The following is a 72089-nucleotide window of genomic DNA, read 5'->3' on the forward strand; positions in this document are numbered from 1 at the left end:
TCTCAAATCATGAATCCAAATGAGATGATTCCAAAAGGAGGTGAAAGAGGACATGGAAATGTACAATTATTGTGAAGGAAATATTTTGAATTGATGCCTTGAAGTGCAAGAAATCTGGCCAAGGAGTCTTGACAAACTTTGAAGATTTCGAGACTTAGAAATTTTTCTAAGTGCCCTAAAAATATGTCTCACTTTGACTAAGCATAACTTTCTCAATTTTAATCCAAATGGAGAAAACTTTATATCTTTAGAAATATTGGAACAAGAGGAACAACTTTCATGTTGGAGAAATTTTCAAATGGAGTTTTTATCTTGATGGAAAATGGGCTTAAAGTGAGTGCAACAATCATGAAAACTTGCCCTAAATGGAAAGTTAACCATTTCCAAATTAAGTAACTTTTCCAATTCCTGATTAAATGATGAATCCATGATCCAACCTTGATCAAATTTCACATGTAGGATCCCCTAGGCATGGATTTTGAGATTCTACTCTCAAAATGTCAGGAGTTGACTTTTCTGGCCCCACAGTTGACTTTTCCCAAACTGTCTGATTCCCGATTCCAGTGATCAATTGAAGCACCTCTGGCTCAAATAAAGAACTGATTTTTTGTATGTAGACCCTTGTGGACATATGGAGGGCCATGGAAAAGAGTTTCACCCAAAGAATCAGAAATAAACTGATTTTATACCAAACCCTAGTTTAGGGCAAAATTGATCGGGAATTGAATGCACCGCTTGCCAATGGATCTTTCTGAGATAATTGTGAGTCTTCCTAGGCCAGGATGCCTCTCCAATCATGACATGGATGAGCCCCTCTACTTCCAACCAAACATTTCCTGTTGCAGGTAGCCATGAAACCCTAATTTCCTGATTAAATCCAGATGAGCACTCTGATAGCTCTGAATCCTTCACTGATGAACTGTAGACCATAATAAGATACCTGGAGCCCCCCTGAAACCCTTGAGACTTGTATATTTAGATAATGAAGTCCAATTCTCAATCTTGCTTTGTGTGGGCTCCTTCTGTTAAGGATTGATCAATCAAAATCTGATTTCCACGTCACTAATGCAGTATGCAATGAGTATGACCTAGTATGATGCTAATGAAATGTAAAACATAATCCCATGCTTCTAGGAAAAAATGAAGGGTAAATTTTGGGGTATTACAATATGCACACAAGAAAGGGCTCCCTAGGAGTACCTAGGATACTTTGGGTGCTAACACCTTCCCTCTGTGTAACCAACTCCCTTACCTATAATCTCTGGCATTTTATTAGTTTTGATTTGAGAACTTCTTATCTTTGGGTTTTATTCGTACTTTTCCCTTTTCCTTTGGAAACAATAAAAGCACGGTGGTGACTCTGATTTTATTGACGTTAAGTTTATCCATAGCTTAATGATCATGAATTTACCGATATAGTATGACCAAGAGGGAGGCATTAACTATGAGGAAACTTATGCTCCGGTCGCCCGAGTCGAGGCTATACGCCTTTTGCTTGCCTATGCTTATTCTCAAAATTTCAAATTATTTCAAATGGATGTTAAGAGGGCTTTCCTAAACAGTTACATTGATGAAGAGGTCTATGCATCTCAACCTCCTGGTTTTGAAAACTATGAGCATCCTAACTATGTTTATAAGCTTAAGCGTGCTTTGTACGGTCTCAAACAAGCCCCTATGGCATGGTATGAGCGTCTTAGCAAATATCTACTAGAACAAGGATTCTCTAGAGGGAAGGTTGATACAACCCTTTTTATTAAGCGTCAAAGAAAACATTCTATTTTAGTTCAAGTCTATGTAGATGACATTATTTTTGGATATACTAACATAAATTTGGTGAAGGAATTCTCTAAGTTGATGTAGGGAGAATTTGAAATGAGCATGATGGGGGAGCTAAATTACTTCCTCGGACTTCAAATCAAGCAACTTGAAGAAGGAACTTTTGTAAGTCAAATGAAGTATTGCAATGAGTTACTTAAGCGCTTCGATATGGCAAACTCCAAATTAATCGACACTCCAATGGCTACTATGGTTAATATGGATAGGGATGAAAATAGTAAGGTCGTAGATATAAAAAGGTATAGAGGTATGATCGGTTCCCTCCTCTATCTTACCGTATCTCGACCAGATATTATGTTTAGTGTATGTATGTGTGCTAGGTATCAATCATGTCCCAAAGAGTCACATTTAAAGGTCGCCAAGCGTATACTTAGATACCTCAGTGGTACTTCAAAGTATGGGCTTTGGTTTTCTAAGGGAAGTGATTGCTCTTTGGCTGGCTACTCTGATTCCGAATTTGCCGGTTGCAAATCGGATAGGAAAAGCACTAGTGGAACTTGTTGTTTTTATTCAAATTCCTTAGTGAGTTGGCACAACAAAAAGAAAGTTTCAGTTGCTTTGTCAACAGCCGAGGCAGAATACATTGCAGCCGCTAACTGTTGTGCTCAAATTTTGTGGCTCAAACAACAATTACTCGACTTCAATGTTCAACTTGAACGTATTCCCATTTTTTTTGACAACACAAGCGCCATCAATTTAACTAAAAATCCTATACTATATTCAGGCACTAAACATATTGAAATTGGCATCACTTCCTTAGGGATCATGTTGAGAAAGGTGATGTTGTCTTCGAGCACGTTGATAGCAAAAATCAACTTGCCGATATTTTCACAAAACCACTTGCGATAGAGCCTTTCTTCCACATCCGTAGGGAACTTGGTCTTCCCAATATCTCAAATCACTTTTAAATTTATATATGATGCTTGCTCTATATCTATGCCTATTTATTCCTTGATTGGCAAGTGCGAGCTATGTAAGGGAATTCGTCGTCTACCATCATTGAAGGTAATATTGTTCCTATCTATTTGAACTATCTTGATCAATTATGCATGTATATACGTGTTTTATGTAATGCAATTCTTGATGTTCATTTTATGGTTTGATCTAAGTTTGATCCATTTCTATGTTTGAATTATGCTTGAACTTGCTTAGATATCATATTTAACATGCATTCATCATTAGGAGCATTCTTGAACTTCATACCTTCGAATCATTAACTTCGGGTCCCAAGAGACGACCTTAGATGATTGATTCATTCAGTGCATTTACATTTCTTCATGCTTGCATGGTACCATATTTAGTTATTTGTCTTAAAGTTTATGCTAAACGAATGTGGCAATGTTATTTACTTATTTTCTTTTGCTCCGTGCCTTATTTATGACTATAATTCTTACATTGACTTCATTTTATGTGAATAGTTGTTAATGTTAAAATGTTGCAAAGTAGTTAACTACGTGCTTATGAATATATTTGTTTCATGTTGATCGTGTCCTTGTCTCTTTTTGATGTTGTCAAAGGGGGAGAAGCAATGGAAACACACATAGCTTGATTATGATAGCAAATTTTTAAAGGAATACATAAAATCAGGGGGGGATGGCTATCAAAGTACGCGATGGTGCCACGGTTTGCCATCATAAAAAAGAGGGAGTATGTGAGGGCAAAGATTCTTAGTCCTTGTTTTAATGATGTCAAACCTTTTTAGTTGCTCATAATGTGTACTTTGGACGGTGCCATCATATCATAGAATGCATTCATCCTCTAACACGCTCAAAGTATAAGTTCAATGTGTCCATGCATATATGAGCATATCATAGATGTGAATAATGCACTTGATCATCGTTGGTACCTTAGGTTCATAAGAGAATGGTTTGAATTGACCAAAATACATCTCAAAAACTCATTTTTGACAATTTAAGAACTTTGAGTTGACTCATAACTTGGAGCGGTAGAACTGTGAGTCGACTCATGACTTGGAGCGTCGACTCATTTATGCATATCCCATTTTGTGTAACTCTCGGGGTGTGAATAGGTCGAGTCATAGGTCGACCCAATCAAACTTTGAGTCGACTCATGACTTGGAGCGGTCGACTCATATATGCATATTGTTAGATGCCCAAAAGTGCTTATTTGAGCTATCATATGTGGGCATCTTTCACTCTATTTCCCTGCTAAAATTGTCAAAATCACCTTGGTTTTGGATGAAATGCATTACGTTGATAAACAAGCTTGGTGCCTTTGATTTGTGTGTTATTGTGCAGAAAGAAGGCATGAAATAATTGAAATTGAAGACACAAGAAAGTTGGCAAAGGAACCAAAGCAAACAAGCATTCATCAGCCTGCTCGCTAGGCGAGGGCTGTGGCGAAGCATTGGTTCGCTAGGCGAGCGCCAAGCGAAAAGCTCCAGTAAATTGTCAATAAATTCGCCAGGCGAGCTGACAGCGAAGGTGGTAGCGAGTTCGTTCTGTTTTGGTGAAAAGCGCAGCCAGCACTCACTCGCTAGGCGAAGCTCTAGCGAGTCCCCAGCGAGCATTCCAGTAGCAAAACCTCTCAACCTCGCTGGGGCGAAGGTTGAAGCGTGTCCTTCGCTAGGCGAAGGTATGTTCGCTAGGCGAACATGACAGTTCAGCAGACCCTGTTTCTCTGGGCGCAGGTGCCTTATGTGCCCATATTAGACCCTCGCTAGGCGAGCCATTCTGCTCGTCTAGCGAGCATGACAGCCCAGTAGAGGTCTATAAGTAGCAGGTGCCACTTTTGAGCACCATACCTCATTTTTACCAACTTTTTCCACTTTTGTACTTTGGAGAGATTTTTTACAGCATTGTTCTAGGGGATCTTTTATGCCCTAATTTTCATTTCTCTTCATCTTTGAACCATCTTCTACAAAAAGAAGGTGGATTCCCATCCAACTTCGATTATCCGACTTGGATGTTGATCAACCTTCTTTCCTTACTTGCCGACCAAGCTACCATGAAAATGAGTAGCTAAGTCATCCATTTGTCAAGGTTAGATGTAGGTGATTACTAGCTTTGTGTGTAAATGTAAGGATCCTCATATGTAAACTCTTTAATGGTAAATATATGATGAAAACTTTGTTTCTATTTAAAACTCTTTGTGTTGGTTTATGATCGAGAGATGTTTACCGACTCTTGACCTAGGTTTTCATCCAAACTTGTTTGTTAGCTAGAGATAGTAATGAATGATTTTGTTCACCATAAGGTTGAACCAAAAAGTTGTCATTTTGATAGATTGTGTTCGAGAGAAACAATGGATCAAAATGGCAAAACTCACAATGTGTGTTCGAGAGAAACATATTGAGAGGACTTTGTGAAATGATTTATCATCTAAAGGAGTTTATAAGATTGTTGACCGAGCAAATACATGCAAAGTGATCATTGAAATCTAACTTTGGCAATATTTCTCATTTATTCAAACCAAAACTTTTACCGCAATTTATTACTTTTTATGCAAGATAACTTGATTAAAACCAAAACCCTATTGTTACATTGAGCTAAGATTAATACAACCATCGAACGGCGGTGATATCTTACAATCCCTGTGGATACGATAACAAAAACCCGACACGAAAAATACTTTCAACAAAATGGCGCCGTTGCCGGGGATTGTAAATTGATATTGCGAGCATCGCAATGGTTGTTTAAGTTTTAGCTTGTAATTTTTGACTTGTGCTTGTAATTTGTTTGGTTTAGTGTGCAGCTTACGTTTTATGCAAGGGCAAATCCCTGTGGACGAACTTCTTTTTGATCCTGAGATCGAGAGAACCGCAAGGAGGCTCAATAGCAAAACGAGATGTAGGAGGCAACAGGCTAGACAACGCCAAGAGCAAGGAGAAAGTTCTTCAACCACAAATCCACCACCATTCATACCAAACATGGAGCCACAACCACCACCACCTATTTCTACTCCATGCATCAATAGTCCAAGGAACACCGCTCAGTTTGCCAACCACACCGGAAGGCAAGCTGAGATGAAAATGGGAACTCTAAATCTATTATATGGAAGTCCATTCACCGGAATGGACCATGAAGACCCATTTGCTTTTCTCACAAAATTTTATGAGATAGCATTGGCTGCCGGAGTGGATCAGGCTCAGGAGCTTCCGTTGTTCAGACGATTATTTCCCCACGCTTTGCTCGGTAAAGCAAAGGATTGGTACCTAGATCAAACACCAGCCGTAATGACAGACTGGAATGTGTTAGAAGAGAAATTCATAGAAAGATTCTTCTCCCATAACCGGTTCATGGAATCCAAGACGGCCATCTCGGTGTTTTCACAAGGAACCAGTGAATCTTTGAATGAAGCGTGGGAAAGATTCAAGTCCATGCTTCGGAAATGTAAAGGGCATGGATTTGATGAAATGACTCAAATCCATATCTTCAGAAATGGACTTCAACCAAACTGCAAAACGTTGTTGGATGCTACCTCGGGTGGCTCTTTATTGTTAAAAAGTGCCGAAGAAGCCACGAACATTATAAATCGAATGGCTTTGAATGATCTTCAGAGTCAAAGTCGAGGAAATTCTTTGAAGAAGGCGGGAGTGCTTGAGCTAGGGACGAACGATGCCATCCTTGCCCAAAACAAGCTCATCTCACAACAAGTGGAACTCTTAACGCAACAAATCAAAGAGTTAAGAGAACCGTCAAAAGCTAAACAAATAGCTTGTTGTGAACTTTGTAAAGGTGAACATGACACCGGATTTTGTCCACCTCCCGGTTTTGACGAAGTAAACTACATGGCCAATCAACGGGACTATCAACCGAGACAACAACAACAACAACAACAACAACCTTATCAACCGCACCCTCAAAATCAACAACAACAATTCCAAGGGAACCAAGGGTTCCAACCTAGAAGCAACTATTATCATAACCAAGGTTATGGAGGTGGTTCTTCTAGCCGTCAAAACCCTCCCCAAAATCCTTATCAACCTCAACCTCAACAACCGTCGGTCGTAACTTCTAAATTGGAAGAGACATTGACGCAATTCATGCAAATGTCAATGGCCAATCAAAAGAGCAATGACGCGGCCATAAAAAATCTCGAGACTCAAGTTGGGCAACTTGCCAAGCAACTCGCGGAACAACAAACCGGTCCTTCCTTTTTGGCAAACACGCAAACAAATCCTAATGCACAGTGTAAGGCGATCATGACGAGAAGTGGGAGGGAGTTGGGTAGTGAGAATGAAAAAAGAGTTGAGAGTGAACAAAGAGAGAAAGAGAAAGAAATTGAGGAGGAAATAGTGGAGGAAAATGTTGATGGTGAAGTAGGAGAGTGGAGTGAGGGAGAAGAAGTTGAAAAGAATAAAAATAATGGTGAAGTTGAAAAAGAGAAAGGTGTGGAGATGGAAAAAAATACAAGTGATGAGGTAATAAGGGAGGTAGTGAAAAAGCCTAGATGGAAAAGTGCTAGAGTTGCAAAGGGAAAGGAGGTAGTGAGCGCTACTCCTATCCAAAACCTTCCTTATCCTCATGCTCCTTCCAAAAGGGAGAATGAACGGCATTACGCCCGGTTCATGGATATTTTTAAACAGTTGCAAATCAACATTCCGTTTGCCGAAGCCTTGGAACAAATGCCTAAGTATGCCAAATTCATGAAGGACATACTAACCAAAAAGCGGAGGTATACGGAACCGGAGACCATCGTCCTTGATGCGAGCTGTAGTGCCATTATTCAAAGGACGCTTCCTAAGAAAGAGGTTGATCCGGGAAGAGTTACATTGCCGGTTAAAATTGGTGACGTGTATGTCGGGAAGGGACTTATTGACTTGGGGTCAAGTATTAATCTTATACCTTTGTCAATTATCAAGAGATTTGGCAACATTGAGATTAAGTCCATCCGAATGACGTTGCAATTGACGGATAAGTCGACGACCCATCCTCATGGCGTAGCCCAAGATGTTTTGGTGAAGGTCGACAAATTCTTTTTCCCGGTTGATTTTATTGTTATTGATATGGAGGAAGATGATGATGCTCCGCTCATCTTGGGCCGACCATTCATGAAGACCGCGAGAATGATGATAGATGTTGATGACGGTTTAATGAAGGTGCGAGTTCAAAATGAGGAAGTCACATTCGATCTATTCGAGGCAATGAAGCATTCTAAAGATAGAAATGATAGCTTTCACATCGATGTGATCGAAGACGCTATTATGGAGGTTTCAAAGCATATTCATGAGATATCTCCTATGGAGTTAGCTCTTGACGACTCATTGGAGGTTTTCACTGTGGAAGAAGAGCTAGCTCTTGAGGAATGCTTAAAGGAACTTGATAGTTTCGACGACCTACAACCATGGGAAGTAGAGGAGGAAAACTTGAAGAAGGAGGTCATTGACGAAAAAGCGCCAATTGAATTAAAAGTGTTACCTTCGACTTTGAAGTATGTGTTTCTAGATGAGATCGAGGCAAAGCCGGTCATCATAAGCAACCTTTTGACAAAAGAAGAAGAAGCCCGTCTAATCATTGTGCTAAAAACCAATCAAGAAGCTATGGGTTGGACTCTTTCCGATCTAAAAGGAATTAGTCCATCCTATTGTATGCACAAGATTTTGATGGAGGAAGATTTTAAGTCGGTGGCTCAACCACAACGCCGCTTAAATCCTACGATGAAGGAGGTTGTAAGAAAGGAAGTGGTGAAGCTATTGGATGCGGGAATGATTTACCCGATCTCGGATAGTCCATGGGTTAGTCCCGTGCACGTGGTTCCGAAGAAGGGTGGAATGACCGTAATCCGAAATGACAAGGACGAATTGATCCCCACTAAAGTTGCAACGGGGTGGAGAATGTGTATAGATTATAGACGGTTGAATACCGCGACTCGAAAGGACCATTTTCCACTCCCATTTATGGATCAAATGCTCGAAAGACTATCGGGCCAACAATACTATTGTTTTTTGGACGGCTACTCCGGGTACAACCAAATTGCGGTTGACCCGGTTGATCATGAGAAGACGGCTTTCACGTGTCCGTTTGGAGTGTTCGTATACCGAAAAATGCCCTTTGGGCTGTGCAATGCACCGGCGACCTTCCAACGATGTGTCCAAGCCATTTTTGCCGATCTGATAGAGAAAACAATGGAAGTCTTCATGGATGACTTCTCGGTATTTGGTGGGACGTTTAGTCTATGCTTGGCAAATTTGAAGACGGTGTTGGAAAGATGTGTGAAAACCAATTTGGTGCTTAATTGGGAGAAGTGTCACTTCATGGTGACCAAGGGGATCGTGCTAGGCCACAAAGTCTCTAGAAGGGGGCTTGAAGTGGATAGAGCTAAGGTTGAAGTAATTGAAAAATTACCCCCTCCGGTGAATGTGAAGGGCATCCGTAGCTTTTTGGGGCACGCGGGTTCTACCGGCGCTTTATCAAGGACTTCTCAAAGGTGGCTAAGCCTTTGAGCAATTTGCTCGCCAAGGACCAGGTATTTCTCTTCACCGAAGATTGTTTGCAAGCTTTTGAGGTTTTAAAAGAAAAATTGGTTACCGCTCCAATAATAGTCGCTCCCGATTGGAATGAAAATTTTGAACTAATGTGTGACGCGAGTGACTATGCTGTTGGAGCGGTACTTGGCCAAAGAAAAGACAAAACTTTCCATGCGATACATTATGCGAGTAAGGTTCTTAACGAGGCTCAAATAAATTATGCCACAACGGAAAAAGAACTACTTGCAATAGTGTATGCGCTAGAAAAGTTTAGGTCTTATCTTATAGGGTCTAAAGTCGTTGTGTATACCGACCACGCGGCGATTAAATATCTGCTAACCAAACCGGATTCGAAGCAAAGGCTCATCTGTTGGATCCTCTTGTTACAAGAATTCGATGTGGAAATCAAAGACAAGTAGGGGTCGGAAAACTTGGTAGCGGATCATTTATCCCGATTAGTGAACGTGGAGGTTACCGCGTCTGAAAAGGAAATCCGGGAAGAATTTCCTGATGAAAAATTGTTTAAGGTTCAAGTTAGGCCGTGGTTTGCAGACTTTGCGAACCACAAGGCTAGTGGTTTTGTGCCTGCCGACCTAACTTCGAACCAAAAAGAGGAAGTTCCTTTCGGATGCGAAGTATTATGTTTGGGATGACCCATACTTGTTTAAGTTGGGTAGTGATAACCTATTAAGGAGATGCGTAACTGGTGATGAAGCCCAGAGCATCCTTTGGCATTGTCACAACTCGCCTTATGGCGGACATTATAATGGGGTTAGAACGGCCACTAAAATTCTTCAATCGGGATTTTATTGGCCAACTATTTTCAAAGACGCACATACCCATGCGCAAAGTTGTGACAGTTGCCAAAGAAGCGGTGGGATAGGTAAGAGAGATGAGATGCCTCTCCAAAATATCCAAGAAGTGGAAGTATTTGATTGTTGGGGCATAGATTTTGTAGGACCTTTCCCACCCTCTTATGGGAATGAGTACATGCTTGTCGCTGTTGATTATATCTCTAAGTGGGTTGAGGCGATCGCCTCACCTCGGGCGGATGCCAAAACGGTGATAAAATTTTTGAAGAAAAACATATTCTCCCGTTTCGGAACCCCCCGAGTGTTGATAAGTGACGGAGGGTCACACTTTTGTAATGCACCTTTAGAAACTATTTTAAAACATTACGGTGTATCGCATAGGGTGACAACTCCGTACCACCCTCAGGCTAACGGGCAAGCTGAGGTCTCTAATCGAGAGATTAAGAGAATCCTCGAAAAAACCGTGTCTAATTCAAAAAAGGAGTGGTCCCAAAAATTGGACGAAGCATTATGGGCCTACCGTACGGCCTTTAAAGCTCCAATTGGCCTAACTCCCTTTCAATTGGTATTTGGTAAAACTTGCCATTTGCCGGTTGAATTGGAGCACAAGGCCTTGTGGGCCCTAAAATTTTTAAATTTTGAAAATGAGTTGGCCGGTAACAAAAGGAAGGTACAACTACTGGAGTTGGAGGAGATGCGCAATGCCGCATACCACTCAAGTTGGTTGTACAAGGAAAAGGCAAAGAAGTATCACGACAAGAAGCTCCGTAACAAAGAATTTGTGCCCGGACAATTGGTCCTATTGTTCAACTCCCGGTTGAAATTGTTTCCCGGGAAGTTGAAATCAAAATGGTCGGGGCCATTTCGGGTGAAAGAAGTAAAGGAATATGGGGTTATTGTCATTGAAGACATATACCAGAAAGATAGTTGGACAGTGAATGGCCAACGATTGAAAATTTATCTCGACGGTCATGTGGATCGCGAGAGCTGTGCTCTACCGCTCGATGCTCCTCTGTGAGCATCGCACCGTCGAGCTTAGCCGACGTTAAACAAGCGCTTGTTGGGAGGCACCCCAACATTGTAAGTATTTACTGTTTTTGTGTTGTGTTGTGTTGGGTTACCTTGTGATAAAACTGTTCTGGATAAACTTGCAAGTGCTGCATTTGAAAAAAGCACTTGCTGTCATGCTCGCTAGCATCTCGCTAGGCGAGGCAGTAGCGAGCAGGTTCGCTAGCTGCTCGCTAGGCGAGGCAGCAGCGAGCGCTGCATGACAGTTTGTATTTAAATCTCAGCAGGGCAACCATTTTGCCCCAAACTCAAAAAATTTCTGTACGGCTCTGCTGAGGAATTTTTGATAAGCTCTTCACACTCTCTCGTTTGCATCTCTATCACCAACACTTGCTCTATTCGGTCATTTGCAAACTCTACTCTCTTCACATTTCCGAATCCGTGTAACTAAGGTTTGCCCTACTACATTTTTCTTGTTGTTTGAATTCTAAATTTCCAATATGAAAAGCAATTAGGATGAGTGGAGTATGGGAAACTTTAGCTTTGCATGTGGTATTTAGGGTTTTGCAAATTGGGATTTTAGGTTTAGGACTTGGGGATTTTTAGGTTTTGCATTCAAATAGGTAATCCCCAATAGCATAGAACGATTATTTACTTGATATATCATTAGGTTCTGATGTTAGAACCAATTGAGTATGGGTTTTGGGGGAGAATCTCTGAACATGCTGAAAAACCCCAAAACCCGTAAGGTTTGCTAGCACTCGCTAGGCGAGCCTGGGGCGAGCGTTCGCTGCCACTTCGCTAGGCGAAGCAGCAGCGAGCAAGGCAGTCTTGTAAATTATGCTTTGATGTCTAATCTGTTTGTTTGGTGTGTGTTGTTTCCTCTCATATTTTGCAGAATGGAGTCAAGGTCTGGAGCGGGTAAGAAAAGAAAGGGAGCAGCTACTTCCCGGACCGTGCCTATTCAATTCGATACCGACAAGTTTGTCGGTCCAAAACAGGCTGCACGGTACATCGCTCTGGAGAAGCGAAAAATACTTCCAGAGAAGCGTTTCGTCATCAACCCTCAGGGCACGAACAAAAATTTTGCCGGGTTGATTGACGCGAAGAAATGGGATCGGTTGATTAATCCCTTAGAGCATTACGACATAGCGACAGTGCGTGAATTTTATGCTAACGCACTACCCGACGACGACGAGCCCTTTACTTGGGTATCTAGAGTTGTCGGGCGTCCAATTCCATTTGATCGGGATGCCATCAACCGAATCCTTGGGGAACCGCTCCAGCTGGGAGCTGATGAGAGAGACCAATACCACATTGACCTACGGCTTCACCGTGATGTTCCTGCCATTACTGCCGCCCTGCTTTTACCAGGGAAATCTGTTGAGCCGAACCCATCTGGGGTTCCAATGAGGTATCACCGGGAGGACATGACTCCCATGGCTCAACTGATACTGCTCTTGGTTTTGACCAACATCCAGCCTAAATCACACACCTCTACTGTGCCGATCCCAGTGGCACATTTGGTCCATTCCATCCTCACCAATGTCGAGATCGATGTGGCGAGGATCATCGCAAATGAGCTGAAGTCCGTGGTCGAGAGCGGGCTTAAGTCGGGGGCTCGTGTTAATTGTCCCCTAGCTTTCCCGTGTTTGATCATGAGTTTATGCGTTCAGGCAAGGGTGAGACTTCCGTCTCGTGGGCAGGTAAGGATCCCGTCACCTATCGATGATCGGTATGTGGCCAAATATTGTAGAGCAAAGACTACCGGTGGCAGTGCAGCCTCAGGAAGTACTCGGGCTTCTGATGGTCCTGGTACTTCTACTCCTAGACTTGATCCGTACGTCCAAGCTGTGTGCAATTACAGTTTGGAATGGATGGCGGCATCCCAGAGAGCCATGTTGGATATGCACGACTCTATGCAGCGGTTGCAGCTGCAAGGAAGTGGTGCCCATGCTTTGATGACGCGTGAGCAGTTTCTGCTTCACGCCAACTGGCCTGTGGACACGCCAGTGTATAGTGAGGGGGTGGGTGCTGATGATGATGATGATGTTGATGATGAGGCTACCGGTTCTGAGGCCGGTAGCGAGGAGGAGTCCTGAGCCCTTAGTGGGTTAAGTTTTTGTATTTTTTCAGCTTTTATGTCATTTCTATTTGTATTTTCGGATTTTGTATCTTGATTTTGGTGTTGTACTATTGGGGTGTTTTGTCCCCCATGAACAAATTTATATTTTCAGTTAATGTTAATTATTTATGTTTTTAATTTTGTGTGTTTAATAAATTTTTGGTTGATTGAGTGGCAAACCCTTCTAGATTGGTTGCTCCTCAAGAAGTACCCAGTGAAGGTGCATCCGAGCTTGGATGGCAATGATAAGAATAAACAAGTGAATGAAGCTAAGGTACATGGTTACCTCCGGCTAGAATTTTAGAATGCATTAGGAACTTTACTCTTTTTGGTAAATTGAATATTGTCTTTTTGCAACATAATTGAATGAATGTTTCATCTAGAACTTAAAACCACAAATTGTGAGGAAACCTCCATTGTACACTTAAATGCTGGATTCTAATAAGTTTTGTTGATTCATGTGATTCATGCTTTGTCTTTTATTATTGTGAAATTGTGGAAGCAATTAGAAATGATCAAGGCACTTGTTTTCTTTTGAGTACAACTACATCCAAAAACAACTTACCTGTGAGCAGAGAGAGTATTTGTTAACCCCTTTGAGCTTAAACAGTTGAATCTCGGCTTGAAATAAAGCGAGATCTCAAAAATCTTTTTTTTTACAACCCGGAAAATCTTGATTATTGTTCTTTTGCCGTAAAAAGTTAAGAGCATTCACTTAGGGTGAGGAAGAAATAAGTTGGGGAGAACGAAAAAGAATCGGTAAGTACCACAACTCTTGAAAAAGAAAAGAAAAACCGAGCAAGCATAAAAAAATATATGTATAGAAAATATAGAAAAGAAACATTTGTTTTGTATATTTGATGTGAAAGAAAAGAACAATAATAGAAAGAATGAAAATGAATGCTTGCTTGGAAGAAAAATAGTGAAAAATAAAAATTGAGTTGTGGAATATGTGTTGTGAAGGTTTCAAATAAGAAACAAATGAAACAAAGTCGAGTAGTGTGAATAATACTGTGAATGTCTCTTTTGCATCGGCACTTTCGTTTCAATGGCCTTAGAAATGACCCTTGTTTGTTAACCTAACCAAGCTTCAACCGAAAAGCCCTTAGTGATCTTTATGCTTCCACAGTACCATTTATAATTGTTAGACATTGTATGAATCTATTTGATTTCTTCATTGTTTGTTAGAGAGTGAGATTAATCCCGCGGTTGCAAACGCGTAAAATCTTCATTCCTTATTCGAAGAGGAGAGATAGGATGATTCATTCAGAATAGTACTGTTGTAGATAGATAAATATTTTGCATTGCTATTTAAGTTTTAGTTCGTGTGTATTATTTTATTCAAACCGTTGGAAACTTGTATTTGCTGATTTCGCTTGTGTTTGAGTCGTTTATCCAACTTCGGAGAAACCATTTTCTTAAAGCAAATCCTCTTGTCCTTCAAGAGGCATACTTTGCTTGAGGACAAGCAAGAATCTAGTTGGGGAGAGTTGTTAGATGCCCAAAAGTGCTTATTTGAGCTATCATATGTGGGCATCTTTCACTCTATTTCCCTGCTAAAATTGTCAAAATCACCTTGGTTTTTGATGAAATGCATTACATTGATAAACAAGTTTGGTGCCTTTGATTTGTGTGTTATTGTGCAGAAAGAAGGCATGAAATAATTGAAATTGAAGACACAAGAAAGTTGGCAAAGGAACCAAAGCAAACAAGCATTCATCAGCCTGCTCGCTAGGCGAGGGCTGTGGCGAAGCATTGGTTCGCTAGGCGAGCGCCAAGCGAAAAGCTCCAGTAAATTGTCAATAAATTCGCCAGGCGAGCTGACAGCGAAGGTGGTAGCGAGTTCGTTCTGTTTTGGTGAAAAGCGCAGCCAACACTCACTCGCTAGGCGAAGCTCTAGCGAGTCCCCAGCGAGCATTCCAGTAGCAAAACCTCTCAACCTCGCTGGGGCGAAGGTTGAAGCGTGTCCTTCGCTAGGCGAAGGTATGTTCGCTAGGCGAACATGACAGTTCAGCAGACCCTGTTTCTCTGGGCGCAGGTGCCTTATGTGCCCATATTAGACCCTCGCTAGGCGAGCCATTCTGCTCGCCTAGCAAGCATGACAGCCCAGCAGAGGTCTATAAGTAGCAGGTGCCACTTTTGAGCACCATACCTCATTTTTACCAACTTTTTCCACTTTTGTACTTTGGAGAGATTTTTTACAGCATTGTTCTAGGGGATCTTTTATGCCCTAATTTTCATTTCTCTTCATCTTTGAACCATCTTCTACAAAAAGAAGGTGGATTCCCATCCAACTTCGATTATCCGACTTGGATGTTGATCAACCTTCTTTCCTTACTTGCCGACCAAGCTACCATGAAAATGAGTAGCTAAGTCATCCATTTGTCAAGGTTAGATGTAGGTGATTACTAGCTTTGTGTGTAAATGTAAGGATCCTCATATGTAAACTCTTTAATGGTAAATATATGATGAAAACTTTGTTTCTATTTAAAACTCTTTGTGTTGGTTTATGATCGAGAGATGTTTACCGACTCTTGACCTAGGTTTTCATCCAAACTTGTTTGTTAGCTAGAGATAGTAATGAATGATTTTGTTCACCATAAGGTTGAACCAAAAAGTTGTCATTTTGATAGATTGTGTTCGAGAGAAACAATGGATCAAAATGGCAAAACTCACAATGTGTGTTCGAGAGAAACATATTGAGAGGACTTTGTGAAATGATTTATCATCTAAAGGAGTTTATAAGATTGTTGACCGAGCAAATACATGCAAAGTGATCATTGAAATCTAACTTTGGCAATATTTCTCATTTATTCAAACCAAAACTTTTACCGCAATTTATTACTTTTTATGCAAGATAACTTGATTAAAACCAAAACCCTATTGTTACATTGAGCTAAGATTAATACAACCATCGAACGGCGGTGATATCTTACAATCCCTGTGGATACGATAACAAAAACCCGACACGAAAAATACTTTCAACACATATCTCATTATGTGTAACTCTCGGATCTAAACAGGTCGAGTCATAGGTCGACTCAACTCTAGAAAAACCTGTTTGAGTCGACTCATCCCCTGTTTGAGTCGACTCATTGTCTGTTTCATTTGAACCATGTTGCCACGGGTCTGAACAGGTTAAGTCATAGGTCGACTCAACTCTGGAAACCCCCTGTTTGAGTCGACTAATCCCCTATTTGAGTCGACTCATCACCTGCTTCACTTGAGTAGTTTTGCCTCTGGTCTGAACAGGTCGAGTGACCTGTGTGAACAGGTCGAGTGGTCGTTGTTGGTACTCAATTTTCTGCTGTGTATTTTTGCAAAATTATTCTGTTATGTCTGTTACTTGGTCCATGCATCATATATATATATATATATATATATATATATATATATATATATATATTATATATATATATATATATATATTATATTTATTTATATATATATATATATATATATATATATATATATATATATATATATATATATATATATATATATATATATATTCTAGAGTCTCTTCTTCAACATCCAACAAGAAAAGTGAAAGATATACACTAAAGTTCCTCTTCATCTTCATTCTTCATTGCATTTCTCAACAACTACACATAACAATTATTGTTGATCATTGTGCATTCTTGTAGTGATAACGTCCAAATAGGATTGGATAATCTTAGTTTGGATAGAGACTTTGAGTGGGTTTTTCTTGAGTAAAACCATTGGGGTTTTATCCTCTAAGAATTGAGGGTTTTTGCACTAATCTTTGCTTCATAGATTCAGCCGAGTGAAAGGTTTGAAGAATGGTGGGTTTGTTCAAACAAGTAACGGTAACCGGAGGATTGTGAAGAAAGGTTAGGGTTCAAGCGTCTTGCGATTAAAGTCAGTCGAGCTAGAATTTTGGAGAACATGGAGTTCTTGCAATAAGGTAGCTACAACAGGAGGTTTCACGCCGATCCGATCGAAATCAACCGAGCTAGAGTTTTGGAGAACGTGGAGATCTTGCAATAAAGTAGCTACAACTGGAGGTTTGTTCGAAACGCTTGAAGGACTTGGTTCAACTCGAATCAAGGGGAGAGAAGTGAATAGGATCTGCAACAACACTTGGGGTTGGTTGGTGGTGATCATTTCATCTCTTGTATTAACTTTGCAACTTGTTAATAAATATCTCAATTTTAGATTTAGAATCGGGGGCAGACGTACCCTAAGCGGGGACGAAAGGGGAACTGCCTAGCAAATCTGGTGTTGTTCTCTCTTTCTCTTAACTCTTTAAATTCTGCAGAAATTGAGTCTTGTGTGAAATTAATAGTAAAATTAATCTCGTTTAATTGTTGTGCATAGAAGTTGTTCGATAAATTAGTGCAATCACTTTGATTGCAACTAAGTAAAATTCTGCACATTCAATTTGAGTGAAATTGAGACTTGGTGTGGAGTCCACACCAAGTGTTTGATAAAATTAACCTCACACAAGTCTATTAATATTTTACTTATTCTCTTATTGTGTTAACTCATCATTAATGGTAACTATATCAAGGATTGGGGAAATTAATCAATTGATTAAGATAGTGGTTGATTATCTCTATCTTAGTTATCTGATCTTTCCATTAACAGATTGTTTAGACGATTGTGGTCTAGGGAGCTTTCGCAACCTTTAAAAACAATTTTAAAAAGCGTTAAATCTAAATACTGATCTATTCAACACGCTTTCTAGATCGATACTATCATCTAACAACATTGACTTCTGGAGGAACAATTAATTAGGGGTGAAGCCTCTGAGTATATAATATTCGTGTGTGTTTTACTGTGTGCAGGTTGATAGAATCAAGATTTACAACATCAATCATTGGAGCGAGGATGATTGACTTTGGAATATCATCTCAGACCTGGTGCGTCTTTCAGGTCCAACCTTAATCAAATGGGAAGATCTTAGGAACATTTTAGATTTAGTCAGTCTTCTCATACTGAGAGGGATGCGTTTGTTTGGTGGCGTTACTCTGGTTCCTTTTATATTAACTTCGCGTTTCAGAGGTTGTAGTTTTTAAGTTATGCAGGTTTTCCAACATCCACTGATCTTTCTTCAGCATTTAGAAGTTTATGGAAATCCAATGTTTCTTTAAACATCTTAGTTTTTGCTTGGAGACTCCTTCTCAATGGCCTCCAAATGAAAGACAATCTTGCAAAGTGTTGAATTATTTTGGGACCTCATAATCTAGTTTGTCCTTTATGCTTTGGTCAAGATGAAACTCTTCTTCATTTGATTTTTTCTTGCCTTAAGTCTGACCAAGTTTGGATTATGATTTCGAATTGGATCGACATTGGTAGGATTACAGTCTACGATAACACACTTGACCATTTAATATTGTATGAAAGCAATTTGAAAGGCAAAATCAAGGACCCGCATTCACAGTTTTGACTAACAACAATTTGGTATATTTGGTTAATTCAAAACAACACTTTGTTTAAGGGAGGGCAAAAGGGTGTTATTGATATTATTATATTGGCTAATTCTCTTTCTTGGGACTGATTATGTGCTACATCTTAGAGAGCCATTTGTGGTAATACGAGAGTTTTGTTTTTAGATCTGATTGCCCGTGTTCCGTTAAGTTAGTCTGACTTTCTTTGTATTTGATCTCTCTTTGTATTATGGGTTGAGTAGCCCTTATACACTCTTTAATACAATCTTTGTTTATAAAAATAAAAAATTTCCCTTCTAACTCATATTACAATTGTAAGATTGAAAGAAAAAAAATGAGATGCCAAGTGTGCAAAATAAAATTAAAAGGGTTACCTTCAAAATCCTTGATTTTCCAACCTTCATTTGTATAAACATTTTTTATTTTCTAAAATTTTGAAAATGTTAAAAAGTTGTTGACATCCAAATTCACATAGACACATACATAAAGATAGGAGAAAAGCTCATGTGGGATGGTAAAAAAAAAGAAACAAATACATATATATATATGTCTATAGGTTCAATTAAACTTCAAAGTTTCAAACAACAACATTGTTTTAAATATAAGTAAAAGACCATTATCTATATATGTATCCAATTACAACTATAGGAGTCTGCAGTTTGTCACAAAGATACAATTTTGTTCTGATAATAGTAATTGCCAAATCATAAATCTAGAAAGCATATATATATTGACAATATATAAGGTAAACCTTATACTTAATTAATTATAATTATCAAAGGAAAAATCCTTGCATGAAGTTAGTCTCACAAGCCATGTTCTTTGAAGCATTGGATGCTTCAGCTTGAAAGTATTGTTGGTATCTGTCCAATAAAAACAGTTAAAATCAGAATCTTTTACCATTAAAATCACATTGCTTGGATATATGCAAAAATGAAGAATATTTCATTACCCTATTTGCAAAAAGGGTTCTGCTTGGATATCCATAGTCATAGACATAGGGTTGGTATGAGGCTGCTGAAAGGTGAAGTTGCTATTTCCAGCAACTGAGTTTGAGCTCCACAAGCTTTCCATTGCTTTAAGATTAAACCCTTCTCCTTCAAGCTGAAAATGATTATTTTATAAGCAATAATTAACCGAAAAAAATTCGTACAAATTAATGAATTTATATATGAACATGTTCATTGTGCAACCTTGAGTCTTAGTTGCTTGTTCATGTCTCCTAGATGACGTTCCTATAAAATAGCCGAAAAAATTAATGAGAAATCGTACTAAATGAATTTCAACTAAGATAAACATAATTCAGATACGTACAGCACAAATACAACAACAGTCAAGTCTTATCTCATTAAATACAGTCAACGACTCTGATAATAATAAAAATAAAATCATAGGAAAAAAAAGTTTTGATGATCGATCTTACTCTTTTGCGAAGCTCTTCCATTTGTTCGATCATAATTTGTGTCTGCAAAGGCAAGAGCTTATATTAATCAAGTTATAAACTTATTTAAATTTTTTTAGTAAGTAAAATAAGTAGAAAACAAAAATAGATAGATAATTGCACTACACCTTTCTTTGTCTAGCTTGTGCCAAAGCACCTTCAAGCTGTTTCTCAAGATTCTGCAGCTCCTTTATGTTCAAAGGTCCAAGATCTTCTCCAAGCAACTGCCTAAAGAAATGACATTACATTGTAAAGTAAATTGTCACTTCTTGTTTTCTTATCATTTTTTTTTCTTCAATCATTGTTACTATATAACATATATGAAAATTGAATACAAAACAATACCTCTGAGTCCTTTGAAGAGACTCATACTTTGCTTTCAGCTTAGACACTTCTTGGTACCAACTCTGCATAATAAAACAAAATATGTAATTGAAATTGGAATGAAAAATTAAAATTGATATTTAAATTCTATGTCTTCAATAGTATTTTTTAGAGGCTTATACACAATTTTAATTATTTGTTTTCGCTTTTAAATTTCGATTTTTTGAGTAGTGAACGTTGATTATGTACCTGAGTTTCGCCGTCGATTTGGTGATCATCTTGTTGAGGATTGAAAGAGCAGCGTTGGTATCTCTCAAGAGTTTTGGCAGTGCTGTGAAGAAAATTTTCTCAGTATTAGGTCAAAGAAAATTTTTTGTTTTAAATATTTTTAATTTGTTTATAAAAACAATAATTTGTATACATATAACAACTTTAACATTATTACAAAGTTACTTCTTTTGTAACATTCATTTTTTTACCCTCTTGTAACATTCAAAGTAAAAAAAAAACTCTAATATAGTAACAATTAATTTATTAGATAAATTATCCAAATTAATATAGTAACAATTAATATAGTAAAAAATGATCTCTTAAGATAAATTATTCAAATTTCAACCACTAGAAAGTATAATACGATTTCATAAGAATTTTCTTTAATCCGAAAAAATTAATTTATGTTGTTTTTATTTTTGGAAAATTAAATTATAAAATTAATAAGAAGGAAAATTAAAATACAGTATGGAACAGTAAAATCAAAAGTCAAGTTAACTTATCAATCCATGATGATCTTGACCATGGACTCATCCTTCCAAAATTAAATATAATTAAATACAAAAGAGTATGTAAAAGTTGATTCATCTAATTAAAGTTGATTCAACTTTTAAAGTTTCTTTTACTTATATTTCATTTTAGGGAAGTACTACTATATGAAAATCAACACAATCACATCAAAGTGTTAAGAGTTTCAATATTAGGTCAAATGTAAAAATATAAAACAAAAAAAAAAGATTATAATTAATTAATTTGCTCTTAATTTTATATTTTAATTTTCAAAAACCTTATAGGGCTAGCAATAAATGGGAAAAAATCATTTTTTAATTGAAATTAGTTTTAAATTCTTCCAAGTAAGGAGAAGATATCTTTTGAATGGATGAGTTTCCCATTTTAAATTAAATTTTACACATTTTTTTTTGTTGAAAGAGAAACTTAAATACCAAAAAAGACTTTTTAAGAAATTAAATAGGGTATAAACAAGATAGAGGATATTAAAATTATGAGATGAAAAAAAAATAATCTACAACTAATTAAGTGAGAGAGATATAATGGATCTAAAAATCCAAAAAAAATAAATCCAAATTTGAAACAATTTAGTTTAGAAGACTGAGAAATTTGAGAGGAAAGAAACAAAAACAATGATAGAACTAAAAGATTAAACACCTAAAAGAAAAATGGACAAAGCTCAAAAACTCCACTAAATAAATTCTTGTGAGTGTTAAAAATGTATAGCTTCAATTATTACTCACACCATGATTTTGAAAAAAACCCTAGATCTTACACAATGGTACAACAGATAGTGAAAACACAAACTGCACAGTCCATATAGTACTTTTCATATTTTCACAACAATTATAAATAAATAAAAATTCAAAGTACCACAAATCTAATATTATTATCAATCATATCATGATTGTTTTCTTCCTCATCTATTTTTCTTTCTTTTTTCTGACTCTATTCAGAGAAAAAAGAAGTCTTTATATTATTTATCAGGTGTTTTTAAAAACTGTTGATTAAAAGTACTTATGTGTAGTTAAATCTTAAAAGCAAGAAATTCAGAAACCATTTTGGTGAAAACTTGTTATGATAACATCATCACAAAACCCAAAATATTAAAGAATCAAAAGAAGATGATTCTATAAACCATTGGGATTTGAACCTCACAAAAATAGTAGCTATAAAAAAAATCATAAAAATTGCAAATTAATTAAAGATAAGATTTTTAGAAATGAGAGAGAGGAATAGAAATACCCAACACTTCCAAATTCATAGAGTTTTCCACGGCTAGAGAAAATGATGAGAGCAACTTCAGCATCACATAGAACAGATAGTTCATAAGCTTTCTTGAGCAAACCATTTCTTCTTTTTGAGAAAGTTACTTGTCTGTTTATCTTGTTTTCTATCCTCTTCAATTCAACTCTTCCTCTACCCATTTTTTTTCTCTCTCTTTTTCTGTGTCTAGAAACAATAAACTCTAACTTTATTTATATGAATACAAGAGAGAGATAAAAAAAAAGAATGGCTTGGTTTCAAAGAAATGAAAGCTTGTGTGTTATATAAAAAGGGACAAATTTGATCTATTTTTACAAAAAAATGGAAACTATAATTATTCTATTTTTTTTCTTCTATTATTGTTGGTTTTCTATTTTTCTGGATTTAATTTTGGTATAATATGGTCTCTTATAGTTACTTCATTTGTTTTTATGATGATGTTTAGGGCAAAGAAATTAAGATATATATATGTAATGTGTGTGTATAATTGAATGTGTCACGCGCCTCTGTGGGTCCACGCGCCCATGTGATGGCTCTTTAGATTTCAACATCAGATAGCAGTATTTGTGGAAATGCACTAACCACCTTCTGCAGAGTTTGGTTACATACAATAGTGATGATGAAGGTTTTGCAGGTTGACCAATAATATTTTTGTAGAAAAATATCACTAGGATATTGTGATAGCTAGAAAATGGTGTTTACTACTATTTTGTAATTATGATGTAAGTGGAACTAAATAATTGTTGAGTTATAGGAAGAGTTGTTTTTAATTGGAAATTGTGTTGTGAATGAGAAAGATATCAATTAAATCTAAGATTCACATTACAATTTTTTTTTTATTTGACAAGATCTAAAAAAAGATAAATAGGTAACGAGTCTAAACGCAAAATAACCAGTATCATAGAAAACAATTAAGAGAAACAACGTTAAACATAGCTAAAAAGAATATATCACATATACACGAGATACAACACATGTTAAATGCAACAAATATATGTGCAATACGATATGAAACAAACCCCACAATTTCAAGTGATTATGACATACTGAAATGGAGGATTGGATAATTGATGAACGAGAAGATATTCAAAATGCACATAAACAATATGCCCACTTAAAAACTTTTAAATGCACAACAAAAAATCATTCAACAACTAAGAAATTATGAACGTAAAACAACATATAAATAAACATATAGACATATAGAACAAATTAAAAAAATAATACAACTAAATATAAAAGTTGAAGTGACCAAACGAATATAGTTGATTAGAAGTAACTTGCTACACAAAATCTATTTATAACTTGAAGAATCCAAGATTTCCAGTGCCTATAAATCTTGTGAAAAGGATTTGTGGATAGCGGTTTTGTAAAAATACCTGCTAACTGATTTTTCTTATCCACATATTTAAAAATAACATCACCATTTTTAACATGATCTATAAGGAAATGGTGTCGGATTTCTATATGCTTAGTGCGTGAATATGTCATAGGATTTTTAGTAAGACCGATAGCTAGTGTTATCGCATTTGATTAGAACGCAATCGGGTAGCTGTTGCTTTAGCCATAAGTCTTATGCATAAAACTTATCGTTGACTACATATTCACCCTTAGTGATAGAAAGAGCAACATTATGTCACTTCTTATTATGCTAAGAAACTAAACAATTTCCAAACAAATGACAAGTATCACCAGTACTCTTCCTTTTCGATAGACAACCAGCAAAGTCAGAATTGAAGAATCATACACTAAGCTACACTCGCATCCCTTAGGAAACCAAATACTGTGATGTGAGGTCCCCTCACTGATACTTGAAGTCGATTGTACATGCACACACTAAACATAATATCTAGTCTACTTGTGGCACTACAACAAACAAGACCTTAGACAGCGCTTTTTTTAGCCTTAGACAGCGCTTTAAAGCGCTGTCTAAACCTCCGTTGCTAAAGGTTTAGACAGCGCTTTTTTAAATCTTAAAAGCGCTGTCTAAGCCCCCCCCCCCCCCCCCTTAGACAGCGCTTTGGCCAAAAGCGCTTTATAAGACCCTCTTATTTTAAATTTTTTAGGTATACCTTAGACAGCGCTTTTGAAAAGCGCTGTCTAAGCCCCACCCCCTTAGACAGCGCTTTGGCCAAAAGCGCTTTCTAAGACCCTCCTATTTTAATTTTTTTAGGTATACCTTAGACAGCGCTTTTCAAAAAGCGCTGTCTAAGCCCCCCCCTTAGACAGCGCTTTTGCCTAAAGCGCTTTCTAATCCCCCCCTTAGACAGCGCTTTTTACAAAAGCGCTGTCTAAGGTATACGAAAATTTTTGAAGCTTTTGTTTTAAACCACATTTTTTCCAGGTTTATAAACCAGAATTTCTACCTGTTTTCAACCAGATTTTGACAGACAATTATCACATTTTATATATGCCATTTTGGCCTTTTTTCTACCAATTTTTGGCTAACAAATATATATATATACCAATTCAAACCAATTTTGCCTTAAATGTATCAAAATATATACAAATTTATGTACACATTTACAAGTCATAACATATACTACAAATGTACACATTAATTACACAAATTTATGAACAAACATTGAGCTTTATCATGATAGTATGGTGACGACAAATACAGCTGACAATATATCAACATTTACATATCCAACCCAGCTACAAATTCAAAAATAACACTACAGTTCACTTATCAGAGCAATAAAGTTCATCCTATTTCAATACCAGCCGCGACGCAACGCGCTATGGCCGTTACGAAGCCCCTTGAATTGCAGCTGCAGGTTGTTGCATCGCTATATCCTGATTCTGTCTAGCAGCATATCCATGGCCTCCGTATCCGTGACCACCGTAACCTTGCCCGCCATAATGGTTTCCATTCGAATCATTATTCCTCCACTGTCAGATTCCAACAAATTAAATTAGAGAACTATTTCAATTCATAATAGAAAATAAATAACAAACTATCAGTAACGGCGGAATACATAGATGCATTGATCATGCCTGTAATGCTTATAATAAAAAAGGCCGATTACGAATAAATTGAGTTCGTAGAAGAAGAAAATATAACTCACATGCTTATTTCCCGGACTGCGACCCCAAGAAAGACGCACGGTCTGCTTCCCGATCACTGTTCCATTCAATCCCTGAATAGCTTCCTCAGCATTCTTTCTGTTACAGAAAGAGCAGAAGGCATTAAAACGTGGCGTATATAGCAAGCGAGGCGAAAATAAGACACTACTGATGATATTGGCAATGCCACAAGTGTTACCTGTCAGCAAGTTGAACAAAGCCACATCCTTTACCGATTGGAATTTTCACGGAGACAACATCGCCATATTGCAAAAACGGTTGTCTGAGATCCTCATCGCTGATTTCAGAATCAAGACCTCCAACAAATATCTGCAACAGATTTTCATTACTGAGATATCAAAAAATGTAGATATGAAGATACCGAGAACTACAAAAGCAGACTCACAGTTGTGTTGTTAGAATCCCCTTCAGATTGGGAGCCTTGGGCCACAGCACCATTAGCAGAGTGACCACCGCCAGCCAACACTACAGCTAGTTAAGATAGAAAAAAGTCAGCTATTTTAATTTCTAATTTGAAGCACAATACGTGCTTTTACTACGTTCCAGCGGTAACTCTCGTGTTATAAACGTAAAAAAGGAATTTGGAAATATATACAATAAACAAAGTTGACATTTAGATACCGAACGGTATATATATCATGAAATGGGCAAGGAGCAGAAACAAAGTTGTGTGAAATTGAAAATTCTGCGATAAGCAATTGTTAAATATGCAAAAGAAGTTGTCCATTAATGCGTATATATTTAAGCATCAACAAGTTACTTACAATTTAATTATCATACATGTAAATATTCAAACTTTAACCAACATTAAAAAAAAAACCACAAGTTGTTCTTTGGCTCAAGTACACTTCAAATAAACAATCATAAGAATAGCAGTGTTATTTGGTTTAATCTATCAATGACAATTCTCTTCCAAAGCAATAATTTCTACAGATATTGAGAAACAACCACAAGTTGAAAATATTTTATACTGGTCTTACATTTCAACTAAATCATAAAACTCAAACTAAATTTGAAAATTTTGGAATTTATTTAGGAGCCAACCATGTCTTAAGAGGATTTACAGTAAGGAATATTAGATTATTAGTCCTTCAAGCTTCTATACTTTGTAAAAGTGAATGATTTCACACTGAAGAAAACTATATTTATACATGTCTATCGTCAAATGCAACTTTACAATTACACATACCCCTGTTACGACGAGCCGTTGCATTATCTGATTTGGAAGACCCTGTTTGTTTAGAACTCTCAAGCCAATTCCACCATCTAATGATACATTCACTGCCAATTATAAACAGAAATTGGAAGGGAAAATTAGATATTGAAAATGTAATGTTAAACCAAGAAAAAATTAACGACACAAAGGTCGTAAAAAAATCTAACATAATGAAAATAGAATAGAAGGATAAAATCAATAGGCACCCTACCTGTGAAAACAGTGAAAGCAAGACATTAACTTCATAAAAGGCAAGGTTTCACTTTGGTGTTCTTCTGTCACCAATGGGAATAAGCACAATGGACAATCACCATCAGGATGATTCATATCTAAGAGTTTCTCTACAGCTTCCTTCAAATACATTCCAATAACCAATTATCAATCATTATTGCACAAAAAAACATTATTTGACGAGCTATATTCATTTTTCAGGTTCCACGACTTCAATCCCTATCCAAAGTTTTAGTCAAAACTATACAGCAAAAGATTACGTATCACAACAGAAACATAAGAGCAGGAAGATGCACAAAGTGACCATAAATAAATGAGTCTGCAGTCTCACAAGATTAAGCAGTTTTCAATGGTTGATATTCTTCATTTAAGTTGTGTACTCCCTCACTGCTTTCCATTGAAAAGGTGCAATAGCATAAGGCATGAGAATCTAGCTTTTGACATTTCAAGCAAAACTAATTTGATATTCTTGGTATCTGCATAATCACAGTAAAAAAACTATAAAAGAACAAAAAAACTCTAGTGCTGAAATATCATTGGAAATATGCCCGGGTTGTTTTGAAATAAAATGGTGCAATTCTGACGCGGAAATATCCTTAGACAAACACCCTGGTTGTTTTGAAATAACATGCTGCAATTCTGATGCTGAAATATGTTTGAAAGCACTATGGGCTTGGGGCACCTAGAATCTATTCATAAAGTCTCAAAAGATATGCTTATTTTAGTGCATTTCATCCAAGCACGTGAACTTTTTTCTCACAAGATATGCTTATTTTATCTATTAGGGTTTTAATTGAGTTTAGGAATGAGTATTGGTTTGTTTGAGCCTCCGTCTCAACAGCAGCTGCGCAAGGCAACAAGTATAAAAACAGGGGAGAAGGATAACGGAAGCAGCTATTGGAGTGTTCAGGAGTATCACCACTAGCAAAAGAGAGGCCATAGGAGGGTCATGCGCTGCTCCGGCACAAGATAGAAAAGGTCGTGTGACGTTGGTGCTGGTGGGTTCACACGCAGTTGAAAGAAAAGGCAGAGGTAGATCAGAAGTAGTGAATAGAAACAAAAAATAGGGTTTTTAGCAAACAAGGTCGCAAAATCCAACCTTGAAGAGGTCTTAACAAAGATTGTCGTCGATCCCCCTAATCCCCTAATCCCAAGTTTGTACAATCATACTCAATATCAGACCTCCAAGAGGAAACTCATGATCTTGACAACATTACTTTGGAATCTTACTTTTCAAACTCATTAAATTCTTCCCTAAGGCACCAGCACTAACAGTGTCATACAAAATAAAAACAAGTGAACTAACCTAGTGGCGGCGAGTGCATGACCAAATTCATGCACAAACACAGATATGACAGTAGAAATACATATATATTCAGCATCAGCCAGCGACAATCTCAAACCAGACAGCAAATGAGGGAACCCAAAGAGCAACTCAGCGGCAATACTTCAAAACTTAATGCTATCTCCACATAGATGCAAAGTTGTTGCTAACTCCCAAAACAGAATCTGAAACAATTACAAGAAGAAAATCAATGAATCGAATTGGATGAAACAATATACATCAATAATAAGGGGGAAATTGTTACCAGAGTGACAGCAAGCATGAGAGAAAGAGCAAACCCGACGCCAATAGAAAACCAGAGTCTGAAAAACTTGGCATATCGGCGACCGAAGAGATAAATAGGTTTATTGAAAAATGTGAATTTGTAATCCCGAGTATAGAATATAAGATTATCTACAAACAGTAACATAGAGATATGAAGTAAAATTATGAATAATACTATTCTATAAAAAAAATGCACCTCCATCATAAATAAAACAATAAGTTGATTGATTACCTCACAAAGAGCTACGAGCATTAATCCAGGGGAAAGCTCGTTGGCTTTAGTTTGAATATGATTCAATAAATGCTTTTGTCTATGTTGATCCAAACCCTTGCAATCCACAATAGCAACAGAAGGAGGTTCTTTTGGATACTAAAAAAAACACATAAGCTTTTGTTGCTTCTACTGATTTATAAACAGATAATTGAATTCAACAATCATAGTATAATAACCTTAATCTACTGAAACATACCTGTGGAGTTGCATGTACCTCAAGAACAATTTCTACAAACTGCAAAGAAATTTATTTTAAAAAATGGGGATTAATTAATGAATAATTGAATTAGAATTATGAAAAGTTAAAAAAAATGAAATTAGGGGTTTGAAGAAAAATTGGGAACCTGGTGAGAAGAAACATCAGCGGTTCTGGGTTTGAGGGATAAATGGAAGTGAGGAGGAATGGAATTGAGAATGGTACAATCGTTTTCATAAACGGATTTCATGGCTTCAACTTCTTCAGCTATCACTTGTTCATCTTCTTCTTCGCCGTCCATTGTTAGCAGAGACGGTGGAAAATTGGGTTGCGACGACGAAGTGAATCGGAATTAGAGGTTAATAAATGAATTCAATACTAGTAGGTTTAGAGGTTACACCGGCATCAATACTCAATAATTAATTCAAGACAGATTAATTCAAGACAGATTGAAACCCTGGCATAAAATGTCAAAACAATTTCTATATCACACATAAATAAAGGATGGTCTTAGAAGAGCTTATCTTCAACCAAACCCAAATTTTTATTATGGGATTACACTATAGATTTCCAGAAAAATAACATGCCAAGTAACAAATGCAATAGTTTTAAACACTAACAAATTAGAACAGTGTGTTTGGTTTGCTTGTATCTTCCCATCTAGTTTCATGTTTTCAAGAATGTCTAAAGGAAATGTTGACATACCAAAATCTTGAAAATAGTAAACAAAGTAGCATTTTTATGGTTGAGTAAAAACATTTCAACTAAAAAAATAAGTAAACAATAAACCACTGTAGATATAAATGAAACACAAAGATCCCAATAGATCAGCATCATTAAGGAGAACCCATAGGGTGCAGCAGCAGATTTTAGCAGGCCGTCAATTCACTGGATTGCACACTTAACACTGCCAATCACATACTCTACCGTCATACTCATGTAAAACTTAACCACTATGTTAAGTAATCCAACAAGATAGAGAACAGAAACAACATATCCATACCAGACTTTGGTTGTAAACTTCATCTTCGGGGGTTCAAATGGGTATCCATCTACAACAAAAATAACAAAAACGAATCGTCAATGATGATAAATTTTTTCAAAAAGCATTATACTAAACAACAGCCACAATCAATCTTTTACCCAGACCATGAATTGAAAACCCTATCTAACTCTAATTGAAAAACAATAATTGGGGATAAATAGCAAGAAACCGAATACGAATAGTTTAGTACCGGGTATTGTGATTTCAATCTGAAAAACACCCAAATGTCGAGACACGTACGATTCTTCAAACACGTTCAATGATTGAAACCGAAAAATGGAAGTGTATTCGTGTTCGCTGTTATGGTTTTCGCTGATAGGGTTTCAACGTTCGCAGGAGGGAAAACAAAAGAACAGAGAACGAAAATTGAAATGGAGTCTGAAATTTTATTTTAATTAGACCTTAGACAGCGCTTTTGTGGAAAGCGCTTTCTAAGGTATGCCTTAGACAGCGCTTTCCAAAAGCGCTTTCTAAACCCCCCTTAGACAGCGCTTTTGGTTTTAATTTTTTTTTAATTTAAAGACTTTAGACAGCGCTTTATCAAAAGCACTGACTAAGGTCTATATTTAAAAGCGCTTTCTAAAAGCGCTGTCTAAGGGGGGGTCTTAGACAGCGCTTTTAGAAAGCGCTGTCTAAGACCCCCCCTTAGACAGCGCTTTCATTATTTTTTTTGGAACATTTTCCGTGTTTTATTTTAATTTTAACCTTAGACAGCGCTTTCTTTTAAAAGCGCTGTCTAAGATGCGCTGTTAAAAGTCATTTTTGGCGTAGTGTGGTTAAATAGAGTAAAGATCATATGATACCTCTATAGGAGCTCCAAGCAATACTTTGTTTGGATAATGAACATGTCAGTCTCTGTTTGCTTGGTTTTCAATCCTAAGAAGTAATTGAGCTTTTCCATCAATAACATTTCAAATTCCCCTGAATCATATTAGAAAGCTTTTTTCATCGAGATTCATTAGTGGATCCAAAAATAATATCATCAACATAAATTTGAACTTGTAAGATATGATTTTATTTACGCTTTATAAACAAAGCAATACCTACCTTACCACAATTAAATCATTTATTAATCAAAAATTCACTAAGGCGCTCATATCAAGCTTTAGGAGTCTATTTGAGATCATAGAGTGTTGTTTTAAGTTTAAACACAAAATCAGGGTTCTCATTGTCCTCTAAACTCAAAGCTTAAGAGACCTAGACTTCTCCATTGGGTATTTTAGGTTGTATTAGAGAATGAGAGATAATATGTCAGATTTATAGTGTTTCAGCACTTCTTCCTTGCTCGTGCCCGCTCCACTCTCTAATGATTTCCCATTGAAAACTTGTTATTATCCCACTACTATTATGACAATATTACACAAAGTCTTTGAATACAATCTCAATTCGAGATAATCTTGAAAATAAACAATCTTTTATTTGAATCCTCTTTGATTATACACAGCGTCGGACACTAGGTTCTAAGAAATCTTTACTCGATCTTGATTTTTATCTTTTATCTTCAATAATTCTTCTCCAAGCGTCTGTTTTGGAGCAACCATTGCTTAGTCATATCGGTTCTTTGTCTGAGCCTAAAAGTATCTGAGATGAAAAAACTCCAACTCTCTCTGTAGCAGCTTCCATCCAATTCTATCGAAGCAATCATGGAGATAAAAACCTTATTTTTTTCACAGCAGGATTGTCAATCCTAGCCATAACCACACAAAGATGTCAACCTAAAATCTTCCAAATTCTTCACAAAACCTTAATCATAAATTGAACCGATTCACACGGATCCCACACCCTAGGTTGAGAAGCTAATCCAAATAACAATGGAAGAAGTTAGAGGTTGAAGGTGAAGAGAGATTTTAGTTGCAAAATGAAAACAAAATTTAAAATGCTTTTGAAATTTTGAGAGAAAAGTGTGTTATGTGTTCTAAATCATAAAATAGTTATGAGAGGGATTTGGAAAAATGATTTATATATGTGTCAAAGATAAGACACAAAAATGAGTGAAAATATCCATTTGATTTGAGTCAAGAGTAAATTTTATGAGTAGAGTCAAGATAGTGAATGATTTGAAACAAGAATCAAGAAAAAAATTTATCCCATGATTTGTATCAAGATTTGTATGATTCGAGTCATGTGATCCGAGTCGGACAAATCATGATTTTAATCAAGGTTACATAACCAAAATAAAAAATTTGTATCCAAGATTTGATCGGGTCTAGCCTTTTCATGATTCGAATCAAACCTCTATGATTCGAGTCATGCTTTATTGTGATTCGTATCTAACTCACATAAGTAAAATCCTAATTTTTTCAGAACCATATTTGATTAGAGTCAGACTATCACGTGATTCTAATCAAACTCACCGAAGCAAATTATGATTTTTTACATTCAATTTGATTCGAGTCGGTGAATTCCATGGTCTAAATCACACTTCCCAAAACTTAAATTTTAACAAAAATTAAGTGTTTCTTTGAATCGAGACTTTGCACTATTTAAACAATACTCTCATGTATTTCTTGATCCAAATCTCCGACTATTTGACTGAAAATGTATTGCATTGATCAAATAGTTTGATTTATGCATGCGTAAAATGATTTAACACTCAATAGTAGAATGCACAACTAGGTGAGGAAACTAAATTATGAAAAATAGTAAAAAAACTAAATTAACAAGCAACAACATATAAACTAGGAAAAATCCTAGAAAGTAGAGCAACTTCAACAACAGCTAATATCAAGAAGTGTTTGGTCGAGTCAAATAGAAGTTATATCAAGCCTCATCACATAGAAGAAGTCAAGTCTCAGATGAAGTGTTGAATCAAGGGTGAATCTAGCTAGGGATCTTGAAGCCTTAAAGTTGTGAAGGATAGGAAATGTGAAAGCTCGTATGGTCTTGTGTCTGAGTGATCAATGTATTATAAAAGTATAAAAGTATCTCCCAAGATACTAAGAAAACTCATACACACAATAAAATATTTTTGAAGCCTCTTTGCTTTCATAAAATCATCCAACTTTTTTATGCAAGTAATTGGTTGATTAATTACTAGCTTGATTAAACCTTTATGAGTGTTCTTTACACTAGATAATCGATTAACACACTAGGGTTAACCTGTTATCTCTTTTATAATGCCTTATAATCGTTTAAGAGGGCTTCTAATATATTAATGACGATAAATTTTAAAATCATATTTAGCCTACATAATCGATTAACCCTAGGTCATAATCGATTATGAGCATTAAAAATCTCATGGATCATTTTCCTTTTTGAACTATATTTTCTCCTATAAATATATGGATTCTCCTCATTTCAAAACACACAAGAATTTAAATTTCTACTAATTTGGAGAATGTGTTTCCCATGTGTAGTTGGTAAACTATGAAGAAAGATAAAAATGTAATGCTTTTGGAAGCTGAGAGAACGAAGATGAGGAATGTGATTAAATCAATCTTATAGAGAAGATCAAAGTTGTGAATGGTAGATAAAAAAAACTCGAGTATTATGGCAATGTTGAGGTCATAAATGATAATGATGAACAACTCAAGGTTGGTAACGATGATAAGAGATTAAAGACAACGAAAAAATGATCTTTATTTCTACCATTGATGCCACTTTGTTGTTTTTATTTGTAACATGTATGTATTTTTATCTTATGAACAAACTTGTTCCCTTCTATTATAACCTATGCTCATTTCTTGGTATAAATACATCATTTTTAGATAAAATTTTGAATCATTGTCTTCCTTCCCTTTTACACACATTTTCTTACTTATTACATAGTTCTTTAAATAAGTTGTATACTTTGACAAAGTCTATTCTTCTTAGTTTTTCTAAGATGTATGACATGAGTGAGGTGTTTGTTGCTTGTTGATGATTGTATGAATAATATGTTAGTGAAAAAGAAATACTCGTGTCATGTTGAGAAGAGTATGATTGACCAAAAGAGATTCTCTTAGATGATTTAATATTGAGAAGTATTTGAAGTGTATTTTTCAATGATAGGATTTTTCACCAATTATCCTCAGTGTAGAGAGCTTTCCTCCTTTACAATGACCCTATGTATGTTAATGGAAAGTTTTCCCTCATCTTTTACTCATACATTGTCCACACTCCAAAGTTCATACATCAAGGAGAATCACATTTAGTTTTCAATTTATTCTTGTTGGATGTTACATCTTTCTTCTAATAATTTTAATACAAGTGTATCGTTAATAAAATTCTTTAACACCACATATTTACTAAAAAGTTAGTAAATCCTCTCATTTATAAAATGTCCAACTTTCATTTATTTAAGTGACATGTATATTAGTATTGATGAGTGTAAGTAACGCCAAATGTTTAGCTTAACTTTCTTCATTTCAGTATCATTTTATTTATTTATGGAGCTAAAAATATAGGTCACGAGTTTTTGTAGCTAAATTGTAAATTTTCTGTGTTTTTGACTAATTTTGAAACACTCCCAATTTTTCTAAGACTATTTGAATTTGAGAAAAAATTCTACTTTAATTGAACTATTTGAATATCGACTAAACCTAACTCAGATGAAGACTGTTTTCAAGTAATATCTTAAATTTATTTTAAAAGAAAGAAATATGATAAAATAGAAAAAGCACAACGATAAAAGAAAAACCTAAAAGTATACTAAATTTCAAGAGACAAATGAAAAAGTATAAGAACACATGCATATCTTAGAAACGAAACTGTTTCAATCATTATAGCAAAAATCAAATAATATTAATACTTTATGAAAAAATGGCCTATAAGTCCAATAAAGAAACATCAAAAATCAAATAATATGCCTCATGATAAACATGTGATACACATGTCTCTTAATTAAATAGATCAGCTAGCAATATTAATATACAAATTAATTTGATCTAAAATTAAAAATAAAATATTGCTTGGTTAATTAACAAATAAGATCAATTAAGTTTTACCTGTTCGATTTCGTTAAACCAACTCAATTAATAATTGTGCACGAGCATTTATCTCTTAGAGGCATGTGTCCGAACCTGCTATATTAGACAAAAAAAATCTTATTGTTCAAGAAAATCGGAATTCATATTTCAATAAAAGTTAATACTATTTTAATTAACTGTCGACCGAACTTCTGATTATCGGAAATGAAATCTCTAAGCTTTGAAAGATCAAAGAAAGAAAAAAAGTGTTATTCAAGTGACAATTAGGTCTTATTCTCACATAGACAAAGAAAATTGTTGGATTGGTTGATGGTGGTAAGTTGAACCCCACAAAGGCTTCTATAAAGGCATTGAATTGAAAGCAATTTGAAAGATGTTTCATTTGGGTTCAAAAGCAAAATGCTATGGTACTATACTTAATAGACCTATCAATGAATTGACAATACCTTTGCAATTCATAATATGTGTGTGACTTCTCAGGAATCTCATGTGTCATTGAGTAAGACTTAAGACCACTTCCTTTTTATTCCACCTTTGTGTCATGCACTTTGGACATTTTAAGTTCATATGTTATGGTCATTTACTATCACATCCTCAAAAGTGGAGATAGAGTAAAACATATAAAAAATTTATTTAATTTTGATTTAATCGTGACAAACATGCATAGATAATTATAGTTTAAATGTCGTAAAATTATAAGCTATATTCGATAGTCCTTCTTATACTCATTGATCAGCAACCCGACCCGACTAAATGTAAGTACTGTTAGATCAAGAATTAAAATTCTAATAAATGATTTTTTTAATTAAAACCCAATAATTTAGTTGAAAAATGTGTCATGATTATATATATTTATCCTTTAATTTTTAAATATTTATATTGATAATATGTATTTTATAATATTTATTTTATGATTGGTAAACTTGATCCAAAATATCTGCCAATATAAAAACTTGTATATTTTTCATTTTAGTGTTGAAATTCAATAAACAGTGGGTGCAGGTAAATACTTGGTAGAAATGGAAATTGAATTTGAACATTATATGAAAATATACATATGATTATGAAAGGAATCTTTGAAAATGCAAGTAAAAACTTACCACTCAAGATTGGACTAAAAAAGATGTACACAAAATTAATCTTGTAACAGTTTTTTTTATAGAAGTTTATTAACAAGAGTTTTATTTTTTCAAACGCGGATAAATGAAGTATCACGAATCTAAACAACATTTATGTAATCAGATATTCTTGCAAAATTATTAATTAAACTGACTTAACTGAACAATAATGATTTTTTTGCTAAATAATTTAGTGATAAGATGTTGCAAATTCGAATTCGTGTCTCAACATCTGATATTTTTGCTTAACTAACAACTCAATTGGATTAACGGGACGAATAATAAGAGTTTTTAAATTAAATGATACAACAATATATGGATTATCAATAAGAGAAATTTTTATCCAAATAACCCAGTTTTTCAAAAAAAATTCCAAAATAATCCAGTTTTCAAAAAATGATTGTTGTGGTGTTTGGTAGACATATGGTTGTTGAAGGTTTTGGTTTTGAGATGTTTGGGCTTCTTGGCTATGGTAAGAGGAAGGACAGTTGGTGTTAAATGATCATTGAGTGTTTTGGCTAAGGCGACTATGATAGGGTGATGTGTTGGGTGCATAACGATGTTGGATGTCTTGATGATGAGTTAGTTGGTCGTGGTGGTACGGTGTATGCTCTTGGTATTGTGGTTGGGTGTTTGGCATGTTAGGGTTGTAGGTTTGTGTATTTGTGGATCCGAAATTTTGATGAATAGGGGGTTGTGAGTAGCTGGTCTGACAATATTGTTGGGGGTCAGATGTTAAGCCTTCTCGTGTGTAAGTTGCTTGGCGTGGATCGTATAGGTACATATCCTCGACGATGAACTCAAATCCAACTGATCTGTACCAAGCCATATAATTACAACTTGGTTTTTCTTTAGTTGGCATCACATCGTCAATTAAGACATGGTCTTGGCGGTGCTTCCATTTACGACACTCAGATCTAGCGAAGCTTGACCATGGGTTAAAGTTCCATTGGTCGTTAACTTTACTTAGATGTCATTCTTCTTGGTTTTCCGAGGGATCTGGGATGTGTTGAAGCATACTGAACTGGAATTTAACACGATTACTATTGTGCATCTCCACAGTGGTGAATCTTATGATCGGTGTGCATGCAGTCCAAACGGATGCGTCTTGTTCGTTGATTTCATGGTCATGATCCAAATTTAGATATGAACGCCAAATGAACTGAAATGTGAACATATGTTAGATTATAAATTTGGTAGAATAAATTAACAAATTATTACGAAATAATTAGGTTAATGGTCATACATTTGTTGGTCAAAGGTGATCCAAGAGATTGTGATACTGGGTAATATAGTGTCTAGGACATTTGTTATAACTCATACCATGTGCCGACCATCTGCACCATAAAAGTAAAAATATTATTTAGAGATAATAATCGGTAAAGTAAGTAAATATAGTCCATTTTTAAGAACTTACTTTTGTTCATACGGGAATGTGAATGAGTTGTTGTTAACGGGCGCTAGGTACGATAGTCTGGACCAACCCCATGCTTGGAGCAAAACAACACATCCAAAAAATGTAGATGTGTCTTTGTGTGCATTTTTACACAAAGAGCTATAAAAATAAGCCAAACAAGCGGACCCCCAATTGTAACTTTCTATTCTATCTACATGTCTTAGTAAAGGTGAATACATAACATACATACTAGAACCACCACCTTCAGGAAATACAAATAAATCAATTAAAAGCATAATGTAACACCGAGTTTTTATTATTCGAGCCTCTTCGATAAACGGATGCGTCTTGTTCGTTAATATGCCTTAAGGCGTGAAAGGAGTATACCTTGACCTTTCGAGTTATCATCTAACAAATCAACATCCAAGAGGTCTATGCAAATTGAATTTGCATAGTTGGTTTTACCATTTATCGCCTTACCCTCGATAAGCAGTCCCAATAACATGTAGACGTCTTCTAACGTCATGGTACATTCACCATCTTTCACATAACGTAAGAATAAATTTACTATCCACCGACCAAGACTTTATTTTGCTTATATGTCCAAAACCGGCGAGTTTGACATATGGTTGAATCATCAGGTCCATGTGTACAAATTCGTGGATCCGAGTTCGAAACCTAGAAACATCCTACAAATGAAACAACAAAATATGTTACTTTATAAAAGATAAACAACAAATTAAGTATCGTTATTAAAAATTATTCTAGAAAAGTAATACAAAAATTAAACGCTTACATAAGTTGATATGTTTGCAACTGTGCCTCTGTGCGATTCACCTATAGTGAGGAGAGACGTCTTGTCAGAGTAAATATTTGAAACAGTGGTTGTTGCAGATGAAAGAAGTGTTTGTTGTAAAGGAAGAAGTGATTGTTGATATGGAAAAATGTGAGAGTTGCATGACTATTTATAATGAGTGACATGCAAAGACATGCAAAAGTTTGAATGCATGGATAGTTGTGCTTGCATGCTAGCGCCAAATGGTTTGCCTTACACATGTAAATGCCACATGCTAGCGCAAATCAAAGTGGCACCTCCTAGGCTTGCATGCATGCATGATCTTCACCTAGCCTGGCGTCTGCATGGCTCTACATGCTTGGTTACGAGGTTTTCAAGGAAGACATGGTAGCTCCAATTGGACTGGTGCCCATGTACAAGGAATACATGCTAGTGCCAATTGGACTGGCGCTAGGGCTTGCATGCTTGACACATCACTTACCTATTTAAGTGTCTTACTATCTACATCCAACAATCAACACAAACTCATTTGCACTAAAAACATATTACTTTTCATCTGCACAAGAAATATTACAATGTCATATGCACCAAAATATACTATTAATGCTCACTGCAATAGTGAGGCATATGAGTCTGATCTATACGGGTTTTGTTTTTGAAATACCGATATTATCCGACTTACGATCAAGAGAAGATGATGATCATTCAACGCCATTACCTCCAAGTCATGTATATAATTCTCCTCAACATATGACAAACATGGATCTGCATGACGATGAAATATCCAACAGTGTTTTTTATAACCCGTATCCATAATCAGCGGGTGAATTAAAAGTGGGAGACATGTTCCACACTAAATAAGAATGTGTGCGAGCTATCAAAAAATTTCACATGAATAACTCTGTTGATTTCACTGTGAAACACACTGATTCGAGAAGGTATGTCTTTGAATGTCGTAACATCCTTTGTAAGTTTCGGTTGGTTGTGTCTCACAAAAAGAGAAGCGACTCTTGGGAGATAGCTTCTATAGACCCACCTCACAGTTGCATTGCAACTAAGATTGAACAAGATCATCGTAAATTAAGTGTTGTATTGATATGTCAAGACATTTTACCGCTTGTTAACAAAGACTCATCAGTGAAGGTGAGTATAATAATATCTCATATTGTCACAAGATATAATTATACTCCATCTTACAAGAAATCATGGATTACGAGGACAAAGCCTGTTGAACAGGTATTCGACAACTGGGAGGATTCATACAAAGAATCCCCATGGTTTTTATGGGCCCTAAAAACATACATACCAGGAACTGTTGCAATTATGGAGACATTGCCATCATTTACGCCAAACGGAACCTGTGTTGCTGGAAATAGAATCTTTCACCGCCTCTTTTGGGTTTTTGAACTGTGCATCAAAGGTTTTACATTCTACAGATCTATTATTCAAATTGATGGAACATGGTTATACGATAAATCCAAGGGTACTTTTCTTAGGGTTGTTGCACAAGACGGAAACAATAATGTCTTTCCCATTGCCTTTGCTCTAGTTGAAGGTGAAACCGCCGGTGGTTGAGTTTTCTTCCTTCGACATCTCAGAACACGTGTCGCTTTACAAGTCAATCTCTGTTTGATTTTAGATAGACATGCTTCCATTGAGAGTGCTTACAATAACCATTATAACGGATGACATGATCCTCCTTCTACCCATGTCAATTACATTAGACATATCGCACAAAACTTCATGCGTGCAATCAAAGATAAGAACCTTCGCAAAAAAATGGTGAATGTAGGGTATGCTCTAACTCAACCGTCATTTCAATATTACCGTGATGAAATTATATTGTCTAATGCAGATGCACGAAGATGGGTGGATAACATACCAGCAGAGCATTGGACAAGGACATTTGACAGAGGTTGTCGATGAGGCCACATGACAACAAACCTTGTGGAATGCATGAACGGCGTATTTAAAGGCATTAGAAATCTACCAATAACCGCTTTGGTCAGAACAACCTATTTTAGGTTGGCTTCTACCTTCGCAACCAGAGGTGAAAGATGGAATGCAGTGTTAGTGTCTGGTTAAATATTCAATGAATATTGTATGAAAGTGATGAAAGAGGAAAATATCAAAGTTAGCACACATGCGGTTACAATCTTTGACTGTCATAGGCAAAATTTCAGTGTAGGAAACAATGGACCACAATGAGGGGAGGCCAAATTTATCATATGCTGTCAAACTAAACAGAAGTAGGTGGGATTGTGGAAAGTTCCAGGCCTTCTGTATTCCTTGCTCCCATGTCATTGCGGCATGCGCACATACTCGCCAGGACGCTTACAATCATATATCCGATGTTTACAAGGCCATTATCGTCATGAATGTGTATAACAAAAGCTTCTCAGTGCTACCAATGGAGGAATACTGGACTCCATATGAAGGTGACATAGTTTGGCACAACGATGAGATGCGAAGAAAGAAAAAAGGACGTCTAAATAGCACGCGTATTAGAACAGAAATGGATACGACTGATAAAATTATAAGATTATGTAGTATATGTCGTTAACTAGGACATAATAAGAACAAATGTCCCAATCTAGGAGCAACATCTGCATCATAATTTAGTCTCTCCTTTTAATTTTTGTAACCTTGGATTTTTATATATCATTATCTTTTTGTTATAACAAGGTTAACAACAAACATCACTACAACATAAGCAAACTTAAAATAGAACATTTCTAACTGATTACAACAATCAAACTGATGTCATCTCGTCCAAACATCATTTTCCTAACATCCTTATCAGTTTTGACTCGCACCCAACCAAATATACTATCGAGTCTCTTAATACTTCTAATTTTTTCCCCTTCTGATATTTTTCCATCTAACCAACGAACCAACTCCCTCTCCAGTTGATCGAAACTACATATGTTCCAGAAGAGCATCAACATCAGAGGTTTGTCTCTCGAATAAATCACTTTTTCGTAGTGACGACGAACACCAAACATGTTTGCAATATGACGAAATGAGATGTGGAAAAATGAATCACACAACACATCTATTTATAACCAAAAAAATTCAAATTACACTGAGGCGTCAGACCAATTGGCGCCTCCTCTTACAAATAACACATGGGCGCCAATTGGATTGGAAGCACCATGTGCTGTAGCCAATCCAATTGGTGTCTCCACTTAAAGTTTAAGGGTAGGCGCCAATTGGTCTGGCGTCTATGCCTTACGTATTTTTTCTTGAAACTGTGATAGTTTGGAAAAAAAATTAAAAACTGGATTATTTTGAATTTTTTATTTTTAAGAAAGTGGGATAGTTGAGTAAAAATTTCTCAATAACATTCATAAAAGCAATGTTAATGGAGATAAAAAAAATTAAAAAAAAAAGTTTATAATAAATAAAGTAAAATCTAGAAATTGGAAGACCATGAAACTCATGATGTTACTAAACGTGTGTTGAAAGCAATTCTAAAATTGTTTGCTTTCAATTTTGAAGCATTTAATTTTGGGTTGAACGGTTTCATGTCATCATCGTACCCAATTTAGGACTTGTATTAAGAACAATTGTTTTGTTTAATAAGGAAGGGGTTTTCCTGTGTATCTTCAACAGAGATAGAGTCAATCATCAATAGAAATTTTCATTTTAATTAAAGAACTGAGTTTAAAGGATTAGCAAAATTTAATTAAGAACAAATAGTTTGGAAATTTTGTATAGATTTTACATAAAATAATTACTAATCAAATTTTATTTATTTCTCAATTCAACTTCTTGATTATCTAACCACATTTTTATTTCTATGTAAACTGAAGGAACAATATGTATATAACAAAAGAAACTATTCTTGTTTTTTCAAACTTTTGTTCAAGTGAGTTCTTATTTGTCTAGTATCTTTCTACTATAACGTTTTATTTTACAATTTTAAGTAGCAATTTGTTTTTATCCTAATTCCTTTTTTTTTGTTGCAATCTAATCAGAATTCTTTGAATATTTAGTAATAGTAACAATTATTAGGTAATTTATAAACCAAAAAATAATAATAATAAAATTAAGAAAATGTTTAAATTAATTAATGTTTTTACCATTATCTTATTATGATTTTTATCCGACCCGGACCAAAATGTTTCACGGAAAGGTTTTGACCTCACTAAGATGACATTTTCCAACAATGTTTACTCTTCGGAGATCCCTTCCTAGTAGAATGAAAATGAGGGATGGTATCTATAAACAATCGAATGTTTAAGTTAGTGAGTAAATAAGATAAGGAAGAATGTTTTTATGTTTTAGAAAGTGTGTACCTTGATTTATGGTTTTTTCTTCTTTGTAGGCAGATTCTAGTGTTTATGGAGTCTGGAACCTTCTTCTCTTGTGGCATGTATCGTTATATTACTTTTTATATCATCTAACGGCATGTGTTTAATCACACTAGGTTGTCAAATGCATTTTTAGGACATAATTTGTTATGTTCCCGAGGTCTTATATATGTCATTCCTTCTTAAATCACCATTTTTTGCTATTCTCGATCTCACCGTCCATCATGATCATCTAGTAGGGTTGGAACCAGAACATGGCTTATGAGTCTGTTATTAGGGGATACATAGCGGGTGACGGTTTTAGTGGACGTTTCATCCATCATTAATTTGTCCCATAATCTGGTCATTTGATATTCTCATGCCTCCTTGTTAGAAAATAACGTGACTTATTGAGATTTGTCATCTCAGTTATCTGCCATGTGTCAATTTATAACTTATAGTGCAATGTCCTATTGCTAGCTATGCTATGATGGTTTTTCTGAGAATTTCCATTGTCATTATTATTATGAAGATAATACGGGTGATGTATTCCTTGTTTATTCATTGATGTTCAACCCTTTACTTAATGCTCTTTTAGATTGTAGGAATCTATTTTTTCGTCTTCTTTCTTGTGTGTATATAAACACCCCAATGTGTTTTGTTTCTTGTTTTTATTTGCTTTGGTTATCTGTTATTTTGGTTAAAGGTGTTCTATCTCTTTCTTAAAGCACTCTTCTTCTCCAACTATGTCATTGCTCTACGTTGATAATTTTTTGTCATTCAATACTTATTTATATTTATGGGTTTTGATGGTAGTTTTAGTTTAGTTATGGGTGTTCTATATGTTCTTCCCTATATCTCTTGAGGGAGAGTAGTGATCACACATAGTGGATCTCCTCACATGTTCTTCTTCTTTTTTATCTTTAAGAAGAATGGTTCATGCCATCAAATATCCCCATGAACCTATTATTGATGAGCACGAATGCAACTCATATCCTTGGGTAAATGACATTTACTTAGAGACTAATTCAATGTATTCCGATTCGAAATAATTAGATAATTGAGAAGTTTTTATTGAAGTATGAGGTCCTCTGATGTATGCAAAATTAGTATCCTAACTTTAACAAATACAATATGTCTAGATTTCTCCCATCCTTTCCTTCTATATGTTTTATGTAGTCTTTTAAGAGATGGGGTTTTTTTCCCCATTTACCACATTAGAGCAAGAAGTTCTTCATTATTTTGTCCTAGTGCCTTTGTAGTTACATCCAAATCGGTGGGAATTTTTTAGAGTTTTCTAATGTGTCTTTTGATATTTAGATCAGGATGCTTATGTCAAATGTTTTTCCACATTTTTCCAATTTCTTGGGAAAGTTCAATTTCTTATTATTATTTAGTCAACTTTAAATAAATCCTTAAAATTTGAGTTTTTTTTTTCTAAATTCCTTGAAAAAACTTTAATTTTTGTAACATGTTGATTGAGCTTTCTACCGTTGAGGCTTGCTCGAATATATGCACATGTGAAGGGAAGGATTTTGAAGCATCACATGAGCTTGAATTTCCAAAGTGTTGGAATCATAGCCTTTTTGGCTACGCAAAATCAGACATTTACTTCAAGTTGTTAGATATTTCTTAGGGAGAGAAAGAGAGTTTGGCCTTCATATAATATTTTCCTGATGGCTTTGATAAAATCTCCTCTTATGACCATAAATAAAAATCTTAAAAGAAGAGAAACTAGTACGTTGACACATAGTCCTTGGTCTTAGTCGTTAATCGGCATGATGCTAAGAGTGTATTGAGTGTGTTCGACAATCTTTTCTTCTCTTACTTTTTTGATTAACCTTTTCTATTACACTAATGGTTTTTTTTTTCTTTTTTATTCCTATATATAATTTGGCACTTGATGATAAAATCAAGACCTTTAAGAAATCTCTATCTCAAGCTCTTGTGATTCTATGTGTTGTGCAAGTAATTGTGTTTATGCAAGTGGTTTTGATAATGACAAAAAGAATGCAATGTGGTCATGAGAAACATCAAAGTAGAAAAAAATTGAAGTTTCCAAAAATAAAAACTAGGAAGGTTCCAGTGTTCAAAGTAAACATAGTCAAATTCAAAGATCAACATCAAAGAAAATGAAGTTTGTGAAAGATCAACATTAATTCCTATAATTTCTTATACGTGAATTGTTTCCCATTATCTGTTACTAAAATTTGCTGGATGTTGAATCTTGTGAGTATGTTTCTTATAAAAACACAATATATGGTGGCCCATGATTTTTACAAATGATTATACTTCAACGAATTTTGTAAGATAGTGGAAGGGAGCGATTAGGAATTTGAGTTTGTATGGTGCCAAAGGGAAATGGCCCAAAATATTCATTATCCACCAAGCAAAAGGCCATGAGGAAGCTAAAGTACTCATATTTTTAGGGGGCAAGGTATAAGTTATTGTATCTTTGGATTTTCATTTCTTGACTTGTATCCTGGTGCCTTCCCTCATAGTCATCCAAAAGCAACCAACTTAGAGGGGTTCTTTTCTAATGCGTATCCTCTCATATATTGTCTTTTCGGTTCTTCATGAATTTATTTAAGCATTCATTTCCCCTTCTTTCATGTAACATTTTACCAATGGATTAATTAAGCCTCGCCTATAGAGTTAGCCTTCAATCGATGAATATGAGCAAAAATTTCTTCCGATTCTTGACGATTCCTTCTTGTTTTTTGGGAAGCTCTTCAGTCGCTTTGAATCTTATTATTGGTGTTGTCCAACTTGATGGTCGTTATTCTTACTCTTCCACAACGTTGACCACTTCGTTTATGATGGGGTTTGACAATGATTCATGTATGACTAATTATAGTCTCATGTATTAGAACTGGCTATTTTAGACAAGTTGGTTGTTATAATGATTGTCTATTTGGATTATTAATCGCCTCAGATCTGTGACCAGGCTAGTTGTAAGTCTGACAGAATTACTACTTCTTTGGCCCTTCATAATTTGATTGAGATGAATTATGGCATGCTTGAGTTGCACTATTATTTGACATTGTGAATTTTGTGATTGTGGTTGATATGTAATCTTGAGAAGTGATTACTTGAGATGTCAATGCATTATGTTAGGATCAGAGGGGGGTATTAACACATTGAATTGAAAATATGCTCATGCATCATACAAGTTGTGTCCAAAGGCATGTGTGTTAGTTCAGAGAGGGGACTAGTGGCTTGTCCCAAGCTTAGAGAGAGGGCTTGAGCTTAGAGATGAGGCTCATGGGTTCGGAGAGGGGACCTATTTCCTGAGAGAACCAAATGTTGAGTTGGTACCACATGCATATGCATAGAGTTGCATAGTCGAGTTGCATTGTATAACGAGTTATATGTATATTTGTTAAGTGGCGATTGATTGGTGCATTGGATGTGAGATTGTAATTGATATAATGTAATTTAAGATTGTGTAGATTATGTTATGTGTTGATATCCTACCTTGCAGTATATGTCTGTTATTATTGAATGTGATTTCTCACCCCTTCTGTTTGAATGTTGCCTTTACATGGGCATCATGCAGATACTCAAGAGTATAGTCGATGCTGTGAGTGGAAGCTAGTTCATGGAGCTATGTCTTTTAGTTTCTTTGTTTTAGCTTTGGTTATGCTCTGATATGTAACACCGAGGAGATCTTTCTTTGTCTTAGGTTTAGATTTCTGAGAGACAATGTATATTCTCGTATTTTATATTTTGGTGTGATAAGCATTTGGAGAAGACTTGTGAGTCGATGTTTTTTAATTATGATATGAGATTTACTAATGAGGTTTAAATTAGTGTATTTTAATTAAGTATTTCTGCTACGATGAAACTCTAAGTGAAGGTGAGCATGCGATGACATGTGTTTCATGTTTGTTTCAATTAAGTGTTACATGATCAACAATTGTGTGTTTTGAGATGTGTAACATCCTATGTGTGAATGTTGTGAAAAATATTTGATTTAATTATAATTATGCATTGGGGAAATACGATGTTACATGTCACATATGAAACATTATCTCTAAGGGCCAATGTGTGGCATGCTAGTTCTGGGAAGAGATCAGACATCTCTTTATTCAACCATGCGAATAGATCATGGTTCATATGTAGGCATTCTACTAGCACCTCCCAGGTAAATTTGCAACTATCTTGATGGTTTTTTATGGATCTCCTCTTACGAAGATTGTGGTGAAGTCCCCCATTGGTTCGGGTCCTCCACTTTTCTCCGTACTTTGGTGGTATGACTCCACCATTTTCTACGACTTCATTGGGAAGTTTCTAATCTAGCAAAAATCTAGCTCCAACGAACCTTCAACTTTATCATCTTTAGGATGAAGCCCATTTTTGCTTGTCTACTTTGTACGGATAGGTATGAAGTAATTATGTGATAACGCACCATAACCTGGTCCTTCAGAGTGTGGAATTTGACCTTTTAGTGGATGGTTGAAGAGACAACTCCTAAGGTTACCATCGACGACCTTCCGAGGAGACAATTATAATCAATAAAGTTACCCTAATTATTCTTATTTCAATATTGGTCCTGAATGCCACTAGGAACTCGATGTACCCTAAGGGTTTTATGCTCATGTCGTTGAAGCCTTGAAGACTTCCCTCATATTATGGATGTAGAATTGGACGTAAAATCAGTTTCCCATACGCCTCAACGTACATGATACCACATGAACTTCCTTAGTCCATCAGTATGCATCTAACGTCGTGTTCTCTTTAAAAATGACATATATTTCTATGTTACACCTAACTTTGCAACAAGCTAATCTTTCTCTCAAGGTTAGTTGAGTTTTTCCTCTTATCTTGAATATTTGAACCCCCTCGAAGGTTGTTGTCTTTTCTTGGGAACTTCTCAAGAATATGATCCCCACAAGGATTTATCTCTTTAAGCGTGTGTCTTAATGGACTTGGATGACCTTTTCTTGTGGGCTCTTTCAAGGATTTAGAGACACTTCTTCCCGCCTTGTTGTTACCTGCAATTTTGTGGAATTCCTTTTGTATAATATTTTTATGTGGTTGAGTTGGAGATGGCATTACTTAAGACGTTAGAGCTAATTTTTGAGTTAGTTAGGTGTTTTATGGCTAAGTCTAGAGTTAAAGTTGACTTAACCTTTAGTTATCACTCTACGATGATAACCTTGTAGAAATCCCGAAAAGAATTCATTTCCTTAGATTTGATATCCACTTTAGAGAAATTGATATATAGAGCTTTTTTTAATCTTAAAAATAATATTTTGGTAAAACCTCCTCTGTCTCCTATCGCTTTCTCCGAGTGGATGACATATTTAGTCTTATATATAAAGAAATAGCTGTTTTAATGGGATGACCTTTTCGTTTTGAGTTTGCGGTTTTCTTGAGAGCTCTTGGTGCTTCTCTCAATCTTATGCAATTCTCTTTTCTTTTTTCATACTTTTTTATATTTAAAAAAATCATACAAAATAGGAAAAATATGAAATAATGTCCAAAACTTGTTGATATGCAACCCTTACAACAATTATTGACATTATTTTTTTCATCTTCATCATTTAATTAGCATCACACTTAAAATATATAATCAACTAACATAATACTATTTTAAAATGATATCACTACATTAAAAAAAATTTAGGTTGTGAGAATAGGAATTAAACCAATCATCCTTTATCACATTTTCGTGTCAAAATGTGTTGAAATGTTGTAGGAGGTACTTTAATGGTTAATATGAGAAGTTGAGTTTTTTTTATATATAAAGAGTAATAGCTATAGGAAGGAATATAATTATTAAAAAAGTACTATTTTTTCTTCTTCTCCCGTTCTAACAACACACGCAAACCACAATCCAAAAACGTGTACACGAAACCCCTTCTAAAAACGAATATACAAAAGGGAAAAATTAAAAGAACAAGAAATTCACACACACCCTCTCTCTCTCTTGGCTATTTTCTTTTTAGATTATAATCACACTATGGATTTATAACCTTACCAAGTTTAATCCTATCTATAGTGCAAAATACACTCATAGCACATTACTTTTTTATGGTGTGTCACATGGTTGGTACATATTTTCCACACTCATAGACACTACCATAAACAAATCCACAAGAACCCTAAAAACAAACAACCTTCAAAACACAAGGTTTTACCACAAAGGGTGTGAGAATAGGAAAAGAGTTGAAAAAAAAAAGAGGTAAAACAAAGTGTGAAAAGTCACATGACATTAAAGTGACTCATAATTTTCTCTATATTGTAGGGTCCAAAAACCCTAAAAATACCCAATAACTTATCCTTAGGTATAGGGTCGATAGAAGGTGGGGTAGTTAGAGGTTACTAAATAGGGAAAGGTTTCATGGGTTTGCAAAGTATATTAATGCTAGTTTCTATTTTAGGGTTGTGGACCATTTTGAAAGTAACTATCATGAGCTAGTTGAGCTTTCAAGTCCTCACTGAGCATGCTGGCTTGCAGTGAATAGGGAACAAAGGGTACGAAAGTTTTTGGAATTGTAGTTTGTCTCTTACTTGAAGATATTAGTAAGAAAAAGTATGAGATATTTTTAGATTATATGATTTTCTTATTGAAAATTATTATGAGTGGTTGTGGACATTATAGGTTGAGAGACATACATGACACTACAGCTTTTTGCCAGCAGTACTCAAAAAAATGAACTTTAAAGATGCTAATTTCATGATACTACAGCTCATGTGTGAGGCTTGAGGTTAGTACTTAGTAGTAGTACTCTATTCACTTTTTCATCTAACATTTGGAATTTGGATAAGCTCATAATAATTACTTAATGATAAGATAAATAGGATACTTGAATATATAATTTACACCACTCTTAAAATTTCATAAAAAATTATACATATATTATATAATATGGATTTAATTGGTATGTTAATTTTTTTGTATATATGTATACAATATTTTCTTTTCATTATTATCTTTTGTTACATTGTTTATACAAATATCTATGTAGTTGTTGGATGCTTGTCCAATATATCACTTCCTTTTTAGGGTCACATTTGTAGAAAAAATTATGTTCTGTGTTTGTTGTTTTTAAAGGTGAATGCAATATTAATTATTTTAATTTGAATATAACAAATATTACTTTTGTTTTGCAGAGAGAAAAATATATAGAGTAAAATAATAAAAAAATTATTGGTAGTACAAAAATAACATAAGTTATATAAAAAATTATAAATAGTAGATTTAGTATTTTTTTCCCCGTATTTTAATCTCGAAGTTCATTTTATTCCCTTAATTTAAAAAAGATTCATATTGACTCTTTAAGTCTTTAAAGTGTTCTATATTAGTCCTTTTTATTAAATTAACGATAAAAAAATTTAAAAATCGATAGTTAAATTAGTCACTAATTTGACGAAAAGAATAGGACGGTACGTTATGAAGAATTAAAATACTATTAAAAACCTCTTTTAAGTTAAGATACAAAAATAAATTCCAAAACTAAAATACATAATTAATAATTAAAAGGAGTATTAAATATAAAAATGATAGATGGGTCATGTAAGTCTTATAAGGCTTAAAATGACATACATGATCAACTATACTTTTTATATTTATTTTCTTTATTATTTATTTCTCAGTAATAATATTACTTTGTGTTTATTTTTAGGCTTAAATAGGTAAATCGTTCACGTAAGTTATTAGTTTTTTTGGTTTTTGTCTTCATATTTTTTTCTTAAAATAATCTCTGAATATTAAAAATCTTTTAGTATTTATCCGTAAAGTTAAAATTCGTAAGAAAAATCCTTTTTCACCCGCAAACTTTAACTTCAAGGATGAATACCGAAAGAATTTAAACATTTAAAGATTATTTTTTGAAAAAAAGGTACATGGACGAAACAAAAAATTCGCTAACTTACAAGGAAAATTTACTTATTTAAACCTTATTTTTAATACAAATTATTTTTAGATGTTTCACTAAGATCAAAGCATACATCAAGGCTTATATAGAGTGGTTACATGAGTATTTGATCCTTATCAGACTTAAAATGCATGGCTTGTGAGTTTGTTAAGTTATAGAAGACAACTACAATTTATCGGTTCTCCAAATAAAGGTTGATGTACCTGTAAACATTGTAGTGTTTAAGTAAGTAAGAGTCGTGGGTCTTTTGTTTTAGTGTTAGGAAATAGTGTACCTAGACGTAAACCACGAGTTATGCTTTATAGGATTGTGATTGGGGTTTTAGGAAAAAGAGAGTTGTAGGCCCGTTTGATTCAAGCGTGCGAGCGCCTAGTTGGTTTTGCCTGGTGTGTTTAGGGTGACTTCAACGCTGTTCTTTGTCATGCAGAGATGAAATGTGTGGAAGTTGGGTCTCAAGATATGGTCCTTATAGAATATCTTGTGTTTAGATCTTTTATAGAGGTGGCGGGGTTGGTGCAATTATCGTTGTTAGGGAGGAGGTTTATCTGGTATCATTCTAATGGGGTCTCAATGAGTAGGTTGGACAGGGTTCTCCTTTTGGCATAGTGGGGTCAGGGTAGTCTGGGGGCCTGGCCGAGGTGTTTTCGATCATTGCCCTTTGGTTGTTAAGTACTCTAATCAGCTTTGGGGGCCCAAACCCTTTACATTTAATAATCTATGGTTGAAGGGTTCTAACTTTGAGAGGTATTATGTGACTCTTTAAGGGTAGAGGTCCAGTAGGGTTGTATGGCTTGTATGCTTAAGGATAAGTTGAAAACTCTGAAAGTGGTTCTTAAGGTGTGGAATAAGGAGGTGTTTCGTAATTTGGATGCAAAAATTAAGGTTTGCTCCGTCAAACTGTAGAGTCTAGAGCTGACAGAGAAAGAGATATCCCTTTCCCATGAGGAGTTGATGTGTAAATTACAAGATAGTCAAGATCTATGGGATCTTATTTAGTGTCGTGGCTCACAGATTTTATAAACATCTAACTTGGCTTGGCTGAAGGAAGGAGACGCTAATACAAGGTTCTTTCATGCTTGTGTTAAGTAGAAGCTAGGAGAAATAGTTTGATGGCCTTTTGAGTGAGAGAGCTTCGGTTGGATAAATTACTTGAAGTTCAGGGAGAGGTTTCTATGTTCTTTAGGGAGCATTTCTCTAAGTATGAGGTCCTTAGGTCAACCATGGATGGGGTTTCCCTGTCTCGTCTCTCATTGGTAAAGGTTGAGTTCCTCTCTGCTAGAATTTTGCCCTTATAAGCTAATAAAGTAATTGCTGAGATGGATGGTTCTAAGAGTCTAGGTCCAGGTGGGTTCAGTTTCTATTTTTATAAGAGATTTTGGGAGTTAGTTAAGAGAAATGTGTATGTGATATTCAACCACCTTTTCTAGAATTCGTTTTGCCTAAGAGTACGATGTCTTTTTTGTCGCTCTTATCCCAAAGATTGAGTCTCATTTGGTTTTGGGCAATTTTAGGCCTATTTCCCTCCTTGGTTCGCTGTATAAGCTGATGGCTAAGGTTTTGGTGGCTAGGCTAGCTAGGGTCATGGGGAAGCTTATCTCTATAGAGAAATCAACATTTCTTAAGGGGAGATAACTGGTTGATGGAATGGTTGCTCTTAACTAGGTTTTAGATTATGCTAAGTTTAAAAAAAGAGTGTTCGGTGTTTAAGGTGGATTTTGAGAAGCTTTATGACTATATTAGTTGGTCCCTTTTGGATTATATGTTGAGGAGATTTTAGTTTTGATGATAAGTGAAAGGATTGGATATGTGCATGTGCCTTTTCTGGTAGTCTTTCAGTTTTGGTAAATGGTTGCCCAACTGATGAGATTAGCATTCATAAGAGTTTGAAGAAATGAGACCCATTAGCCCCTTTTATTTTCCTTTTGGTGGTTGAGGGGCTCAATGCTTCCTTAAAAAGTCCAGTATCAGATAGGGTGTTTGAGGGTCTCAAGGTGGGTAAGGAGGGGTTTGAGATGTAAAACCCTAAAATCCCAACTATTTATTTTTTAAAATAATTCAATTTAATTTGCTCAAATAGGGCATTACCCATTCTTCATCAAACATTTTACTCATCAACATGTCACATTTATTAAAGCATCAGAATAAAAACATCATTTTGACATAAAAAGTCTCAACAACAAACAAGTAATGATGCAATTTAAAACATATAAGAGAAAAACATAAAATATAGTAAACAACGCTGTCATACCCCAAAATTTGCCCATTAATATTTCAAGACATTTTGCAAGGCATTCCGACTCATATATAACACTGATCTTGAAGAAACAAAGGCCCAGCTCACGGATGGCCCAATCCAGAAAATGGCCCAAACTGGCCTGTTCGCTACGCGCTCGCCTAGCGAAGCTGACAGACAACAAAAATTTCGGGCTTCATTCTGAGCCAAAAAAAAAAAAAAAAAAAAAAAAAAAAACGAGAAACGAAAAAAAAAAAAACGAGAAACAAAAAAAAAAAAAAAAAAAAAAAAGAGAATTTTTTTTTTAATTAATTAATTAATTAATTAATTAATTAATTAAATAATTAAAATAAATAAATAAAAAAAATATAACAAATTATTTTGGACTTGGGTCTCCCTCATTCCAAGCCCATTACCCACGAAATTAGTCTATAAATACTGAAGTTTCAGTAGGGGAGTTACACTTGGAGTTACACTGGGAGATTCACTGGAAAAAAAAAAAGGAGGAGAACAGAGAAGAACGAATAGAAGTTTTGGCATAGGAACCCTGCCTACCCGGAGAATTCAGAGTAAAGAAACCCTGAAGGCAGCCCATCTGCACCGAAGCCATCGCCGTCCAATTCCCGCTGCCTAACTTATTCCGATACTACAAGTGGTCAATCCCTTCAACCTTGAATTGACAAACAGGTTTGCGTATCTCTATTGTTTATACTTTCAATTGGCCATATCTACATATATAATGCATCATGATTAAATGTTGATATATAATTTGCTTTCGTATGGGAATTTAAATATGCCTGAATACCCTGAATGTTTGATCATGTTATTCCTGTGATAAAATGCCATAAAATTCAAAGTTCCTAACGTGGGGCTGTTTTCAAATTCAAAATCCGTGGCCGCTCGCTAGCACCTCGCTAGGCGAGCCTGGGGCGAGTATTCGCCTGGCCTTCGCTAGGCGAGGCAGAGGCGAACGAGACAGTAGCTGACTTTTCTATTCTGTTTTTTTTATGTTTTATCATAGCCATGCATTATTCATCCTATCCTATTTATTGTTGTGATATTTCTCCGGTGTAATCTTCGATTGCACCCTGATTTGGTGTTCTGACATGTTTCTTTTTTTGAGTTTTGTAAAGGTTCACATATCTCAGGAAAAGGTTATTGGCTAGGTATTCCACTTTATTTGTGGGATACCCTTGTGGAGTTTCACCCTAAATTAATTTTTAATGTATTAATTTCTAATGTATTAATTTTTTAATATATTATTTTTAATAATTTTAATGTGGAGTTTCATCCTAATTATATAATTAATTGTAAAACTTTGCCTTTGAATAAGTGATCTTGGACCTCTCTTTGTTGCCTTACGATTACGATATTACGGTCATGTCCCGCGAACGTGGGGATACCCTTAGCAAAGACCCTTCGGTTAAATCATCATAAAATAAATTATAGTCCCTCGGATGTTGCCTTCGAATATACAACTTTGTCCCTCGATGACCCTCCGATGTTGCCTACGGTTAAAAGATGATAGTCCCTTCGAATGCTAAGGTATCCTCGTAACTGTTGCCTTCAATGACCAATCGATGACCCTACGATGACCCTTTTACATCCAAAGGATAAAACTACTTATTTCTCAATAATAAGGACAGTTTTACCCTCATAAGGATAGGAAATACTCATAAAGACCTTGGGTCGGTATAACTCTTAATTGCTGGCTCACAACCTAAAACATTTTTTCACACCTCACACCTTTCAAAATACCTTCAGAAAATCACCACTTGGTATACATTCATACTAGAATCATTACCGAGTTATATTTTTCTAAACAATTTTCAAAACTAAACGAGATAATCACTTTGTATACATTCATACAAGAATCATTACAAAGTTAAATTCTCTTTTCAAAACAATTTTTCTAAACAATTCACAAACACTTTTTTTAGACAAAAATAATATAAGTGATCGAGCAATTAAGAGCCCATGGATAACCATGGATACAAAGGGTGCTAACACCTTCCCTTTGTATAATGTACCTCCCGAACCCAAAATCTAAATTAAGGTTTTCCTGTTCTTTTCCACCTTTCCTTATTGGATAAAAGAAAAGTCGGTGGCGACTCTTGCTAACCGCGACATTGCGATTAAAACCACAAAAAAGTCCAGTTCACCGTATGACAGAACTGGCGACTCTGCTGGGGACCCTAAATATTTAAAAAGAGAGGTTACCTTAAAAACAAGATCACTTATTCAATTTGTCTGATTTATTTTTAAGGGATTGCTTGGGTATGTTATGCTTGAGTGAAAGATCCTACACCCGGATCTAGTGTACCTTAGGTAAGTAGCAAGAGATCATCGCGACTGTCCGGCGTATACTGGAATGGTCAAAATGATGGCTACGGTTAATGTGGCACTTTGGATGTCCTGATGTTCCTCATGTTAGTTGAGGAAATATTTGGCATTCGCGTGGTGTCATAAAAGCATTAACCAGACCTTTAGAACCCTAATTGACTCATCCTGGCCATTAGAAAGTAGTGAGATAACTGGCTTCGGTTCCGACTGGAGTTGGTTGAGACTCGATACTACACTCTTTGAGATTGGACTTTAGGGAAGCTTCGGTCAACCACTTGGTGTTGCACTGAAGTGGACTTAAGGAAAGGTCAATGATTTGAGATCCTTCTAGAACCCGGTTACTATTCTAAGACAGGTTGAACCAACCAAACTTCAGTGGGGAGGGTATTTACCTATGGAACTCACGCAAGCCTTAAAACCTAGGAATGATTGTTGTGTGACTTGCTTGTGCTTGTTATTTATCTAACAACATGACATCATAACAACATAACATCATAACATCATGGCATTGTACTAACCATTTCAAGGATTTAGGGATTTAACTCTGCTAAAAAAAAAAAACAGAAAAAAACAAAAACAAAAGCAAAAACAAAAGAGAAAAAAAAAAAAGCTCTTTTTGTTAGTTTATGCAAAGTTAAATCCCGAAAGTCCTTGAAAACATTTCATACATTGCATTGCATCGCATAACAGGTATTCTAAAGGATCAGTGTTCTCACGATTTTCCTATCAAACAGATTCCAGCAGATTCAAACAGATTGAACAATGGCTCTCGAACAAACTGTCAAAGATCTCCAGGCCCAGAATGCTCAATTCCAGGAAATGATGCTGAGCTTATCTAAGGGGCAGGAAGAACTGAAAGCTCTTTTGATGGAGAAGAAGAAGGACCAGAAACCTGTGGGTTACATCAACCCGGGGAGAAGGCTTAAGGGACAGGTTACAGGAGTCAAGATTAGAATTCCGAAGGATTCAGAAGAAGAGACCGAGAATGATTCGGAAGATGAGAATCCTAATCTCGTCAATTCTGAGGACGACGATGAAGATTATGAACATGAACAGTACTCTCCGAAGGATGATAAGTACAAGTTGCTGGAAGAACGTATGCTAGCTATGGAGGGGCAGAAAGTGCCCGGTCTGGATTTCGAAAACTTGGGTCTGGTCTCTGATGTGGTCATTCCCCGCAAATTCAAGGTTCCCATTTTCACTAAGTATGATGGTGCCTCTTGTCCTCAGATGCATCTAAGGGCTTATGTGAGAAAGATTCAGCCGCACACTACTGATAAGAAACTGTGGATCCATTTCTTCCAAGAGAGTCTGTCTGGCACACAGTTAGAGTGGTATTATCAGCTTGAGAGCTCTAACATCCGCACATGGACTGATTTAGCAACAGCTTTCTACAAGCACTACCAGTATAATTCTGAGTTAGCGCCTACTCGGCTACAGCTACAAAATATGACTATGGGCTCTAAAGAAAGTTTCAAAGAATATGCTCAAAAGTGGAGAGATTTGGCTGGCAGAGTCAAACCCCCTATGACTGATCGAGAGTTAGTGGACATGTTCATGGGTACACTGACTGGCCCATTCTACAGCCATCTACTGGGAAGTTCCTCGTCAGGTTTCACTGAACTTATCTTGACAGGTGAACGGGTTGAAAGCGGCATTCGAAGTGGAAAGATACAGGCAGCTACTTCTGCAAGCACCAAAAGGTCCTATCAGGGAAAGAGTGAATCAAATGCTGTGTACAGTGAGGGGAAGCATAACAAGAAGAATCGTGACCATACTGTTGGGGCAGTTACAATTGCCGCACCGCCATCTCAGAACTTCCAACACAGACAAGACAGGTCGAGAAGACAGTTTACCAAGATCAATATGACTTTAACCCAAGCACTGCAGAGTATGTTAAAGGCCAATTTGATTACCCTCAGAGGCCCTCCTGCAAATCCCAACACTACTTCTCCTCGTTATAATCCCAACGCCAGGTGTGCCTATCACTCCGATAGCCCCGGGCATGATACGAATGATTGCTGGTTGTTGAAGAACAAGATTCAGGATATGATCGACGCTGGAGAAATTGAATTTGATCCTCCGGCGACCCCCAATGTCATCACAGCACCTATGCCTAATCATGACCAAATGTTAATGTTGTGGACGACAATTCTCACGTTACTGACGTTGCTGATTTAGCATCTCCTCTCCTGATCGTTAAGAAGAATTTATTGCAAGCTGGTTTATTTCCAGGTTGTGCTGAAGATTGCGATCTCTGTGTACTCCGACCCAATGATTGTTTGAAGTTGAAGAACGGCATTCAACGGCTGATGGATGATCGTACAATTCTATTTGAAAGGGTTCCTAAGGTGGACAACTCTATTGAAGAGGTATCTGTGATTGCTAGGTCCAAAGCTCCAGTGAAGATTACCGCTACTAGAGTGCCTGTGAAGATTACCGCTGAGCCCAAAGTGGCTCCCCTGATTATTACCGCACCTGGCCCCGTGCCATATTCCTCCAGCAAAGCTATTCCGTGGAACTATGGAGGCGACGTTTACATCCATGGCATAAAGCAAGTTGGTAGTTCTGCTAATCCTAATGATATTGTGGGGACTAGTAAAGTTACTCGAAGTGGAAGGATCTACTCCCCAGAAATCTCACCTCCCGCTCCCGAAATTCGAGGAAAAAGACCAGTCAATCCTCCTCAGTCAGAGACATCGGTCGAAGTTACTTCTGAAGATGTTGCCAAACAGGAAATGGAAGAGATGCTGAAAATCATCCGTAAGAGCGATTTTGATGTAGTGGAACAATTGGGGCATACTCCGTCTAAAATCTCAATGTTGTCCTTGTTATTATCCTCTGAATCCCATGCCAATGCATTGATGAAATTCTTGAAGACCGCTCATGTGCCTCAAGAAACATCCGTCGATCAATTCGAACATTATGTTGCTAATTTGACTGTTGACAATGGCCTAGGCTTTTCCGATGCTGACCTGACGCCAGCAGGAAAGAATCACAATAAAGCTCTGCATATCTCCATCGAGTGTGAGGGGATCACCCTGGCTCACGTGTTGATCGACAACGGCTCTTCCTTGAATGTGCTCCCGAAAGCTGTACTCGATAAATTTGACTACAAAGGCATTGAACTGAAACCTAGTGATGTTGTGGTGCGTGCTTACGATGGTGCGAAGAGTGTTGTCTATGGTGAAGTGGTTCTCCCTATCAAGATAGGACCTCAAGTCTTCAACACTACCTTTCACGTGATGGACATTCGTCCCGCCTACTCCTGCTTGTTGGGGCGCCCTTGGATCCATGGGGCAGGTGCGGTAGCTTCGTCGCTTCATCAAAAGCTGAAGTATCCAATAGCAGGCATGGTTGTCACTGTATGTGGAGAAGAAGAGTATATTGTCAGTAGTGTGCAAGCCTTCAAATACGTCGAGATGGATGGTGAATTCTTTGAGACTCCTTCTCAGTCATTTGAAGTGGTTCCTCCACCCAGTCCTGTCCTTAAGCCAACTCCCCTTGTGCCCAAGGTTGTTCGTGCTCCCCCTGTCATGATCTCTCTGAAAGATGCTCAAGCCGCGATTGAAAATGGTGATCGTGCTGGTTGGGGTCAACTGATCAATGTACCGTACAAGTCTGATAAAGCTGGCCTGGGGTTTAACTCTGGAAAGATAGTCAAAAATCAGATTAATGCTATGGAAGATGCTGATAGTGATTGCGACTTGGATAGCTGGATTTTCCCAACAATTGGTGACGGACTCAACAATTGGAAGACTGAAGACATTATCCCGATTTCCTTTAGTCAGGAGTAATTGTTATTGTTTATTCTAGAATTGCAAATTTTAATTTTCTTTTACAATCAAACTTCTTAAAGCATTGTGTCTATGCCCGAGGCACAATGGCTAATTTGTTAGGGGTTTTGTCATTTTCATAAGCATATTTATATTCAATAAATCAATGGACGTTTTGCATTCAAATATTGCGCTCTTTGTCTTTCCTATTATCTTTCAAACAAGCTATGTTTTCTTACACACACGCACGTAACGAATTGCAGATCCCTATCCACTCTGGATCCTGTTGATAATAGTTCTACTACTGTTCATTATGACTTTGAAAATCCGATCTACCGAGCCGAAGATGGAAGTGAGGAAGATTGTGAAGTACCTGAAGAACTTGCCAGACTGTTACTACAAGAAGAAAGGACTATACAGCCGCATGAGGAGTCAGTTGAGACTGTAAATCTGGGTACCGAGGTGGACAAGAGAGAAGTCAAAATAGGAGCAGGCTTGGAAAGCAGTATCAAGGAAAGATTGATTCAGATGCTACATGACTATGTGGAGATTTTTGCTTGGTCTTACGAAGACATGCCAGGGCTGGATACCGATATAGTAGTGCATCGTTTGCCGACGAAGGAAGATTGTCGTCCTGTTAAGCAAAAGGTTCGTCGCATGCGTCCTGAAATGTCCGAGAAAATCAAGGCCGAAGTCATGAAACAATTCGATGCTGGTTTTCTGGCGGTTACTTCTTATCCTCAATGGGTTGCTAATGTGGTACCAGTGCCAAAGAAGGATGGTAAGGTGCGAATGTGTGTGGATTACAGAGATTTGAATAGAGCGAGTCCCAAGGATGATTTCCCACTGCCACACATTGATGTTCTGGTAGACAACACCGCTCAACACAAGGTATTCTCCTTCATGGATGGATTCTCGGGTTATAACCAGATCAAAATGGCACCTGAGGACATGGAGAAGACTACGTTTGTGACGCAATGGGGCACCTTCTGTTATAAAGTAATGCCGTTTGGTTTAAAGAACGCAGGAGCAACGTACCAGCGTGCTATGGTGGTTTTGTTCCATGACATGATCCATCATGAAATAGAAGTATATGTGGACGATATGATAGCCAGGTCTCATACTGAAGAAGAACATCTCGATCATTTATACAAACTGTTTGAGAGGCTGAAGAAATACAAGTTGAGATTGAACCCGAACAAATGCACCTTTGGAGTAAGATCTGGTAAACTCTTGGGCTTTATTGTCAGTGGTAAAGGTATTGAGGTCGACCCAGCCAAGGTGAGAGCTATTCAAGAGATGCCAGTTCCCCGTACGGATAAAGAAGTCAGAGGTTTCTTGGGACGTTTGAATTACATTGCCCGATTTATTTCCCATTTGACCGCTACTTGCAAACCCATCTTCAAGTTACTGAGAAAAAATCAAGAGATGATATGGAATGATGAATGTCAAGAAGCTTTCGACAAAATCAAGAAGTACCTCCAAGAACCTCCAATTCTGGTGCCACCAGTTGAGGGAAGACCTCTAATCATGTATTTAACCGTTTTAGAAAACTCAATGGGGTGCGTGTTGGGACAACATGACGAGTCCGGTCGAAAAGAGTATGCCATATACTACCTTAGCAAAAAGTTTACCGACTGTGAAACAAGATACTCACTGCTCGAGAAAACTTGCTGTGCTTTGGCCTGGGCTGCTCGCCGACTAAGACAGTATATGTTGAATCACACCACTTTGTTGATTTCTAAGATGGATCCTATCAAATACATATTTGAGAAACCCGCCCTCTCCGGAAGAATAGCAAGATGGCAGATGATTTTAACAGAGTATGATATCCAGTATACCACCCAAAAACAATCAAAGGAAGCGTGCTAGCTGATCATTTGGCTCATCAGGCCGTGAATGATTATCAGTCTATGAATTTTGAGTTCCCAGATGAGGATGTCATGCTTGTTACTGATTATGAAGAACCTGGACCGAATGAAGGACCCGAAGTGGGATCCCGATGGACTATGGTTTTTGATGGATCGTCTAACGCATTGGGCAACGGTATTGGCGTCGTGATCATTTCCCCCAAGGGTGGCCATACGCCTTTCACCGCTAGACTATGTTTTGAGTGTACCAACAATATGGCTGAGTATGAAGCATGTATTTTGGGACTCAGAGCTGCTATAGACCTGAGAATCAAGTTTTTGAGGGTGTATGGAGACTCAGCCTTAGTAATCAGTCAGGTCAAAGGAGAATGGGACACTAAACATCCGAACCTCATCCCCTATCGAGAGCAGGTGTTGACATTAATCCCATACTTTGAAGAGATCACATTCGAACATATTCCCCGAGAGGAGAACCAGTTGGCAGACGCATTGGCTACCATGTCATCTATGTTCAGAGTCAGATGGGACAATGAAGCTCCCCGGATTACCATTGAACGACTAGACGAACCAGCATATTGTTATGAACTTAACGCTGATGAAGTAGAAGAGAAGCCTTGGTTCCACGAGATAAAAAGATATTTAGAAGCTCAGGAATACCCTGAAGGGACATCCATCAATGACAGGAAATTTCTGAGGAAGTTCTCCGCTAAATTCTTTTTGAGTAATGGAATGTTGTACAAACGTAACCATGATTCGACTTTGCTTCGCTGTGTGGATAGAAAGGAATCAGAGAAGATTATGGAAGACATGCACGACGGTATCTTTGGGACTCATTCTAGTGGACATACAATGGCCAAGAAGATTCTGAGGTCAGGGTATTATTGGTCTACCATGGAAACTGATTGCCACCATCACTCCAGAACTTGTCATAAGTGCCAGATCTATGCGGATAAAGTACATGTGCCTCCTGCTCCATTAAACGTGTTGACCGCGCCGTGGCCCTTTGCAATGTGGGGCATTGATGTGATTGGCGAAATTAAACCTACCGCCTCTAATGGACATCGTTTCATCCTTGTTGCTATTGATTACTTCACAAAGTGGGTGGAGGCAGCCTCATTTGCTTCTGTTACTAAGAATGTGGTGGCACGATTCATCAAGAACAGCCTCATCTGCCGATACGACGTCCCTGAGAGGATTATCACTGACAATGGCACTAATTTGAACAACAAGATGATTACTGAACTCTGCACGCAGTTCAAAATAAAACACCATAACTCTTCTCCGTACCGGCCAAAGATGAACGGCGCTGTAGAAGCGGCTAATAAGAATATTAAGAAGATTATACAAAAGATGACGGTAACATACAAAGACTGGCATGAGATGTTACCATTTGCTCTTCATGGTTATCGTACTTCGGTACGAACTTCGACAGGGGCAACTCCTTTCTCTTTAGTCTACGGAATGGAAGCCGTTTTACCAGTAGAGGTTCAGATTCCCTCTCTAAGGATCATGAAAGAGGCGGGCTTAGACGAAGACGAATGGATTCAGACTCGACTCGATCAGATAAATTTGATGGATGAGAAGAGACTTGCGGCTGTATGTCACGGGCAGATATATCAGAAGCGCATGACCAGGGCATTCAACAAAAAGGTCAAGAGACAAGTGTATCAAATTGGCGACTTGGTAATCAAACGCATCATCCTACCACAAACTGACCCCAGAGGCAAATGGACTCCCACATACGAAGGGCCATTTGTAGTTAAGAAGGTATTCTCAGGTGGAGCCATGATACTCGCTACAATGGATGGTGAAGACTTCCCACATCCCGTGAACGCGGACATAGTTAAAAAATACTACGCATAAAAGAGACCCGCTAGATCGACGTATCTAGGCAAAAGTAAGGGCATCCCGGCGAACCAAAAGGGTTCGGGCAAAAATTAGGGATATATAAAAAAAAATGTACACCCGACAAGTCGAAAACCTGAAAAGGCGGCTTGGGCAAAAAAGGGTATCCTGGTGGACTGAAAACCTGAAAAGGCGGTCCAGGCAAAAATTAGGGATTAAAGCGTATGACTATGTCCCGTTCTTAGTCAACTTCATCCAAGTTCAAGGGACTGAACAAGCCAATCACTTCCATCCGACAGCAGGGGATGAGATGCTTGAAGACATAATGACAGTAGTAGACTTAAAATCAATAGGACTTCTTCCACATAGATTTCTCTTTGTTTTCGACAATTTCCTCTTACTAGGATTTCTGTCTCCTTGTACACAAATTGCCTGTTTATAGGCCTTCTTTCAAAATCAATACAACCTTCTTTCAAAAGATGCTTTTGTTTTTTCTTTTTCTGTTTTGTTTGCGTAAACGTCCATTGATTTAATTTGAATTAATATATGCATTTGAATATGACCAATGTTTACCAAAATACATGCATAGAATAGCAATAGCAATTACTACAAGACTTCAGGATCGAGGATAAGGTCTAACCATGCTTCCAATGAATCCGCTACCAATTCTCTTCCCCAGCAAGCCTATTTTTCCCAGAAGAAATTGGCAGTATTCCCCGGCACAGCCAGCTATTCCCCAACAGAGGTCGGCATCGCCAGACAGGCTGATCATCTCATCCATCTCCAGCCCGACTCTGCTGAATATTTCCACCATCAGACAGAAATCAAGCATCCCCAGCCGAGAAAGGGTCATCGACACAAATGTCTCAAATCAGTAGATGGGGATTTATTTTCCCCTGTAGAGTCCCCAAGCAGAACTTCTCATACGCATAGCTCATTCATTACATCCTTTCACAGCATACGCATGCATACAACATTCACATTTATTTTAGCATAACACGAAACATCTCATGCATCATGACATAGCATGAAGCTAACTTTTCTTTGCAGGTTATTTATCCTCCTGATATAGTCAAAATAAAAGGTTCATTCAGACAGACACCTTTATCAATCACATTCAAGATTCAGATACATATTTCAAATACAGTTCATGGGAACATTCATTCTGACAACACTTCGATATCCTCCTAATGATGGCATCTTTAAGCCCATCCCAGACATTTATTGCAAGTACAACATATACAGGTTATCAGATACAGCCTAACGTACGGTTCATTCTGATTCAGCCCAACATATGACTTCTTCAGCAACTCCAATGCGGTCTAACGTACGACCCATTTGGACCTTCAAATCCTCGGATACTGCCTAGCGTACGGTACGTTCAGGGGTGTAGTCTAGCGTACGACTACTTTCTTCTTCGGATACAGCCTAACGTACGGCTCATTCTACAACTCAGATACGATCTAGCGTACGATCCATTCTGAACTCCAGCAACTCCAACGCGGTCTAACGTACGACCCGTTTGGATCTTACAACCCTCAGATGCTACCTAACGTACGGTACATTTCTGAAGTGTAGTCTGGCGTACGACTACCGCTTTCATCATCAGATGCGGCCTAACAGACGACTCATTCTGCGACGGTCTAACGTACGACCCGTTCGGATGTCCATCCCCTCAGATGCTACCTAACATACGGTACATTTCTGAAGTGTAGTCTAACGTACGACTACCCCTTTCGTCATCAGATTCAGCCTAACGTACGGCTCATTCTGCAACTCAGATACGATCTAGCGTATGGTCCATTCTGACCCTTTATCCCCAACAGCATATGACACACTCCGACTCCCCAGCGAAGTCGGCAGCCTAATGGATGACTCATTATACGGTCTAACGTACGACCCAGTGTGGCACCCATGTCTTCAAATTGGCCTAATATACGGCGCGATCTGAAGCTTTCATCATCAAACCTCCCGGACGGCATCTTTAAGCCCATCTCCATCAAGACCAACTGTCGATTCTCAAGTGCAAATTTTTGGGGCATTCTAGTGTTCAATAATCTTCCACCTCCAGACCACGAATGGCGTATACACCATTCTAACTCTCTCGGTCCAAGAATATTGAACAGGGGCAGCTGTCATACCCCAAAATTTGCCCATTAATATTTCAAGACATTTTGCAAGGCATTCCGACTCATATATAACACTGATCTTGAAGAAACAAAGGCCCAGCTCACGGATGGCCCAATCCAGAAAATGGCCCAAACTGGCCTGTTCGCTACACGCTCGCCTAGCGAAGCTGACAGACAACAAAAATTTCGGGCTTCATTCTGAGCCAAAAAAAATAAATAAATAATAAAAATAAAAAAAAACGAGAGTTAAAATAAATAAATAAATAAAATATAACAAATTATTTTGGACTTGGGTCTCCCTCATTCCAAGCCCATTACCCACGAAATTAGTCTATAAATACTGAAGTTTCAGTAGGGGAGTTACACTTGGAGTTACACTGGGAGATTCACTGGAAAAAAAAAAGAGGAGGAGAACAGAGAAGAACGAATAGAAGTTTTGGCATAGGAACCCTGCCTACCCGGAGAATTCAGAGTAAAGAAACCCTGAAGGCAGCCCATCTGCACCGAAGCCATCGCCGTCCAATTCCCGCTGCCTAACTTATTCCGATACTACAAGTGGTCAATCCCTTCAACCTTGAATTGGCAAACAGGTTTGCGTATCTCTATTGTTTATACTTTCAATTGGCCATATCTACATATATAATGCATCATGATTAAATGTTGATATATAATTTGCTTTCGTATGGGAATTTAAATATGCCTGAATACCCTGAATGTTTGATCATGTTATTCCTGTGATAAAATGCCATAAAATTCAAAGTTCCTAACGTGGGGCTGTTTTCAAATTCAAAATCCGTGGCCGCTCGCTAGCACCTCGCTAGGCGAGCCTGGGGCGAGTATTCGCCTGGCCTTCGCTAGGCAAGGCAGAGGCGAACGAGACAGTAGCTGACTTTTCTATTCTGTTTTTTTTTTATGTTTTATCATAGCCATGCATTATTCATCCTATCCTATTTATTGTTGTGATATTTCTCCGGTGTAATCTTCGATTGCACCCTGATTTGGTGTTCTGACATTTTTCTTTTTTTGAGTTTTGTAAAGGTTCACATATCTCAGGAAAAGGTTATTGGCTAGGTATTCCACTTTATTTGTGGGATACCCTTGTGGAGTTTCACCCTAAATTAATTTTTAATGTATTAATTTCTAATGTATTAATTTTTTAATATATTATTTTTAATAATTTTAATGTGGAGTTTCATCCTAATTATATAATTAATTGTAAAACTTTGCCTTTGAATAAGTGATCTTGGACCTCTCTTTGTTGCCTTACGATTACGATATTACGGTCATGTCCCGCGAACGTGGGGATACCCTTAGCAAAGACCCTTCGGTTAAATCATCATAAAATAAATTATAGTCCCTCGGATGTTGCCTTCGAATATACAACTTTGTCCCTCGATGACCCTCCGATGTTGCCTACGGTTAAAAGATGATAGTCCCTTCGAATGCTAAGGTATCCTCGTAACTGTTGCCTTCAATGACCAATCGATGACCCTACGATGACCCTTTTACATCCAAAGGATAAAACTACTTATTTCTCAATAATAAGGACAGTTTTACCCTCATAAGGATAGGAAATACTCATAAAGACCTTGGGTCGGTATAACTCTTAATTGCTGGCTCACAACCTAAAACATTTTTTCACACCTCACACCTTTCAAAATACCTTCAGAAAATCACCACTTGGTATACATTCATACTAGAATCATTACCGAGTTATATTTTTCTAAACAATTTTCAAAACTAAACGAGATAATCACTTTGTATACATTCATACAAGAATCATTACAAAGTTAAATTCTCTTTTCAAAACAATTTTTCTAAACAATTCACAAACACTTTTTTTTAGACAAAAATAATATAAGTGATCGAGCAATTAAGAGCCCATGGATAACCATGGATACAAAGGGTGCTAACACCTTCCCTTTGTATAATGTACCTCCCGAACCCAAAATCTAAATTAAGGTTTTTCCTGTTCTTTTCCACCTTTCCTTATTGGATAAAAGAAAAGTCGGTGGCGACTCTTGCTAACCGCGACATTGCGATTAAAACCACAAAAAAGTCCAGTTCACCGTATGACAGAACTGGCGACTCTGCTGGGGACCCTAAATATTTAAAAAGAGAGGTTACCTTAAAAACAAGATCACTTATTCAATTTGTCTGATTTATTTTTAAGGGATTGCTTGGGTATGTTATGCTTGAGTGAAAGATCCTACACCCGGATCTAGTGTACCTTAGGTAAGTAGCAAGAGATCATCGCGACTGTCCGACGTATACTGGAATGGTCAAAATGATGGCCACGGTTAATGTGGCACTTTGGATGTCCTGATGTTCCTCATGTTAGTTGAGGAAATATTTGGCATTCGCGTGGTGTCATAAAAGCATTAACCAGACCTTTAGAACCCTAATTGACTCATCCTGGCCATTAGAAAGTAGTGAGATAACTGGCTTCGGTTCCGACTGGAGTTGGTGCATTCAGGTCCAAAATCATGTGCAAGCAATGCTGAAGTCATGTTAACAAGCCATGCATTTGTGTATGGAAAGTGGAAGTACAAATATGCCAAATGGTCATCCAACTTTAAGCCATGCGCAAGTCACTCATACTTGGTCCAAATGGGATGAATATGGAATTTTTGGAAAGGTTAGATCAAGAGGAACAACTTTCATGTTGAAATCTTTTTCATTTGAAGCTTGGATCATGATGAATTTTGAGATGGATGTTTGGAAAATCAAACATATCAAAAAAAATTCTAAGTACCAAGCCATATGTTCACTTCTTCCACCTTGAGTAACTTTTCCTATGGGCTTCAAATGGGAAAAATTCCTTCATAAACGTTGTAGCTCTATCATAGTCCTTCAAATCGGTCACAAATTTGACCTTATTTAGATTTAGCATGGAGGCGTTATGCATTTTGGAAGTAGAGGAAAATCACTTGTTCAATGGTATTGGCCCAAAATGACCTATAATGTTTCCTCTTGGCACATGCATTTATAAGTTGAATTTTCTCTTCCTCCAAACATAAAAGTTTAAGTAGACATCTTGAATTTGATCATGAAATTTGAATGTCTTTCATATCATAAAAATTGAGCAAGTTATGGTCTTGGGAAGTTGACCTTCAAATTAGGGTTTAGACAAAATGACCTATAATCTTTAACCATAAAAAATGACTCTCCAAGCAAAACTAGATCTTGACCTCAACTTGAGAGTTGTTTGGAATGTCATTTAGAGTAACTTTTCTCTTAGAATAATTTTCATACGATAACAATTGTGGGAGATAGGGTCTAGGGAACCCCAGTTATGATTAGTTGAATTCCTCTAGTCAACCACCATGAACCAACTTGCTAGCTTGATATTATCTTGACTTTTGGGACTCATGGAGGATCATATATGCATAAGATGATGAAATTTGAAGCATCCCTTGAAATATTTGATCAATTGGTGAAGAAGCTTGTTGAAGAAGTCACATAAGATACCCAGATGAATTAGGGTTTCCAAGGCAAATCAACTCCAAACTCTTGATGATTTCTTGATCAAAATAACATGTGAAGATCATGGGGATCCATATATGATTCTTAGAGCCATAGTAAACCAATTCTTGATTGAGCTCCTTGAAATGAGGGTCTTAAACCCTAGATGTGAATTTGATAGAGCATAGGTGAGCATGTGCACTACCTACAAAAGAGTTAAACTATTCAATGACATATTTTTGGTATTTTGGTTAGTAAATGATAATAAAGCAAAGTATGATACAATCACATGGTGTTTGGTGATCTCTCCCAATGCAAACCCTAATGAATTAGGGGTAAGGAGGATGCCAATGTGTGCTCCCAATGCTAATGCATATGATGAGAATAACATGAGGGATCTTAGGGTCAAAATTGGGGTCTTATTGCTGCCCCTATTTAAGGATGTTCTAGTTGAGGAGATAAAGGTTAAAATCTCCGAATCAACTCAGTAGAATGGACTTAAATAGCAACATATAGAAACAAATTTTGATCCCTAAGAGACCTCATGATGCAAATGATATGAATGCTAAAATAATCTCTGTGGGAAAATATTGCCATAAAGGAAGGGAATCCAAAGAGACTGAAAGTCCGCAGGAGCATAATGTATTCCATAAGGAAAACTCACTGGTGGAGACATAGACTCTGGGGATAAAAAGTTGTGTGTAGGCTAGGCTACAACTTAAAATTGTTGGGGGACTCGAGGGATTCCATGAAAATAAATCAATGGAAGGACTCAGTCGGGGAAAGAAAAAAACATCTGTCGGGGAAATGGGTAGATCATAACAAAGCTGAAATACTCGACCTAAGCAGGAAAAGGCGATTCCATGAGGAAATACACACTCAAACTCAACTGGGGAAGAAATGATCTTCAATACAGGAGGAACAGAAGTATATTATCCGTTACCGGATACTAGGTAAGGGTATAATAAATTCTGACAAGAAGGACATCTGTTACCGATTAGGGCAAACATATCAAGGATGACTCGCTGAGGGCTACCAGGGGATGCATTCGTTACCAGCTACTGGGTAAGAATAACCTGTTGGGAAAAGCCAAATAGGATTTACAACTACCGGTTACTGGGCAGAATACCACAAAGAAAGAGAATACCTATCACTAATTAAAGTGAACATATCAAGGATAGACTCAAAGGGGAAGAATATCCGTCACCGGTTAGGATGAATATATCAAGGATATACTTGCCTGGGGACATTAGGAAGGATATCCGTCACCGGTTAAGATGAACATATCAAGGATAACCCACCTGACAAAGTAGAAATTACATCTACCGGATATTGGATAGAACACCAAAAAGAGGATATCCGTCATCGGTTAGGATGAACATATCAAGGATATACTCTAAGGGAAAAATAGGGATTATATCTATCAATTACTTGATAGAATACCGAAAAGAGAATATCCTTCACCGGTTAGGATGAACATATCAAGGATAAACTCTGCAGGGGAAACAGGATTTCCAACTACCGGTTACTGGGCAAAAGACCGTAAAGAGAAGGAAACCTGTCATCGGTTAGGATGAACATATAAAGGATTAACTCTCTAGGGGAACAAAATAGGGATTACAACTACCTTCTTATTGGGTAGAATACCAAAACGAGAATATGTGTTACCGGTTAAGATAAACATGTCAAGGATAAACTCAAAGCAGGAGAAGAAAATATCCGTCATCGGTTAGGATGAACATATCAAGGATAAACTTCCTGGGGAAACGTAAAAACGAATCCGCTAGGGAGTAAAGGGTTACTTTTGCCGGGTATTGGGCAAAAAGTAAAAATCTGCAAAAATTGAGAAGAATATTACTAGTTACTGGGTAATAGACTCTCAAGGGGACCAAAATCATCTATCTAGGTAAGATCTAGAATTAAACAGTCAATCAAAGACTCAACCCAATGAGGATATAGCTCAAGGGGAGTGGTTCCATCCAGATAATCAACTTGGGAGGAAACTAAAATAACAATCATCCACGAGGAAGTAACTCAGCGGGGAATGAGAAATGTTAAATTCTTTCTGCTTAAGGGGCTGACACTCTATAATTGAAAGAAGACAGACAAACCAAATATGCGTGGGGAAAAGTATACCACCGTAGCAGAGGATCAGAGAAATAATGAATCACAAAGTGTATTAGTAATACAATAATGAAATGAATGTATATGTATATATGATGATTATGCTGACAAAACGATCATAAAGGATATAAGTGCCACTAGTCTGAATCATCGATACAATTCACCGCCAATCCACAAAGGGAGGAAACAACTGCTGGAGAGAACAAGGTGCAAAAGGAATGCTCAAGAATCATCCACCTCAAAGGGGTCAACCCAGGCTGGGGAGAGAGGAGAGGATCTGCTGAGGAAACTGCAACATCAACTCTGCAGGGAATTTTAGGTCAACATCATATCAAATGGGAGACAACCCTGCAGGGGATAACCACAACACTGCTTAGAATCAGGGCTAATAGAGGTTAGGGACAACTATGATGGCGACTTGCGGGGAAGCAAAATTATGCCTAACTATGCGAACTGCTGCAAATAATACACCTACAACTCAAGGGAGGCAAAAACCAATTCAGTTGGGGGAACCAATGAAACCCGACTCGAGATGCTGAAAAGCTGTTGGGGAATGAAACATGGATCACACCAACTGCTTGGGGAGAACCAATAATAATTTGCATTTAGGGCTTACCGCTTTTCAAACCGCTGTTGATATTCCTTAATGAAATCGATTGCTCTTTTAAAAGTATTTGTATTTATTATTTAAGAAAACATGCTTTTTATTTAAAAAATTTAATTTCAAAAAATGATCACAATAAAATTTAATTCTATTTAGCTGAATAAATAAGAGTAGAAATGATTGGATAAAAAGCTCAACTTTATTTAATAGAATGATAGTCTGTAAATGACAAGACTCCATAGATCTTTACAAAAGTTGAATAATGGTAATTCACATGGAAAAGGGATACATTGAATACAATGATCACTAATCCTTCTACCGCCTTCAATATCCGTTGTGCTCTTAGCTTTGGTTGAAGATGAATCAAAACCAAGCATTGTACTGAAGATCAACCAGCTTGCAGTTACTTGCCATGATCCCTATTTTTGCATAAATTTCCCCAAGGCGGGGTACTCAATTTATCGGGATAATTTTTTCTGTTTTATGTCTCTACTTTTTGCCTGGATCGCCCTTTCGGGTATTCAATCCACCGAGACGCTCATTTTTGCCTAAGCCTCCCTTTCAAGTTTTCAACTTAGCGAGCCGTTCTTTTCTTTTTAGGCGAAGTATTTCTTGATTGCATCAGCATTCATAGGACGAGTGAACTCTTCACCATCCATAGTTGTGAGAATCAAAGCACCTCCTGAAAAGGCTATCTTAACAACATATGTGTCTTCATAATTAGGATTCCATTTGCCCTTAGAATCTGGTTTGAAAGATAGAATCTTCTTGAGCACAAGATCACCTTGTTTGAATACACAAGGTCTAACCTTCTTATCAAAAGCTTTCTTCATTCTTTGCTGATATAACTGACCATGACACATGGCAGTTAACCTCTTTTCTTCAATCAAATTCAACTAGTCATACCTGGTCTGACACCATTCATCCTCAGTCAACTTGGTTTTCATCAAGACACGCAATGATGGGATCTCAACTTCTACTGGGAGTACAACTTTCATGCCATAAACAAGTGAGAAAGGGGGTGCCCCTGTTGAAGCGCGGATGGATGTACAATACCCGTGCAAGGAAAATGGGAGTATCTCATGCCAATCCTTGTACGTCACAACCATTTTCTGAATGATCTTCTTGATGTTCTTATTTGCAGCTTCAACAGCCTCATTCATCTTCGGTCTGTAGGGAGAAGAATTATGATGTGCAATCTTGAA

General features: G+C 36.8%; 2 protein-coding genes and 1 long non-coding RNA gene across 3 annotated transcripts; all 3 read right to left on the bottom strand.

The window, feature by feature from the left end:
• Positions 1–19249: 19249 nt before the first annotated feature.
• Positions 19250–22771, bottom strand: LOC127135616 (agamous-like MADS-box protein MADS3). Its single transcript, XM_051062278.1, is given in 10 exon segments — positions 19250–19487; positions 19577–19599; positions 19601–19635; positions 19638–19728; positions 19818–19859; positions 20048–20089; positions 20194–20293; positions 20411–20472; positions 20639–20720; positions 22415–22771. Coding segments are annotated over 10 exon segments (747 nt in total). The 5' UTR covers positions 22597–22771; the 3' UTR covers positions 19250–19399.
• A 2320-nt stretch (positions 22772–25091) lies between these two features.
• LOC127135617 (uncharacterized) lies at positions 25092–26064 on the bottom strand. Its single transcript, XR_007808624.1, has 4 exons — positions 25911–26064; positions 25704–25834; positions 25507–25603; positions 25092–25330 (listed from the first exon to the last, which is right to left on the bottom strand). It is a non-coding gene; the product is annotated as an uncharacterized LOC127135617 (long non-coding RNA).
• A 469-nt stretch (positions 26065–26533) lies between these two features.
• On the bottom strand, positions 26534–29401 carry LOC127135618 (uncharacterized). The gene is made up of 5 exons (XM_051062279.1): positions 29200–29401; positions 29052–29090; positions 28814–28951; positions 26953–27092; positions 26534–26806 (listed from the first exon to the last, which is right to left on the bottom strand). Exons 1-5 carry the CDS (start codon positions 29350–29352, stop codon positions 26671–26673), a joined length of 606 nt encoding a protein of 201 aa, XP_050918236.1. The 5' UTR covers positions 29353–29401; the 3' UTR covers positions 26534–26670.
• Between the last annotated feature and the right edge of the window lie 42688 nt (positions 29402–72089).

This window comes from Lathyrus oleraceus, chromosome 4 (genome assembly GCF_024323335.1).
Source record: "Lathyrus oleraceus cultivar Zhongwan6 chromosome 4, CAAS_Psat_ZW6_1.0, whole genome shotgun sequence".
Classification (NCBI taxonomy): domain Eukaryota; kingdom Viridiplantae; phylum Streptophyta; class Magnoliopsida; order Fabales; family Fabaceae; genus Lathyrus; species Lathyrus oleraceus.

Excerpts from the sequence above, each read along its gene's own strand:
- LOC127135618 (XM_051062279.1), bottom strand. The coding sequence starts at position 29,352 with ATGGACGGCGAAGAAGAAGATGAACAAGTGATAGCTGAAGAAGTTGAA. Across the intron at positions 29,091-29,199 it reads CTGATGTTTCTTCTCACCAG|TTTGTAGAAATTGTTCTTGA; the intron begins GTTCCCAATTTT and ends ATTTCTTTGCAG. Across the intron at positions 28,952-29,051 it reads AGGTACATGCAACTCCACAG|TATCCAAAAGAACCTCCTTC; the intron begins GTATGTTTCAGT and ends TGTTTTTTTTAG.